At 37.3% G+C, this 60,948-nt stretch overlaps 1 pseudogene across 1 annotated transcript; it reads right to left on the bottom strand.

Moving 5' to 3' along the window:
* Positions 1-23,854: 23,854 nt before the first annotated feature.
* Positions 23,855-59,095, bottom strand: LOC306886781 (2-Hydroxyacid oxidase 1-like; annotated as a pseudogene). Its single transcript has 6 exons — positions 58,965-59,095; positions 54,549-54,686; positions 52,893-53,148; positions 50,853-51,028; positions 48,849-48,940; positions 23,855-23,971 (listed from the first exon to the last, which is right to left on the bottom strand). The product of its transcript is annotated as a 2-Hydroxyacid oxidase 1-like (transcript).
* Between the last annotated feature and the right edge of the window lie 1,853 nt (positions 59,096-60,948).

Genomic DNA, 60,948 nt, shown 5'->3' on the forward strand with positions numbered 1-60,948 from the left:
AGCCGATGTAAAGCTGCTTTGCCAAAATTTGCATTGTTAAAAGTGCTATACAAATAATATTGACTTGACTTGACAGCATCATAAGCTAAACCTATTCAGCCAGAGCCAGAAAGATAATTGATTAGTTCATCTCTCGAGTCTTTCGAGTCATTCGTTCTTTTGTCACGTGACATGACAGCATTGGATAGAGAAATTAGTTCATTTGAATTCGTTACAAACGGGTGCATAGTTATTATTATTATTATTATTATTTACTCTTACAGTTACGTGATGCGTTTCTGGTCTCAAATTGTAGCTTTTTATTTCTTACAGTTTATAAATGTGTGAATTTCTGTCATGATGGTTCTTTTCCATAACACTGAATGTGGTAACGAAGGTAATAAACTAAAGAGTTGGTTATTATTATTATTATTAAGTCTTTTCCCCTCAGACTGCATAGGTTAGCTTATGGGGCTGTCACGTGATGAACGAACGACTCGAAAAACCCGAAGACTCGAAACAGGTGAACTAATTCAGTGCAGAACCTATAGGGGTGTTGCGCATGCGCGACTGAACCAATCACTCCCTGAGACGACTCGTTCTTCCCGAGTCACATTAAAGATTTGTTCAAAACTAACGAATTGTTCAAGAATTCTCATCACTAATTTGTGTAGCATCTCAACCGATTTGAATCGATTTTCAACCGGCTAGCGGTTAATCATTAAATCCCTAAACGCTATTTACACTTAGTGCAAATAACCTCTGCCTACTGGTAAAGGCCAGTATCGTCAATACCGATACCGATACGATATTTCTAAACTGAACTTTAAAATTATTAAATTTATTAAATTACTAAGAGTAAAATGGGTAATGATACCCACTTAACTTTATATTTGAAAGGCATTTTAACATTCAGTACGCCTTAATTGCAACTTATTTGGTTATATTTTTGTTTACACATGGTTCAAATATGTTCACTTTAGTGGTAACCATGGAAATCTACAAATAGTTGAACTATGGTCACTTCAGTAAAGCCATTTTCATAAGGGACTGCCAGTGACAGGCTGTTGCATGCATAAAATACAACCTTTTTATCCTGACAGTGTATGATTTATATTAAGATTACAGAATAGAACATGATAAATATGAACTTTTAACATTCAATTCAAATAAATGTAATTGCACAAACAATGTAGGCTACAATTTAATTTTTTTTATTGTGAATAACTCAAACATTCATATTTGTTCTGTCTTCTGGGCTGCTGTTCCCAAAAATATCAATGTTTTCTTATGCAGCCCTGTTTGAATGTCATGTCAGAAGTAAGTGAACACTCTCTGTGATTGATTTAATCTGACTCTCAACATGTACGTGTGTTCAGATGAGCAGGAAAATAGTTCTATCCTACACAATTATGCGCTAACATAGGTTATTTGTCCAATTCAATGCATATTGTACGCATTGTTAAATAAACAAAAGCTGGTAAATAAAACACAACTTAGTATCCATAGCCTATACTTTCGATACTCGCATCAGTATCAATATATCGATTCTTCAGGATACGCCCATGCGCTAGTGGTAAACAAAAAGAGCACGATAAATCACACTTTAGCAGTTATTTTTTTACCAACTGAGAAAGTTGGTCGCAAAAGAGCGACCAGTGGGAAGCATGAGTCTAGAGCCCTGTAACTGGTTTATCACAATGATTTAAAGAGGATCATTTTTTACCATATAGTTATAAAAAATACAAAGACAGAGAAAATATATTCCATTAATTGTTATTAACAACATGAAGTGCATTAAACATTACATCAGTATTCCCCAAACTGGACTTTGTGAAGGATATTGCTATGTGGTTTCTAGTGTATTTTGGGTGGTTGCTATGTGGTTCTTCAGTCAAAGGGGCCTCTACACTGCCAAAAATAATTTCTCAATTATAAATAATTAAATAAATAATATAAATATAATATAAATAATTTCTTTTTTAATTTCTTACACTGTATTTGTATCTTGTTTTACCTAAATATTGTTAAAATATTCTTAAAACTAGAAAAAATAAAAATAATTGTAGTTAGTAACACAGGCCTAATCCATTGCATTACACATGTTAGGTAATATAACCAGAATACATTCCTGATTACTTTTAGTTTACTTTTGACCTAACTGGTTTATCATGTAATATAATCTGGTTTCTAGGGAATTTCTTGGGTGTTATAGTTGGTTGCTAAGGTGTTCTGAGGGGTGTATGACATGTTGCTATGTGGTTGCTAAATAATAATAATAATCATAGTATTTTTGTCTTGTTTTCCAGCACAACTTTTATTTTAGATTTTTTTTTTTGCCAAATCTGCCATATTAATTTAATAAAATGCAATGTCTGATATTCTGTTTTGTAAATAAACCATATATAATTTTTATATTGTAAAAAAAAATATTTAATGGTTTTATGAATACATCAGATTTTTTTGTTTTATTTATTAATACATTTATTTAAATATAATTATGAAAAAGGTATTATTTTGTTTAACTTTTGTATTAAGTGCAACATCTCTTTTGCTAAATCATCCCTTTTTTCACCCTCTTAAATTGCGTAAAAGACAAAACATGCCATTATTTCCCCTTTTTTCCCCTGTCAAGAGCTAGTTTGTTAAATTTGTTTTCTCAAACAACTTCATTTTAAGTGACTTATGATGTCACTTCCTGAGTCTTACTGTAGTTTGAACCGTGCGTAATTTCCTATTCACCTTGTTTTTCCAAAACTCAATTTTTCACAAATAGCATCTAGCCAAACCAGCTTTTCCCAGCTGGAGCTCTGCAGCATGAGATGCGACTCAAACACGTTCACAAATCAAACTGTGAAATAAGGCGAAACTGTTAATTACAGTGAATCAGACAGGTGAGTGTGTGTTTACTATAGTAACAGTCACTCGCGTGTTTTCTGTGAGTCACGCCTCTCAGACACATAAATGTGGGTGGATCCAAACTAAAGTGATTTATACTTATGCATGTTTTTATGCAATGGAAAATAAGGTATATATATTTTTAATGACAATGCATTTCCATTCTTATTTCTCATTCCTTGTATACTTGCATAGAATTTCTGACTTTAATAAAATCAACAAATTTAGACAATTCTATAAAGACTATGCATTTTTTCTTGAAGCTTTATGTAATCATACTCTCTCACACACACACACATATATATTTCTTACCTAATCACACCAACAACAAAATTTGTGGAAAGTTATTAGTCAAAAAGTGTGTGAACCCTGAATTTATTTAATTATTTATTTATCCAGTTATTTATGCAATTAGCCAGAATTATTCATGCAGATTTGAAACAACACAAGTAAAGTAATGTCAGAAATTTTCTTTACCCTTAAAGTCAATGTAAATTTGACATTCACAACCTATTTTACATCTACATTTTGTTGCTATTCTGATTTAGAAATTAATCTTGTTTGTTCAATGAGGACTTGATTGTGATCAGATGGATAAAATATTTGAAAATATAATAAAACATGAGCCGAAATGATTACATAAGACATTTTTGTCTTTGCACTGAAGTATCATTCACAACAAGACCAGAAACGTGCATTAAGAAAGTAAATGAGGTCAGTTTAGATTTCATGAAGCACTTGAGCTATTGCTGAATTTGACTCTTTTCCATGAGGTAAGTGAACTGTTAGTCAGCCTGTAAAACAATGACAGAAGGTTTTGGCCGAACACGGCGAACAGTTGCAACAGCTTCTGTTGAGAGTCAATCCAAAAATGATTTCACAAGCATCCTGTGTCAGAGGCAAACATCTCAACATGCTAAAGTCCAGCGAATTCCTCCCAAGACCTCCCGGCCAAACAGACACATCTTTGTCTGCGCTCGCTGCTTTCATAAGAGCCGTTAATTTGGTCAAAAGGCTTTCTAAAATGTTTATGTTCACACTGGGGGTGGACAATGTGTCAGCGTGACCCGCTGACCTCGACTTCCCAACACGTCTTGCGCTGTGAGAACAACCATGTTCGCCGCTCAATTAGTTTTTAGGTCAACCTCCGAGCTAGGTTGGATTTCTGCTCGCAAATGAAAGATATATAAACATCCTGTTAACAAACCGATTGCACTGATAGCACAGCCTGGACAGTGAACATGCACATATCGAGCAGCTTTGTTTGTTCAAATGTCGCTCTTGTACAATATGCAATGTAATGCAATGCTCAAAGTGTTTACAAATAAGACTTATGGTTTATATTTAAACCAAAAAACATTTTTAGCTGTCCATTTGTCTGAGAAACTAAAAAAAAATGTTTACAGATGACAAACCTGGAAATATCAGGAACTTTTAAAATTGTGTTTGACAGGCCCGGAAAACTTGTATAAATTAAAATAAAATAAAATATTAAAAAGTCATTGAAATTAGTAAATGTTAGTTATGCTAATCTCTGTAATATTTAATCAGCTATATATTGCTCTTTTTAAGTGCAAAATAAAATATTAAAAAAAAAAAATTGCTATACTGGATATAATAATAATAATAATAATTATTATTATTATTATTATTTTTATCATTAGAGCAGCATTAGATATTAGCATTAATATTCTACTAATTTAAAATCTTAATTTTTTTTTAAATCTATAAAGAATATGCATAATTTTAGTTATGCTTTATTTAATTCGGCTAGATGTCTGTGACTAGAGAGCTGAATTAAAAAAAAAACCCAAAAAACAGAAAGACTATATATAAAATAAGAAGGCCTGAAAGGTCATGAAGTGTGGGAACCCTGAATAAAGATATCTTCAAAGTTTCATAATTTGCAGCTCATTTAGGCTCAATGGCAATGAAGTTTGCAGGTAAGAAAAATACCATGCAACACATGTAAAAACTTATCCTAACTGATCATAAATGCGTCATTCTAAATGAACTGGAGTTTGAACCTTTTTGATGTTTTTTCAACCTGTAACACATTTGTGATATTACTACAGAACGGACTATTTTCAGATAACAAATTGTCCGCAGGTCTGGAAACTATTTGATCTTAATAAAGCGTGGCGGGCACCTGCATTGTGGGTTTTCTTTGCGGCCAAAAACGTTCGGTTTAATCAAGGATGTAAGGTACTGTGGGCCGTCTGTGTGTTACTGCTCACCGTATGAAACACTCTCGACTCTGATGGAGCTCTGGACACTCAGAAAATATTTAGTTTAGCATATTACTATGGGGTTTGTATAGTTAGTAACCAAGATTGTGTGTTGAAAGGTGTGTAACTATGCAGAAAAATAGCTGAAGTATACTTTTGTGGGTTGCTAGGTTAGGTGCTTACTTACTATTTACTGTACTTGCATATAACATTTATATATTGCATTAACTTTTAGCTGTTTCTGAGAAACTCAATTAATGTGGAAATATCAAACCTGGAAATATCAGGGTCCTCTAAAATTGCACTTGACAGGCCTGGAAAACTTGTGGAATTTAATCTTGAAAAGGCATTATACTTTCCAAGAAGAATGTCTTTTTTTTTTAAGCTATGCTTACAGGTACATCTAAAAAAATTTGAATATCGTGAAAAAGTTCAATATTTTTTGTCACTCATTTCAGAAAGTGGAACCCATATATTATATAGATTCATTACACATAGAGGGAAATATTTCAAGCCTTTATTTCTTGAAAATTTGATGATTATGGCTTACAGATAATGAAAACCCAAAATTCAGTGTCTCAGAAAATTAGAATATTACATATCAATAAAAAAAGAATATTTTAAACAGAAATGTCAGGCTTCTGAAAAGTATGTTCATTTCTATTCACTCAATAGTTGGTTGGGCCTCCTTTTGCATGAATTACTGCATCAATGCGGCGTGGCATGGAGGCAATCAGCCTGTGGCACTGCTCAGGTGTAATGGAAGCCCAGGTTGCTTTGATAGCGGCCTTCAGGTCATCTGCATTGTTGGGTCTGGTGTCTCTCATCTTCCTCTTGACAATACCCCATAGATTCTCTATGGAGTTCAGGTCAGGAGAGTTTGCTGGCCAATCAAGCACAGTAACACCATGGTCATTGAACCAGCTTTTGGTACTTTTGGCAGCGTGGGCAGGTGCCAAGTCCTGTTGGAAAATGAAATCAGCATCTCCATAAAGCTTGTCAGCAGAAGGAAGCATGAAGTGCTCTAAAATTTCCTGGTAGATGGCTGCGTGGACTGTGGACTTCAGAAAACACAGTGGACCAACAGATGACATGGCAGCCCAAATCATCACTGACTGTGGAAACTTCACACTGGACTTCAAGCAACATGGATTCTGTGCCTCTCCAGTCTTCCTCCAGACTCTGGGACCATAATTTCCAAATGAAATGCAAAATTTACTTTCATCTGAAAAGAGGACTTTGGAGCACTGAGCAACAGTCCAGTTCTTTTTCTCCACGGCCCAGGTAAGACGCTTCTGACGTTGTCTCTGTTTCAGAAGTGGCTTGGTAGCTCTTTTCCTGAAGACGTCTGAGCGTGGAGACTCTTGATGCACTGACTCCAGCTTTAGTCCACTCCTTGTGAAGCTCTCCCAAGTGTTTGAATCAGCTTTGCTGGACAGTATCTCAAGCTTGTGGTCATCCCTGTTGCTTCTGCACCTTTTCCTACCCAAATTCTTCCTTCCAGTCAACTTTGCATTTAATATGCTTTGATACAGCACTCTGTAAACAGCTACACCTTTCAGTAATGACCCTCTGTGACTTACCCTCTTTGTGGAGGGCGTCAATGTTCGTCTTCTGGACCATTGCCAAGTCAGCAGTCTTCTCCAATATTGTGGTTTCAAAGAACAAGAGATACCCTGAATTTATACTGTAGTGATGGCCATTAATTGAAACTCAAATGTAAATATTCTAATATTTTGAGATACTGATTTTTGACTTTCATGCGCTGTAAGCTCTAATCATCAAAATTAAAAAAAAAACTTTTGAAATGTTTTACTGTATATGCAATGAATCTAAAATATATGAAAGTTTCACTTTTTGAAATGTTACAAGAAAAAATTAACTTTTTCACGACATTCAAATATGAGGAGATGCACCTGTATCTCTAAAATATGTAATTTGCTTAATATTATTCTTTTTTTAGTGAAAAATAAAATGTTTGAAAATGCACATTGCAACAGCAGCCAAAATGTTGCGAAGAAACTCAAAATGTGTTAATTGCATTGCATTTCCAGATTTTAATATTAGCAAACTTATATATAAAAAATAAATTTATATTTATTTATTTATTTTGGTTATGCTTATCTCTAAAATATGTAATTGGAAAAATATTGTTATTTTTAAGTGTAAATATTGATTGTAAATTGCATTTGTGACGAGCGTCCCGATTACTCATCAGCGTTGCCCTGGAGACAAAGGAGAAACACCTGCTCCTGCTCATCACGGCTGGATCGCTCACACCTGAAGCTCGTCAGCCCGCGGCCAGATAAGCCGTGCGTGGCTAGGAGTCAGAGAGAGAGACATCTCCCTACACGCTGAGAACTAATGTGCCGTACTCTTCTCATCTTTTGCAGACCCCAGCGAGTGAGCGATCCTGCCCTGCCACAAGCACCGCACAGCTGCACCACCCTGGGAAGAAAGCGCACCAAGAAGAGCACCACAGCACCTCAGCCACCTTTTTTGGCACCCGACACCCCTCTGCATCAATAAATCCACCCTCCGGGGTATTTATTTTGAGCCACCCTTGTTGCGTGTTTCTTCCACCCTGCCACAGTGGTGGAGAATGCGGGCACATTAAGGAAGTACACCAACAAGTGATCCCAACCGATTGTCTCACGATTCTTTTTTTTCCTCCCTCTCTGTTTGTACTTTCAGAAAGAGCGGCACTCCTCCCCAAGGATGGAAGATCTGCTCCGCCAGCTTACAGAGGTTAGCCTGCGTCAGCAGCAAATCGTGGAACATCTTGCTGCCCGCCAGAGCCAGGTTGACGAGAACATCGCTGCCCTTCGCACGGCCGCCCGCCAGCGCGTTCCGTTACCAGATCCGCGGATACAGGCCGCGCAGATGCTGCCGAAAATGACCGCGCACGATGATGTTGAAGCCTACCTGCAGATGTTCGAGAACACTGCCACCGCTGAGGGTTGGTCTCCGGATGACTGGACTCGCGCGTTAGCCCCACTCCTCACCGGCGAGCCCCAGCGAGTTTTCTTTAGTCTACCAACATCTACCGCGGAGAAATACGAGGATGTCAAGAGGGAAATCCTGGCCCGAGTGGGGCTGTCACCCATCTGCGCGGCCCAGCAGTTCAACGACTGGACCTACCAACCCCAGCGACCGGCGCGTGTCCAGGCAGCAGAGCTCACCAGGCTCGCACAGCACTGGCTGATGGTTGGTTCTCCCACGGCAGCCCAGGTAACGGAGCGCATCACCGTCGATCGCCTCCTCCGTGCCCTACCGCGCATGTATCGACAAGCTGTTGGCATGAGGGATCCCACAACCATCCTCGAGGTAGTTGAGGCGATCGAGCTGGCTGAGGCGGCCCAACGGCGTGAAGCTGGGGAGCGAGTGCCGCCTTTTCCCCGGAGGGTGGCTCCGGAGCAACGCGCGCTGGAGGGCACCTCGCGACACGTGGACAGGAAGGCGGTCCCCGAGCCCCAGGATGTATCCATGCCATCAGCGCCTCCTTCGCCCAAGACTCGGACTTGGATGGCAGGCGGTGTCCTTCATCAGACTCCGCCCAAAGGAGCCCCGACGGCCGAGGTAAAAATTAATGGGCGGGCCTTCACAGCGGTGCTCGATACGGGCAGCGCCGTCAGTCTCGTCAGGGCGGGGGTCCTCCCTCCCCGCTACGAGATAAAAGGAAGACTTCCTATCACCTGTGTGCATGGAGATACCCGGGAAGTCCCAGTACGACGGGTATCTGTCGCCACGTCCGTTGGCTCCTGGCCCCTAGAGGTGGGCCTCGTAAAGGATTTACCCGTACCGGTACTACTGGGACGAGACTGGCCGGGACTGGATGCCCTCTTGGGCACCGCCACACAGCCTGCCAGCCCAAGCGGGGGCCGCCCTGGACGGCAGCCAACGAAGAGGCCCAGCCGCCGCCCCGTTCTCCTAGCCTCCGACAGTGGGAGAGATGGTGAGTCCCCTTCCCAAAATCCTAACCTTTTCTATGATGTCTACCAACAGGTTGTGGGAGGGGGCTCCTTTGGCCGAGCCCAGCGAGAGGACGACAGGCTAAAACATTGTTGGAGACAGGTGTGCGTCTTAGAGGGGAAGGACGTCCGGCCAAAGCCCCATCCTCTCCCCCACTTTGTCGTGGAGAACGGCCTGCTCTACTGTGTCGCCCAGCGGAGGGGGGAGGAAAAAAAACTACTGGTGGTTCCAAGACCGAAGGCGGAGACCGTCCTACACTTGGCACACGCCCATCCGCTGGCGGGACACCTCGGCGCGGCCAATACTACTCAGCGCATCCGTGACCGGTTCCACTGGCCTGGCCTGGAGGCTGATGTGAAACGCTTCTGTCAGGCCTGCCCAACGTGCCAGAAGACATCGCCCAGGCCACCTCCCCCCTCGCCGCTCATCCCGCTACCCATCATAGAGGTGCCCTTCGAGCGTATCGGGATGGATTTAGTGGGGCCGTTGCCAAAATCAGCCCGGGGGCATGAGCACATCTTAGTCGTCGTTGATTATGCCACCCGGTATCCCGAAGCCATACCCCTCCGGAAAGCCACAGCCAAAAACATCGCCCACGAGCTGTTCCTTCTGTTTAGCCGGGTCGGCATCCCGATGGAGATCCTGACCGATCAGGGAACACCGTTCATGTCCCGGCTAATGGCTGACCTCTGCCGGCTGCTCCGGGTAAAGCACCTGCGGACCACCGTATACCATCCTCAGACCGACGGACTCGTCGAGAGATTCAATCAAACTCTCAAGCAGATGCTGCGGAGGGTGGCAGCCGAAGACCGACGAGATTGGGACCTAATGTTGCCCTATGTCCTTTTTGGTATACGGGAGGTTCCGCAGGCATCAACGGGCTTTACTCCGTTTGAGCTCCTTTTCGGAAGACAGCCTCGGGGGCTACTCGACGTTGCAAAGGAGGCTTGGGAACACCAACAACCCACCCCACACCGGTCCCTCGTCGAGCATGTCACCGAAATGAGGCAGCGGATCGATCGAGTCATGCCGTTAGTCCGGGAACACCTGGCCAAAGCCCAGCAAGCCCAACAACGCCACTACGATCGCGCAGCTCAGCCTCGGGAGTTCCAGACGGGCGACCAAGTCATGGTCTTGGTCCCCACCTCTGCCTGCAAATTCCTGGCCACGTGGCAGGGGCCGTACACGGTGGTAGAGAAGGTGGGACCGGTTACTTACCGCGTGCGCCAGCCTGGGAGACGGAGGCCCCAACAGCTCTATCATGTCAACTTGTTGAAGAAGTGGGTGGGGACCAGAGAGCAAACCGCGGCTTTCGCTACCACGGAGCCCGTCTTGGTGGACATCAATCCTGAACTGTCGGCGGCGCAGAAGGCTGAGCTGCAGCACCTGATCGGTCAGTTCTCAGATGTGTTCTCGCCTGTCCCCGGGAAGACCCAAATTGTTCAGCATGACATCAAAACGCCGCCAGGGGTCGTTATAAAGCAACGGCCCTACCGTATCCCTGAGGCTCGTCGGCAGGCTGTAGAGGAGGAAATTCAGCAGATGCTGAAGTTAGGGGTGATTGAACCATCCCGTAGCCCATGGTCCAGCCCCATCGTCCTGGTCCCGAAACCGGATGGCACCCTCCGCTTCTGCAATGACTTTCGACGCCTCAACGAAGTTTCAGATTTTGACGGCTACCCAATGCCCCGAGTGGACGAACTCCTGGAGCGATTGGGAAGGGCCCGGTTCATCTCCACGCTCGACCTCACGAAAGGATACTGGCAGGTACCTCTATCGGACAATGCAAAACCCAAGACAGCTTTCTCCACACCCAGCGGACACTGGCAATACCGGACCCTTCCCTTTGGCCTTCACGGGGCACCGGCCACGTTCCAACGCCTGATGGATGTTATACTCCGCCCCCACCAACAATACGCGGCCGCGTACCTGGATGACATCGTCGTTCACTCGGAGCGTTGGGAGGACCACCTAGACCGTCTGCGGAGGGTGCTGGTGGAGCTCCGACGGGCTGGACTCACCGCCAACCCTCGCAAGTGTCATCTAGCGCTCTTTGAGGCCAAGTACCTGGGCTTCCGAGTCGGACGGGGCCTCATCAAGCCGCAGGAAACGAAGGTGGAGGCTGTCCGCGCTGCCCCGACGCCGTCCTCGAAGTCTCAGGTACGAGCGTTCCTAGGGTTGGCGGGTTACTATCGCTGCTTCATCCCTGACTTTTCCTCCTTAGCCGCCCCTCTGACAGACCTTACCAGGAAGGGGCAGCCCGAACGCATCACCTGGAGTCCAGAGGCGGAGGAGGCGTTCCAGAGGATCAAGCATGCCCTAACGGCGGAGCCGGTCTTGCGGGCCCCAGACTTCGGCTGCCCCTTCCTGTTGCAGACGGATGCCTCTGAGACAGGGTTGGGAGCCGTCCTGTCCCAAGTACAGGAAGGTGAGGAACACCCTGTCTTGTTTATCAGCAGGAAGCTGACCAAGGCCGAGAGGAACTACGCCACCGTCGAGAAGGAGGCTCTGGCGATAAAATGGGCAGTCCTGGAGCTGCGCTACTACCTGCTGGGCCGTAAGTTCACCCTGTTCACAGACCACGCGCCCCTCCAGTGGATGGCCAGGGCTAAAGACACCAACGCCAGGGTGACTCGGTGGTTCCTCGCGCTCCAGGACTTCTGCTTCGACGTCCGTCACCGAGCCGGAACCTCCAATGCCAACGCCGATGGGCTCTCTCGGTTCTGGTCAGCCTACGCAGGTCTGTCAGGGGTCACTCCCCACCCACCCCCTATTTCCCCCTTGTTTGCTCCATATGTTTCCACCAGGACCAGGACAACGCTTAGGGGGGGGGAGTGTGACGAGCGTCCCGATTACTCATCAGCGTTGCCCTGGAGACAAAGGAGAAACACCTGCTCCTGCTCATCACGGCTGGATCGCTCACACCTGAAGCTCGTCAGCCCGCGGCCAGATAAGCCGTGCGTGGCTAGGAGTCAGAGAGAGAGACATCTCCCTACACGCTGAGAACTAATGTGCCGTACTCTTCTCATCTTTTGCAGACCCCAGCGAGTGAGCGATCCTGCCCTGCCACAAGCACCGCACAGCTGCACCACCCTGGGAAGAAAGCGCACCAAGAAGAGCACCACAGCACCTCAGCCACCTTTTTTGGCACCCGACACCCCTCTGCATCAATAAATCCACCCTCCGGGGTATTTATTTTGAGCCACCCTTGTTGCGTGTTTCTTCCACCCTGCCACACATTGCATTTCCAGAGCTGTCACAAGGGGTGCTATGATAGATATTAGCATTAGTCTTTTCTATGGTCAGTTTTTGAGAAAAATAAAAAAAGCTATATGTATTTACTGTTTACTGGCATTTAGAACTTACTGCATTTAGTACACTGTTCAGACAGAAATAACGTGGAAACAACAACAACAACAAAACTTTTAAGCTGTATATTTCCCTGATAAGCTAAATATATTTAAAAATATATATTTAAAAAATGCACATTGCAACAGTTGCAACAAGGGGTGGTATTTTATCAGGATTCTTCTTCTATATGATCATTTTTCTACAGAAAATAGCAAAGTTGCTAGGTGTTTATACTTTATTGCATTTAAATATCAAACCTGGAAATATCAGTAACTTCTAAAATTGCCCTTGACTATAAAAATATCTATTCTATTTTTAGTGATGGTCTTCTGTAAAATATGTAATCATCCAGATTTTGTTACTTTGAAGTGTAAAATAAAGTAAAATAAAATAAAAAATCACACCGCCAAAGTTGCCACAAGGGGTGCTATATATAGTGGATATTAACATTAAATGTTTACTTACTATTTACTTGCATATAGAACGTATTGCATATATGATGCCATTCAGACGTGAAGAACAGAAACCCCACATTGATTCTCAGAGGCAGCTAGCCACCGTGAAAGACCGCCGCTAGATAAGTCCATTAAAAACGGGTTCTCGACGAGTACAGTTTCGAGGGGCCAAGCGGGAGGTGGGAAAGTCTCGCATGCCTTCGAGCTTGACAACAGGCTGAGACGGCAGGACCAGCGCGAGAAGTCAAAGCCGAGCATGACAGCGGAACAGAGGAGTCGATATTTAATCAACCCCATGCCGTGGCAGCTTTTGAATATTTGATGGCGCTTTTCTTCGATGATTACCTTCCCATTACGGTATCTTGTCACCGGTTGAAGGGAGAGGTTTTGGCTCCCATTGTTTGGGCTCAGCACAGGTTTGGTGTCCTCCAGGGCTGGACGCTATTGTCAAGCTGTCAACTGGCTGCTTTCCTGTTAGTCCACTATATTCTCTGTTTCACATGCCCCTGGTACGCTGACTTATCACACCTGCCAGTCACACTCGGTCGTTCACGATGGGCAATAAAAAGAAAGTTATAGAGAGAGAGCGCCTACCACACAAGCTGAATGAATGATCGCCCATCTTGATCCCACAGTTTAATTTACTGCTCTCCATGAGCGAAACGGGATTATGAGATGCCATGTTTCATAGAGGGAAAACTCTCCCGTCGAGAGCGGTCTCGCCCTGGGCCTACATGACCAGCGAAGATGCAGCCATTGTGCTTCGAAATGATTACTAGGCTTATTCTTTTTTACATTTGATTTTTCCCCTTGAATTCAATTTATAATGTTCGTTAAGGTTTCTTGCATCAAGACCAGTCATATTTTAGAAATGAAAATGTTTTTGGTCAGTTCTCCCATTCTCATATCTCAGTCTTTACATAGAGTTTTTTAAAATCTTTTAAAAATCAATATAAAATTTATTTGAAAAATATGCATATCTTTAGTTTTGCTTTATCAAAGCTCTTTTTGAGTGCAATCGTTTCAATTCAATATATGCTGTTCCTCAAGGTTTCTTGCCTCAAAACCAATCAAATTTCAGTTTTTCAGCATGAAAAATGGACATGAAAAACACAGGCTGTTTTTGCTACTTTACTTTTACGAGATATGTAAGGATTGAAATGTTCTTTATTCAAATGCATTCTTGCTATGCAAACATGATTTCATGTGTTGCTGTTTTCCGGAATGCATTCGAGTGCATTATAGTCACAATTTATAATGCAATCCAAATGCATGCTGCAATCTTTGCATTGCCTCAAGGGGCGCTAGCAGATATTAAATGCATTTAGATTTATGCATTTGGCAAATGCTTTTATCCAAAACACTTTATATTGCATTGAAAGACATAAGCTCATGGTTGTGAGGTCAATATCATGACAAAGTTATGATTAACTTGCTCTTGTTCCTACTCAGAAGTTTGAAAAACCCTTGAGTCTTTGTATTAATTTGTGTGCTTGTTTTTTGCACCAAAATTCTGACATTCTGACAAAAGCAGTTGTATTTTCACTACATTGTGCTTTAGGGAGCAAACATTACATGTGTCACATTTAGCTAACTCCACATATATTTACTGAGTGTCTTTATTGTGGTTGGAGTAACCGCAAGCATTCTACAACACTTCCTTCAGAAGAGCAGCCCGGGTCGTAGAGACGACTCTAAGATCCAGACCAATAAAATGGCTGAAACTCGCTGGTTAGTATAAATGTGTTCCATAGCGGCCGCAACATCCTGATCAAAGCCTGTGCGCCGGTGGCGATAAGATCTGTTTGTGTAGGCCTCGCTCCACCAGCCTACGAGACGGGAACAGAGCTGTGAGCCTCACCGGCGGCTGCCTGTAAAAGGAAATATCAAACACCGCTGATGTCTTTTCCAAGGAAGTACTTTTAGCTGGTAATTATTGGCTGGGCGTAAGCCCTTCCTGTTTGATGAGCCACCGCAGAAAATGACCCTAAAGAATCATTTCCATGATGTAAACTGTTTATTTAAGACGTATATGCTGCGGGGGAGGAATCAGACAGATTTTTCTGCATGCAAAAACTTTTTCCCCATAAGTGAAGTTAAATTAATATGCATTTAGTTCATGAAAGACTACCATCTAAATGACAAGAATGAATATAAATTATATACAAATGCACCAAAATATTCACTGAAATCACACTTATACATAAAAATAAAGGTGATGTAATAGAAGAACTATTTCTGCTTCCCCAAAGAGCCTTTTAGTGATCAGTCTTTAAAAGAATCATGTTTTCTTAGTGTGAAGAACATCTGAATATGAAAAGTTCTTCATTGCAATAGAGAAATTTTACTGGACATAGAGAGTCAATGTTAAAATTAAGTGTTATTTTGTCAATTTTATTGCAGGATGAAAATAGGAGGACATTTGTTTGTTTAATATTGAGTTTTGATGAGATTTAGAAGAGTTTCTGTTATGCTGGCGTTTTGAGGGTTACCATTGAGGTGAAGAGTGGAGCTTGTTCTGAAGTGAAGGATGGGCTCAGGTTGACATCCTTAAAAATTGTGTTGAACATTGCTTTTATTTGTAAAATGTTAGTTGTTCAAAGATGAGAAAAGAAATCCAAATTGTGAGACTGCAGAATTGTAATAAAGTATGAATTGTGACAAAAGGTTGCAATTCTGAGAATAACTGTGAGACATAAACTCAGAATTCAGAGAAAAAAGTCAGAATTGTGAGATATAAAATCAGAAATACAAGAAAACTCTTTTTAATCCTATGGTAATGTTTTATATATCATTTAATGAGGTGAAAGTTTTGTATTGCTCATGACATCAGCAGCGCTCATCAAATGTCAAAGGATACAGTTTGTTATTTGCATCTTTCTTTAGGCAAAACTTTACACATATCACACCTTTGTGTCCGCTTCCAATGACATAGATGAAGCCGCAAATTTTAAATGCATACTTCTTGACTTCACAAGTGTGGATAAATAAGCCATCATTTACATAGGTTTGTATTCCAAAAACAGTTTTAAGGATGAATGATTTTAGTGTGTGGACAGACATTGGCCAGGACATACAGAACATCCTGCAATACTTCATAAATCTACAGTGTGTAGATTTATGTTTACTTTTTATGTCCCATGTCCCATTAACTTCTACAATAAAAAAGAGAATATATGAGGAAATATTGCTTTTTTTATATATATAGTTAAATAGCAATTATTTTGTGAATATTGTTCTAATTGATGATCAATTCAGGTTTATCACATCCCTTTAACTAAAGCCATCATCATTAAGGAAGTGACATCATTTTGGAGGGAAATCGACAGCACAAGCACCAGTAAGTAGTAATGAATTGCATGTTAGATTTGCTTGTTTTGTGGTGTTAGTTGGTTGTGTCACAAAACATTTAATCCTGTTTGATTGAATTATTCAAATCAGTTTAATAATAATCAGCATTTCAAAAGATCAAGATAAAGTGAAGTGTTTTCACCATTAATATCTGAAAGTCTCAGGGATTCTGCAGGTCTTAAAAAGGTCTTTAAAGCTTTAATTTTCACTTCTACAAATTAAAATGACAAATTAAAGGGGTCCTATTATGCTTTTTCACTTTTTGAATTTTAGTGTATATGTTTGGGCATAAAAAAGATCTACAAAGTTATAAATCTCAAAGTCCACTCCAAAGGGAGATATTTAGTTTAAAAAAAAAAATCTCTTTTCAAGAACTACAACGAACGGCTCGTTTGGACTACAAAGTTGTTTTCCTGTATTTGTGACATCACAAATTGAAATCCCGCCTACGGAAAGTCGACTGGTTGGCGGGTGGGGAGAACGCTTGGTTGAGCCCTGCACGTCTCAAAACCCAGTGCTGGTGTTTTTATATCACTGTATTTCTGATGGAAACCAACTGTTTTCAGAAATGGATGTCATTTTCATTTATTGAGCTGTTTGTATCAGGCTGGGGAGAAAGGTATTGTAATAATGTAAATTATATGAAAAATAATGGGATTTTAGAACCACCAAGCATGAGAGCATGTTCTAGTACACCCCCAAAACAAAATCAACACTTTGTAAAACAGCATAATAGGACTTCTTTAAGGCATTAAAAAGTCTTAAAGTAGAGCTGAAAGTCTTAAATCATAACGTCATTGCATTCATTCATAAAGTCATTAGGCATGCATTGCTGAAAAATAAATGTCTTTCTCAGTGATTTTGTCTTGTTTTCCAATTCAGAACATCCTTAAATCAAGACACATTTTACTTGAGATGTAAAATGAAGATAGTTGAAGTCTTGTTTTCTGAGAAAATGCATAAAATTAAATGAGTTTATGCTTAAAAAAAAAATATATATATATATATATATATATATATATATATATATCTGCCAGTGGGGAATGAAAACTGCTTTTCCCTTTGAATTTAAATTGATTTTAATTTCCGAATCGGCAGATTTTATTCATTGATTCACTTCATTTTGATACATTTCACAGAAAATAATATTTTTGTAATTTTGTTTCACATTTTAAGGCTCCTTAGACATTTGCACTGGAAAAATGACAAATATACTGAGTAAAAAAACCACATTTCTGCAGTTTAGAGAGCATACTGACATATTGTTTTCCCTTCCATTTATTCCATAAATTGTCTTTACTTGGTCTTACCTTCATAAAGCCTGCAGAAACCCTGTGCATGCATGTGAAAAAGTTACATTGCAACACAAGCATATTAATTTATAACTTCAAAAGTTTCTGCAGAACATGAATAACTCGTATATCATGAATACAAACGAAAGCACATTCACTGGATGAACGTAATAAATGGTCCTTTATCAGGGCAATATAATTTCCTCAAGCTAATGCTGTCCACGGCCTTTTATCTGGACTGCGTTTTTGAAAATCATCCGGTCTATGACAGATCTCATTTCCTGTCCCAGAGGACAGACGGTAACCATATCCACTTGACCTCTGCCATCACTGTCTGAAGATATGACACCATTGTTCTCGCCATATTCACTCATTTACCATTATAAAAGACAATGAGTGTGGGTATTAGAAAGGATTATGTATTTTTTTTTGTCCACCATGATTGTATTTTTATTTTTTCTCCAGTCGATCATTGTGCCTGGTGCTGTCGAGCTAATAAACGCCATTTAAATATTCATGCAATGTTCGTTACAGTGAACTCTAATGTCACTCCACAGCAGTCCATTGAACTCGAACAATAACGAGAAGTGAATAAACAAATTGATCCAGGGTCGTGACCTGCGGCGTGCAACAGGTTTGGACATAAACACCAGGTCTTGTTTCAGGTTAGCTACAGGTCCACCACAAAAAGATTTTACTCAATTTAATGAATTAAAATGAGCTGATGCAACATTTTCTCACAAATTAATTGCATTGTGTGCAATTTATTTAAGAGTTTCTTAATGCAATTGTGTTGGAATTACATGATCATGGCTAACAAAACTGCGTTGCTGATTTGATTTCCCAGCATGCTTTGCATGGGGCTGGATCTGGAGAGTAAATGTTGCAACTGAATGCTAAGTGTTTGTTGCATAAGATAAAAAAAAGAAGGAGACTTGTTTGTGTTTAATATTCTGTTATGTTGGTATTTAGAAGAGGAAGAGTTTATGTTGTGGTAGTGTTTAAGGTTACTGTCGTGGTCAAGAGTGGTGTTTGTGTTTAGGTGGAGGATTGCCCTGTGTTGCATTAAGGTACAGTTGTAAGTTTTTATTGTAAAAGCAAATACTGTGAAAATCCCAGTGCAGTAATAAATCTTATCCAGCCTGTAGAACCAACGTCCATAAAGTGCAATGTAAACCATATCTTTAGAAGAAATGTGAGTGTTATTTGCCTCTGGTAAATGTGTCACCATCATGCTTTGCCAAAAGAGGCTTGCATCCTCAAATCTCCAAATATACCTCAGGTTCCTTCTTCAATGTATGCATGTTTTTTGTTTGTTTTCTGTATATCTCACAATTAGTTAATGTGATTAACAATACTTGTTCTTTTGTATTTACAATGCTTTTCCAAGATTGCTGGCTTGAGTAACAACCTTTTGTTAACAGGGAGTCCAAATTGTAAAATGCTTTAGGCCTCAATTTCATTGACTTTCTGAAAATGATTAGACAATCACACATGTTTACAAACTCGAGGGATTTTAATCATTTGAAAGTGGGTATTTCCTCGATGCCATTATGTTTTAGCCTGATGTATCACCATCTATTTTTCATTTTCGCACGTTACAGATCCAAACACATGCTGACATTTATATCATTAATTTCTCCACTCCCCGAAACCGTATTTCTCAGATCAAAGCCGGCGGGTTTAGAGCGTAGATGAGTAGAGTTCAAAGAGCAGGACAAGTCTAAACACAAACCCGGTTTAATCGCTCTGTAATTATGGGGGTTAACACATAACTGACATGCAGTCATACCTGCTTAATGCTGCACAGGAGAGTTTTGTGTTGTTATTGACAAAACCTTCTCTCTGAGGGTTTGTATCCATACAAATGGATACAAGACCTCAAAAGATATCCTGAGGTTATATTGTGCATTCAAGGCAAGACATTACAGGTGAACAGGATATACATTTTAACGAATAGATGTCACCATACTCTTACCAGTTTTATCACAGTACACCAAGGTAATTGTTTTGTATTACAAATGCAAATATGCATATCTCTTTTTAATTAAATATGCATTAATTGGCTTAAATTTCCAGAACATAAATCTGAAGACTGTATCAAGACAGGTTCAAAATTTCATTTTGTTGATGTATTAGAGACAAAGGGGATTTTCCATATCTATTTTTATCAGTCAATCAATAAAAAAAAATAATGTGGACGGCCAGAAAAAAATCATCACATAATACAATACAATACAATGTAATGTAATATTTTAATATAAAATATTTAAGTTTGGTGTATGTAAGTGCTACTGTTATTTTCTGAGGAAAAACTCATTTTGAGAAAACAGCCTTCAAATGTATATATTGTAATTGAAATCTACATTAATTAAATTCAATTAAAATATAATATAATATAATATGTAAGTGCTACTGTTTTTTTCCGAGGAAAAATTCCTTTTGAGAAAACGGCCTGTAAAGGTATGTAGCATATACAGTCATGGCCAAAAATATCGGCACCCTTGGTAAATATGAACAAAGTAGGCTGTGAAAATTTATCTGCATTGTTAATCCTTTTGATATTTTATTTAAAAAATCCACAAAAATTTAACCTTTCATTGGATAATAAGAATTTAAAATGGGGGGAAATATCATTATGAAATAAATGTTTTTCTCTAATACACAATTAACGGCACTCTTTTATTCAATACTTTTTGAACCCTCCATTTGCCAGCTTAACAGCTCTAAATTTTCTCCTATAATGCCTCATGAGGTTAGAGACCACCTGACAAGAGATCAGAGACCATTCCTTGATCCAGAATCACTCCAGACCCTTTAGATTCCCAGCTCCATGTTGGTTCTTCTTCTCTTCAGTTCACCTCACTCATTTTCTACAGGGTTCAGGTCAGAGGACTGGAATGGCCAGCAGAAGCTTGGTTTTGTGCTCAGTGACCCATTTTTGTGTTGTTTTTGAGGTTTGTGTTTGGATTATTGTCCGGTTGGAAGATCCAAACATGGCCCATTATAAGATTTCTAACAGAGTCAGTCACTTGTTGATTTTTTATCTGTTGGTATTTGATAGAATCCATGATGCCATGTCCAAGATGTCCAGGACCTCCAGCAGAAACATAGGCACACAACATCAAAAATACAGCAGTATATTTCATTCTACACATGGGGTACTTTTTATCCCTGTGTTCACCAAACCCATCTTGAGTGTTTGCTGCTAAAAAGCTCATTTTTGTAGTTTAATTTGACCATAGAAGTCAGTCCCATTTGAAGCTCCAGTCGTGTCTGATAACTGAATATGCTGGAGTTTGTTTTTGGATGAGCTAGGAGAATTTTTCTTGAAGCCCTCCCGAACAGCATGTGGTGATGCAGGTGCTGTTTGACAATTTTTTTTAAAGGTTTTCTGACCCCGAGACACAACTATTTTCTGCAATTCTCCAGCTGTGGTCCTCGGAGAGTCTTTAGTCACTCAAATTCTCCTTCTCACCGTGCATTAGGACGATATAGACACACGTCCTCTTCCAGGCAGTTTCGTAACATTTTATGTTGTTTGGAAATTCTTAATTATTGCCCTGATGGTGGAAATGAGAATTGTCACTGTTCTAGCTCTTAAAGCCACTTCACTAATTTGTGAAGCTCAATTATCTTTTGCTGCACATCAGAAATATATTCTTTGTTTTTTCTCATTGTGATGGATGATTAAGGGAATTTGGGCTTTGTTTTCCCTCCTGTTTATATTTCTGTGAAACAGGAAGCCATGGCTGAATAATGTCATGTTCATAATCACCCTGGAGTGCTCAATATTGTGAACATGAATGGGAATATACTTCAGAGATATTTTACTCATAAGAATTTCTAGGGATGCCAATAATTGTGTCCAACGTGTATTTGAGAAAAAACATTTATTTCATAATGATATTTCCCCTCATTTTAAATTCTTATCCAATGAAAGGTTAGTTTTTTGTGAAATTTTTTAATAAAAGATCAAAAGGATTAACAATGCAGATTCATTTTCACAGCCTTCTTTGATCATATTTACCAAGGGTTCCGATATTTTTGGCCATGACTGTATATATATTAGGACTGTCAAAGTTAACGCGTTAACGCAAATTCATTTTAACGGCACTAATTTTATTAATGCATGATTAAAACAGCACACATTTTCTGTTTGACCCGTGAGCTAACCCGTAGTTGAAGAAATGGAGATGCACAGTGTTGCCAACTTAGCGACATCGCAGACCCCTTCAGCGCCTTTTTTTCCCTTCAAAAAAGTGGCCAAACCTTATATAGTTTCTGAGACTCACGGACTACCACACGAGCGCGAGGTCTTGCTTTCCCACCGTGCACACCTCTCTCTCTCTCTCTCTCTCTCTCTCTCTCTCTCAATTTTCAATTCAATTTAATTAAAGTGAAAGTGAAAAGTGAAAGTGACGTGACATGTGGCTAAGTATGGTGACCCATACTCGGAATTAGTGCTCTGCAATTAACCCACCCAAAGTGCACACACACAGCAGTGAACATACACCCAGAGCAGTGGGCAGCCCGGGGAGCAGTTGGGGTTTGGTGCCTTGCTCACGTATTGAAGGTGGAAGAGAGTGCTGTACATTCACTCCCCTCACCTACAATTCCTGCCGGATCTGAGACTCTCTAACCATTAGGCCACGACTGCCCCCAAAATTAGATTTATTGGCATGACAAAAGCACATTTTGCATTGCCAAAGCATGCATAGGAGAAGAGAACATATACAACAGTGTAATTTGGAACAATATTTAAGGGGAAGTCGTGGCCTAATGGTTAGAGAGCCATACTCGTAATCCAAAGGTTGCTGGTTCGAGTCTCGGGCCGGCAGGAATTGTAGGTGGGGGGAGTGAATGTCCAGCGCTCTCTCCACCCTCAATACCACGACTGAGGTGCCCTTGAGCAAGGCACCGAACCCCCAACTGCTCCCTGGGCGCCGCAGCATAAATGGCTGCCCACTGCTCCGGGTGTGTGTGTGTGTGTGTGTTCACTGCTGTGTGTGTGCACGTTGGATGGGTTAAATGCAGAGCACGAATTCCGAGTATGGGTCACCATACTTGGCAGTATGTCACTTCACTTTATATAGCAATTGAAATAACATTTGAGCAAGTAATATTCTCTCTCTGCGCGTCTGCTCTGTTCAGCGAGCGGCGGAGAGGAGCAGCGCTTTCAGGTAAACACAATTACGTGGCTTCTCTAATTTTACATGCAAGTATAGCCAAAATCACAGTACAGCTATTGTCTTTATCTTATGTGTATTTGAGTTCATCAGACGACGGCTCGATTATCAGGATTTTTGTGCAGATTAATGTCTTGGAAGGGAGAGTTTTTTAGTCTTAATGGGTCGCGTTTCAATCACTATTTCATATTCATTCCGTTGTCTGACAACAGAAACATTAAAATATATCAATGAAAACAGTTTTATTGAGAATTTAGCTGCATAAAAATACAATATGTGGGCACAGAGAGACAAACAAATGTAATAATATATAATAAATGTACATTTTGCATGTTCAGAAGAAGAGCTGCCCTGTCATGCAAAAATGTAAACAGGTTTTTGTAAATAAATTGCTCAGTACAAAGAAAGAGAAGTAATGGGAACCTGGTATTTCTTTTTTTCATATACTAATAGACATGAACAAGTTCTTTGAAAAACATCTATGACCTTTGATACATGTCTAGTCTTCATGCTCTGTTTACTATGGTTTCAATAATAATAAACATACATTTGCATAAAGCATCCATATTTGTCCATGCCCAGAGTATTAAAAACTTGAAAAGTATTAATTTAAGGTACATTTAGAACAAATAAATAAATCTGATTAAGTTGCGATTAATCACGAGTCATGTGATTAATCGCGATTAAATATTTTAATCGATTGACAGCCCTAATATATATATATATATATATATATATATATATATATATATATATATATATATATATATATGCTTTATAACATTTTTATTTTCAAGAATACAATGTTATAAAACAGTGTGAATGAATTTTTTGTTCATTGTGAACAACGGTAACTTTTATACTTATTTATATATAATGAAGTAGGCTAGTTATGTATTTTTTATTTATTTTCTAAATAAAAAAAGCATTCCAATATGTAAAGTTTGGTTTATAGAAGTGCTACTCTTTTTTTAATGAGAAAATGGCCTTTAAAAATCTTTATTATAACTGAAATCTACAGATAAGCACTTAAATGTGTATTTTGGATATTTTCTCTCCACTAGTTTGAAGAGGAAGCAAAATAGCCCAAAATCTCACATATTTTCCCAGCAATCCTTAATGAAGGCCTTGGCAGGGCATCATCTCATGCGGTCCACCTGCAGGGCCCCGGTGACCCCCGTCGAGGTCCAGGTGGCCCATCTGCGCCCATTCTCCGGCTCGGTGCTGGCCAGCAATGATTCTGACCCAGAAACCGTCTGACTAATTATATCACATTATCAGCCCCATTGCTTTTCCCTCCCCGGTTTCCGTTTCGGTGGAAAGGTTGCGCAAATCCCAGCCACCCGAATCCGAGAGTCGGCGTTAACCTCTGACCTCCATCTGATGTGTGTAGCTCAGGACACTCTCACACCCAGCCGCGGGCCCATTAACACGTCACTGCTAAAATAAAAGCTGTTTTGACGGGAAGAAATGATGGCTAAGCGCCGCTCGACAATGGGCCTCATTGTGTCGGCCGGAGGAAGGGGCTCCCAGCTGACATTTTCAGGAATATGAATGTCCCTCCATCCAAGCAAGTGGCGTTTTCAGCGGGTCGCTTCAGTGGAGAACTGAGATAATGAGAGGCCATTGACGAGAGCAAGTCCGGCGGAATTACACGCTCCACATCGGCAAGCGCTAATTAAGTCATCAATGGCGATTCCCATTCGCGGCCGTGTCGAGGCTTCCGCCGCATGAGGAATGTAATTAGTTTATGTTCACTGCTAAAGGTTAAAGGCTCTAAAAGGCTACGCCGAGTGTTTTTTTCTCCAGGCTTTTAGGCGAAATGTTGCTGTAATTGCTGGATGTTTGGAGCTGCAGGTGCGCATTTGAACTCATTTGTGCTTTGGCAGTGCGAGCTGCACGCTGACTGCGAAGATTCAGACCGACAAGGCCTGTTTGTCTTGAGAGTCTGAATGAGCACTCAGTGTTTGCCTGATACCTGCTTTGTGCTTCTGTTTCTCCTGCTTTCTATTGTTTCTGCTGAAGAAGACTGTGTTGACTTAAGAGCATACTGTATATGGATAAATCAGCATTTTATGCACAGATATTCACCTCCACCGAATAGCCATAATAAATAAATATATGTGATTCTGGACCACAAAACCAGTCTTAAGTCGCTGTGGTATATTTGTAGCAATAGGCAAAAATACACCGTTAGGGTCAAAATTATCGATTTTTCTTTTATGCCAAAAATCATTAGAATATTAAGTAAAGATCATGTTCCATGAAGATATTTTGTAAATTTCTTACCGTAAATATATCATAACTTCATTTTTGATTAGTAATATGCATTGCTAAGAACTTCAATTGGACAACTTTAAAGGCGATTTTCTCAGCATTTTTATTTTTTGGCACCCTCAGATTCCAGATTTTTAAATAGTTGTATCTCAGCCAAATATTGTCCTATCATAACAAGCCATACATCAATGGAAAGATTATCAATTTCGAAAAAATTGACACTTAAGACTGGTTTTGTGGTCCAGGGTCACATTATTTCACTGTAAATTTACAGTTTTGCTGACCCCCAGCGCAAAAAAAAAAAAACTTGATTGACCATTAAAAACAAGTTGATTAAATACTGTTATATTATTTTATTTTTTATATTATTTAATCGTATTATGTATGATAATAAATATAATACATATTTATATATTTCATATTTATTTAAATATATATATATATATAAATATAAATACATATATAGTAGTAAGTATATACAGTGGTGTGAAAAAGTATTGGCCCCCTTCCTGATTTTTTATTTTTTTGCATGTTTGTCACATTTTAATGTTTCAGAAAACTAATTTAAATATTAATCAAAGATAACACAAGTAAACACAACATGCAGTTTTTGAATGAAGTTTTTTATTATGAAGGGAAAACAAAATCCAAACCCACATGGCCCTGTGTGAAAAAGTGCTTGCCCCCTAAACCTAATAACTGGTTGGGCCACCCTTAGCAGCAACAACTGCAATCAAGCGTTTGCGATAACTTGCAATGAGTCTGTTACAGCGCTGTGGAGGAGTTTTGGCCACTCATCTTGGCAGAATTGTTGTAATTCAGCCACATTGGAGGGTTTTCGAGCATGAACCGCCTTTTTATGGTCATGCCACAGCATCTCAATAGGATTCAGGTCAGGACTTTGACTAGGCCACTCCAAAGTCTTCATTTTGTTTTTCTTCAGCCATTCAGAGGTGGATTTGCTGGTGTGTTTTGGATCATTGTCCTGCTGCAGAACCCAAGTTCGTTTCAGCTTGAGGTCACGAACAGATGGCCGGACATTGTCCTTCAGGATTTTTTGGTAGACAGCTGAATTCATGGGTCCATTTATCACAGCAAGTCTTCCAGGTCCTGAAGCAGCAAAGCAGCCCCAGACCATCACACTACCACCACCATATTTTACTGTTGGTATGATGTTCTTTTTCTGAAATGCTGTGTTACTATTACGCCAGATGTAATGGGACACACTTTTCCACACAGGGCCATGGGGGTTTGGATTTTGTTTTCCCTTCATAAAAAAACCCTTAATTTAAAAACTGCATGTTGTGTTTACTTGTGTTATTTTTGATTAATATTTAAATTAGTTTGATGATCTGAAACATTAAAGTGTGACAAACATGCAAAAAAATTAAAATCAGGAAGGAGGCCAACACTTTTTCACACCACTGTATATATTTGTTAATTTGGCTTTATGAAAACAATATATATACAGTATAGGTGTGTTGGTGTGTGTGTGTACATACTATTAATATATAAAAGTTAACATTTTTCACAAAACCAAATGAGATTATATAGATTTCCTATGTTTAATTATTAACTCTTATAATATTTGTATTTTTTATTTCATTTGGTTTTGTGTAAAAGTGTGTAAAACTTTTATATAGTAATAGTACATATATATATGAACAGATATTTTTTTTTATTTAATTTTCTAAATTAAAAAAGTGTCATAATATAATATAGTCTTGACTTCATTTTCTTACATCTCTAGAGTGAGTAGTCACATGACATTGCTGGCTTTGCTAACTGGCACCCATAAAAGTGTCAGTCAAGCAGTTTTAATTGAGATGAATGTGAATACTAGAGGATATCTCTCTCCAGGTACATTAGTAGGCCTATTCTTTGATTAAGACTATTTATGTGGGATGGAAGCTCCTGTTCTCCAAACACACACTTCTATAGAAAACACCATGATAAACCGCATTCAGTGCCTAAACTTCCCCTCGTGTGGATAATTCACACCTCCCTCCTAAAGTCTTCATTCACAGATCTGTCAACTGTAGCACAATCTAATGTGATTTGATTAGCAGCGCCACAATGGAAGACTAAGAGGAAATTGATTTAACAAGTCCACTCAAATCTGAGAGCGGCCCAATGACTAATAAATCTCAAAGACCTACGGAAGTGGCTAATCCTGCGACGCGCGCTAATTACTGCGCTCTCGCATCAAAGACAGACACAACGCTTTGATTGGACAAGAAACCGCAGCCATGGCCCACATCAAGACATGTTACAGACACCTAACGCCGGCGTTCAGCCGTGAAGCGGAAGGAGGCCAGCTAACGTGTAACATATGATGTCCTAATGCTTTAAGACAACAAACACGGCACTCGCAGATGCAAACCGTTAACTAAACTGAGCTGCTTGTGGGTCATGACATGGATTTGAAGTCTTGCTAACTTAGTGTCAACAAACAAGCAAGCAAGGTTTATATTAAATGCTGATCGTTTTTATATTACTTTGGTAAATTATCCTCTACTATGTTTTTTTTTAGAAATATTTAGGCCTAAATTTAAGATTTATGGATTTGAATTGCATATAACATTTCCATGCTTTTGGATTACACAATTTCAAAATAAACTAATGTTTTTAAGTCACACATAAATGAAACGGGTCAAATTTCTGTAGTAGTACTAATAAGTAGGACAGCTTCATACATCAGGCTGTCAGGAAGCTGAACTCCCTCCCGTCCTTGTCCCCCCTCCCCTCTTTAACCCCATGCAACACTGGACACTGATACTGCGACCCCCCACCCAGGACTTCACCCCCCCCCCCCCCCCACCCCCCCACACACACACACACACACACACACACACACACTTAAAAACAGTGACCAGCACCTGTCACTTGTGCAGCATTGGACTGATCACTACCTCATCCAGCATTGACTGCAAACTACCTCTTCGGATAGTCTGATAAAAAGACTGTTCTCTTGTCACTTTAACAGACTGATAAGCTCCTCTTGCACTATATATATTCACTCTATACATATACACATATATCTGCACAGTTTTGTTTTATTTAACTGGTTTGCACTCTATCTGCCATGTGCTTTATGCCACTTTATCTATCTCTTTCTTTATTTTTCTACAAATGTCCTCATTTGTATATCTGTACATATGTTTAAACTGTATTTATCTGTATTTGAACATCTCTGTCAGTGTCTTAAATGTTAACTGTATGCACCAAGGGTCTGAGAGTAACACAATTTCAATTATCTGTATGTATGTGCCGTACATGTGGAAGAATTGACAATAAAGCAGACTTGACTTGACTTGACTAATAAACTAAATTAATAAATTTAATTGTTTTCACAATGAACAGAGATGCTGATTATAAACAATTTGAATGAATTTTATTAAATAAAATCAAATGTAAAAAAATGCTATCATTTTGAGTGCTGACCCGTTTCATTTATGTATAGCTGGCAAATATCACATTAAGGCCCAGTTTCATAGACAGGGCTTAGCCTAAATCAGGATTAGGCCATAGTTTAATTAGGACATTTAAGTAATTTTTATAAACATGCTTTAGAACAAAGCAGTACTGGTGTGCATCTTAAGACAAAACAAAGGCACTGACATGTTTTAAGATCAATCAGTGCAAGTTTCTTTCAGTTGAACCGGCTCAGATTTATAGTTTAGTATAGGACTAGGCTTAAGCCTTGTCTGTGAAACCGGAGATATCAATCAGAGGTCTGTGTATCTATCTAGATATATGAAATATGTTATTTTATTTATATATATATATATATATATATATATATACACACACACAGTGTATCATGGTTTGCTGGTCTTAGGTGGTTTAGGCTTAGACCAAACCAGACTTAATATCCTTAGTCCACCTTAGACTGGTTTAAGCATTTTTCTTTTTTTTTTCAGGAAAAGCTTCATAATGTTGAAGTCATGCTTTTCTCTCTTTTTTTTTTAATGAGCCACAGTCTGTTAGCTGTGAATTTTCTTGCACGACTCTCCTTTGTCAATTAGACAGTTTTCGTGATCTGGCAGCGTCTGTGTCCACTCAATTAAACCTTTTTTGTCTGATCTGCTTCAGTGTTGAGTGAATCGATTGCAGCTCTTTGGGATCTGTATCCACTCAGTGACGTCATCTATGCGTGAAGAAAGCTCTGTATGATGTACATGAGACGGCGCTCTGCTTGAAACGATAGGCTTTTGTGTTCGCTGACATTTGTGTTGGCATCAGTGAATGAATGTGGCTCTTTATGTCGCTGGTCCAGGTGCGGGGCCTTTCACACTTGAACTTCTCTACATCAGAGTCCCCGATACTGTCCCCCGTCCCCGTCTCTGCTTTGTGTTCATCTGTTCCTGCGCTCCACCAACATGATGCAAATTTGGTGGGAAAAAGAAAAGAAAGGAAAATAGGCAATAACATAATTTAAAAAACTAGTTTGGTTGAGTGAAGTGTATAACCACCAATATGTGACTCTGAACCACAAAACCAGTCTTAAGTCGCTGGGGTATACTTGTAGCAATAGCTAAAAATACACTGTCAGGGTCAAAATTATCGAATTTTCTTTTATGCCAAAAATCATTAGGATATTAAGTAAAGATCATGTTCCATGAAGATATTTTGTAAATTTATTACCGTAAATATATTAAAACTTAATTTTTGATGGGTAATATGCATTGCTAAGAACTTCATTTGAACAACTTTAAAGGAGAGTTTCTCAATATTTAGATTTTTTTGCACCCTCAGATTCCAGATTTTCAAATAGTTGTATCTCGGTCGAATATTGTCCTATCATAACAAACCATACATCAATGGAAATTTCATTTATTCAGCTTTCAGATGATGTGTAAATCTCAATTTCGAAAAATTGACACTTAAGACTGGTTTTGTGGTCACATATAATGAACTGAACAATTACAATGCTTATTTAAAAACTTAAAATACTTTACATTTTATTCTTAATTTTTTATTTAAGTAATATGATATATTTTGCATCAAGAAAATGTTTTTCGATCTAATAAGACTTTATATATGTATATCATATGTATATCATATAATAATGTATTGCATTTCTTTTCAGTTTATTTGGTTTTGTTTTAAAAAAAAATATTTTTACATATTACATAATATGCATAATTCTGTACTATTTTTGCAAACATATTTTAATGTTATTTATATTTTTGATGTCATTTTTTTGAGTTATTAAAAAAAACAAAAAGTTTAAATATTTCGCATTAAGCCTGTTTTTAGACTTTTGTATTGGATTTTCATTACAGTTTAGAATGAAATGAATTGAATTAAAATTAATTTATTGAATTTGAAATGAATTTGAATTACAATTTGATTAAATCTTTTATTTTGAATTAAATAAAGTTGAAATCAGCATAGATTAAATACTAAAAAAATTTACTTTGAAACTTTTTTCAATCAGAGTGAATTTTCACACAGAAATCTGGCTAGTAAATTTTCTATATAATTACAAATAAATGCCAAGTAACACACTGAACTTTTAAAGAAATAATTTTTACGATTTAAATGCTATCATGATATTTTACTGTATAATTTATTTTTGCATGTTTGTTTAGTTTATGTAAGTATCTAGCATTGCTCTAAAAATGTTACCTCTTAATTTCGTTCTGCTTATTTGAATGCAGTATTTTTCTTAGAGTTTTACTTCATGCGAACTCGAAACCAATTACAGGGTTGCTTATTTTTCAAGGCAGACCAGCATATCCATGCAATAGTATTAAAACCTTAGACAAACAAACCATAAGACACTCGAGTAGCTCTTGTTTGCTTCCCTAATGGTTCCACTTTTTTCAGTATGAAAGCAAAGTGTGATTCACTCACAGCTTCCATGACTTTTGCTTTGTATTTGGACACATGGAAGTACTTCCAGGCGAGGAGAAACACGAGAAAGTGAAGTGTTTGCGAGCTCTCGTGTTGATTTCTGTGAATGTGTGTGAATGGGGAAGCTGAGCTGTTGTGTTTAGTACGGTGTTCGTTGATGGGATGCTTTGACCTTGTTAACTGTTCCATGAAATGCGTCTTTGGAAGCGTGAAAAGCTCCTACAACAGGAAAACCTCTGTTAGACAACAGGACTGTCTTTGTGTGTAAAATGGCAACGCTAGAGTCGAGAATCTCTCTTTCCTTCTGAATCCTCAGCTGTGAGCAAACAAAGCTTGCTTGAAGATGGCGAAGACATGAAGTCAACGCAGCCGTGACGTGATTGGCTGGAGCGCCGTCCCTCGGCCGTAACTTCCTGTTCATCTGTGAGTGAGTGAAAAGAAACACATGCAATGTACATCCTACACTATACCGTTAAAAAATATTTAGTTTTTGAAAGAAATTGCTACTGTTATTGAGCAAAGATGCATTAAATTGGTCAAAAGTGACAATAAAGACATTAATAATGTTTCAAAAGATTTATATTTCAAATAAATGCTGTTCTTTTAAACTTTCTATTCATCAAAGAATCCTAAAAAATTCAAACGTATCATGCTTTGCACAGAAATATGAAGCAGCACAACTGTTTTCTGTAATAATAAGACATGTTTCTTGAGCAGCAAATCAGCATATTAGAATTATTTCTGAAGGATCATGTGACTCTGAAGACTGGAGTAATGATGCTGAAAAATAGCAATAATAAATTACACTTTACAATATATTCACATAGAAAACACTTATTAAAACTGTAATAATATTTAGCAATATTACCATTTTTACTGTATTTTTAGTCATGCAACCAGCTTTGTTTTCAAACATTTTTATTAGTTTATTAGTTCTTAATGTTTCTATTTATTTATTTGTTTATTTATTTATTATTATTTTAGTAATTTTAGTACATCATCTTAAAAATATTAGATGAAAAGCTAAACTAAATGAAAATTAGAAATGTTGCCTTGACAGCTCATTTTATTTATTGTATTTATTTATTTAAAAAAATAATTTATTGCAGTGCACAGACTGTGATGATGCGTTTCAATAGTTATTAACATGGTAAATCTACACTGAATTTTCTTTAAGGTACGTGGTCGCAAACAATTTATTTTAGCTGCATTTAAATAATATATATATATATATATATATATATGTTGAAAGTTTGTCAACTAAATTTGTTTATTATTTATTATTAAATGTAGCTAAAATAAATTGATTGCAACCACTCACCTTAAAAAAATTGGTAAATTCAATGAATATTTTTTTTTTTCAGTGTAGCACAGTTTTTATATTTTCATTTTTAAAACAATTAATGTACATTTATAACAAATTCTTACCTTTATGCTTGCACAATCAAATTTTAATGCAAAATTTGGACACTTCATCAGGCATGTCTTCAAACGTTTTATTCGTTTTTAATGTTTCGGTTTATTTTTTATTTAGTTTTGTATTATTTTAGTCATTTTACTACATTAAAAAATGACTTAAAAATATTAGATGGAAAAACTAAACTAAACAAAAATAAGAAATGTTGCCTTGGCAGCTAACTGAAATAAAAGAAAATAAACTTTATTTTATTTCACTAGATCTTTTGCACAGACTGTGATGAATATATTTTATTTTTTATTTTATTTAGTTTTTAAATGTACATTTATAACACTATATTTTGTGTTTTCTTGCCTTTAAGCTTACAAAATCACATTTTAAAGCAGTGTTTCGGTCAGTCGAACTTCATCAAGCTTTGTTTTCAAACAGGAAGCCAAACATACTTTAAAACATAAAGCAGCCAATGAGAACAACATTGCAATCAATATTAGCCAATGACACACAAGGACATAAAAGTGACAACCAAACTCAATAGATCAACACTCAAGTGCAATTAGCCAAAATGCATGCAGTACACGATTCCAAATGAAAGACGAAATAGAATAACAACCACCCCGTTTCCTAAACAACTGCATGGAGATGCACTGAGTTTTGCACGCACACAATCCAGTTTGGGGAGGTTTGGCTCCTCGTGTCGTTTGCCTGGCTTTCCCCACCATACACTCCAAAGACACAATAAAAGAGTCTGAGCTGCGCAGTAATAGATGTCACATGTGCGTTACACCAAAGATGGTGAACTGTTAGTAAACCACACGAGCATTCCAGCAGATCCAGCTGCTCCAGCCAGTGAGCAATTCTCAAAGTCATTTATTAGCGCATGTGGGATTCATTATCAAGGAATTTGTTAAATGGAAATGGAAACCGGTAGCAGTTGAAGAGGTGAATCCAGCGGGGTACACCGCTGTTCCTCTAGTTTACATCACCCGCTCTGTGTGTTTTGGCTCCCATGTGTGTTCTCCTGACCTTTGTTGGCGTAACGCGTCGCGATACTCCAGGCTGAATGCGTGTGATGTGGCTTTCGCTTCTGCATTCACTTAGCCTCGTGTTGTTGTGAACCTGTTTGTTATTCTTTCTTCTGTGGAGCACAAATGGAGAATGAACGCGCTGCTCTTTTCCTTGCAGATGAGTGGGGATGCATGCATTTAAGCTCTACAAAACACCAGAAAGCAGTTCCTACAACTTGGGATGCATCTTATGATGCATTGTGTGTGGAACTGACCCAATTTTCATTCAGTATTGTCTGAAAAGTCAGTTTTTTGTTCATTTTGCAGCTCAACTGCACTCCGTATTCGCTTTCTTTTCGTGAAAAAATAAATAAACAATCTCCTTTTGTGGACTGTGAGTTTAAATTTTTAATTTTGTTGTAAACTATCCCTTTTAAAGCTTTTTATAGTATTTCCCCACAGTATAAATCAAATTATTTATTTTATTTTTCTTAAATTTGTTGGCTGCGTGTTTAGTATTATTAATACAGTATACTATTGTAGTATTTATTCATATTTTGAAATTTTTTGAAATTTTAGTTTAGGTTTTAGTAATTTTGTTACATGCTTTATCAGTTTTTAATAAAAAAAAATATAACAAAAAAAATAATAATAAAAGGAGAAAAAAAAATATTTTTGTGGGATGTGGAAAATTAGTAAATTATTATTATTATTATTATTATTTTTTTTTTTTTTTAGTGAACTATCCCTTTAAATTTTGTACAGTATTTCAACAGTTCAGATACAAATATGTATTTAAATATGTTGGAGGTGTCTGTGTATATATCTGATAATTTAAATATATCTGATAATATATATATATTTATATATATATATATAAATAATTTTAGTACTTCTATTTAAACTTATTTTATTTCAGTCAGTTCCCAAGGTTTTTCATTTAGTTTTTCATTTACTTTAAATTTTTTTTCCAGTTTTATTTCAATGGATTATTTTCACACACTGATTGTTTACACAGTTATCATCATAAATCATAAAAGGTTTTTTTTGTATTTTTATTATTTTATTTTTTTATACATTAATGAATTTAATGTACATTTATATGGAAGCCCGTTTCTGCCACTGAATACAAAAAATAAAAAGGTTATTGTGATTTTTTATCTCACAATTCTGACTTTTTATCTCAGAATTGCATGATATAAACTCTCAATTGCAAGTTAAAAAGTCAGAATTGTGAGATAAAATGTTGCAATAACCTTGTTTTTTTATTCAGTGGCAGAAACAGGCTTCCATACATTTATGACACTACATTGTGTTAGATTAGCTATAGTTAATCAAATGGGAATGCAAAAATGATATTTGCTGCAGTTTCTGTTTATCACTATAGAAGTTTACACAACTATGTTGACTTCTTCTTCTGAGATTCCTGGAAATGTAAAAAGGGTCCATTAATGAAAATGTTTTTAATAGGTTTAGTTTTTATCAATGATAACAACACTGATGAACTGATGGCTGAAAATAACTGGGTCACATTTGACTTATTTTAAGTTTTTCATCCACAGTCACATTACAGACTTCAGAGACAGTGTTAGAACGACACTGTATTGGGGGATATTGTGTTAAATGTGCCGAGTAGTTCCTCAGAAGGGCTGGCAGAGGATTTTGTTTGTTTGGCAGCAGATCCAGGTCTGTGTAATCGGACGGAGCTCGACACCTGCATTGTAAATGTACAGCTTTACGTAACACAGAGCAGTCATGCTGTTGATGTAAGGATGTGGCACTTTGAAGGGCTGCAGGTGCACGTCTGCTGTCTTTTCTCACACGGTTTAATGGCCGGTGCATAAAGAGGTCTTCTTCCATCCATCCACACACACACACACACACACACACTCGCCCTGACTCACTCACACTGCACAGGGTGAAGGACAGAGTCTTGTGAACCCAGCATATGACTCTATTTGAACTGAATGACTTTATTTTGAGTAGTGTGCTTTGTAATAATGAGACTGAATTTGAACATTTAGCCTGGCAGATGCATAATAATATATATGGCTCTAATTTTGACAAGTTTTTCATATAGTAAAGAAAAATGTCTCTTTTAAGATATCTATTCGTTTTCTAACTGCTTGTTTCTCTTAAAAAAACCTGACACTAGTTTTCTATATTCTTTTTCTATTCTATCTACTTGTTTTCTTTGTGTGTGTGTGTGTGTGTGTGCGTGTGTGTGTGTGTGTGTGTGTGTGTGTGTATATATATATATATATATATACATATACAGTATTTGTATAATTTTATTACTATTTTTTAATTATTTATTTTTAATAGTATTTCTTCCAGTGCAGACAAAGTTTAAATATATATATATATATATCAACATGAATTTAGACTTTATTTACATTTGTTAATATTAATAATGTGTGTGCGCACATGCAGATGTGTGTGTGTAAAAAAATATAAAAGTCATAAATATAAATATAGTCATATAAATGTCATATAAATAGAATAAAATGGTTATTCAGATATTATTGTTATTATTATTATTAGTATTATTTCTTCCATTGCAGACAGTGAATAAAATTAGAATTGACTCGGTTTACTTTCTTAGTACATGTTTCAGTTTAATTACTCATCAGTGTACTTTATTACTAGAAAAATATTGTTTCTTTTTGTAATCTTCTTTAGCTGATCTCATCAACATTTTCACCTCCCAATCAATTCCTGATGGCTAAAATCACATCCCACCCAATTTTTTCCCCCGTTGAATATCTTATTTCACCTTTGAGCCGTAACATTTTTCTCTAGGTTTTTATTTCTGTAATAATTTCCCATTTCTGAACATAGCATGATGGAGATGGCTCTGTGAAATAAATCTCAATTTCAGAGTGCCAAGAAACAAAAAAACTCAAATGTTTAACATTTTATAGTCACGGCTACTTTTCGTTTCGTTCTTGAAATCAAACCCTGCCTGTCTAAATATTTTTGTACCTCTCATTCTGGTGTGAAGCCAAAGACGCCCAGCTGTTCAGTTTACGTTTATTTGTGTACTATGGCTGATGCTGTCTTCCTCTGGGTTTGTTTATGCACAATATTGCCTGAGAGCCAATGTCCACACACGTCTCAGTTTTTCCTAGCAAACGGTCCCACCCGAACATGTTGCGTGTGTGTTTTCCTTTAGGGCAACAGCACGTCTGCCAAAGTCCAACTCAGGTAATGGACTATGGAAAGCCAATGGCGCCAAAACTGGAATGTGTTATAACATCCTTCATGAATAAACAAGACGTCTGATGTTTCTATAAGTATATGTGTCATCGCATCACATATGCAAATATAGTCTCAAATAGAGAAATTTAATTGGTTGCTGCGTTTTTTGTCATGTTAACGCAGACAAATTTCACGCATTCTGTTTAAAGATTTTGGCCCCGTATGCCTTCCATATGAACTCCATAAGAAAGTTAGTGTATAGGTCATAACAAACCATTACGCCATACCCACCGGCTTTATATGCCCCTGCATCACTTCCTGTTGACACTCGCCCAAACCACTGTCACATCACATCACATATAATAGCTTGTTAAGTGAATATACTTCCTCATAGGGCAAAACCACAAAACATGCCAGATTAGTGTGTCATATCAATTAAGTGTGGGAGAAGCCTTTTGAACAACCAGCGAGATAAATGAGCTGTGTGTGTGTGTGTGTGTTTGTCTATGCATTTTGATTTATTGTGTTTGTTAAGTCAACCATCACAATTACTATCACTCATATTTAGGATTAGTGCAAAGAATTGTGCTATTAATTTTCTAAGCAATTGACTTTAATGGTTTGTTTTTATAAATCCCATATACTTTTATTGAAGGAGGGACAAGAGCCATATCAAGAGACTAGAGGATATTAAAGAGACGTAAGGGTTTACTCTTTTTACTTGACAACAGGCAACATGCTACAAATGACTCCAAACACCTGAGAAACCACATAGAAACATCTTGCCAAACATACACAGTACACTAACAACAACGCCATGGCAACCACCCATAACACGTCATGATTTGCATGAACAAGCATGTTTTGGTAGCCTCTCATAACTCCCTAGCAACATATTAAAAACACTTTGGATACCTAAGCAACTGTATAGAAACACCCTGGCAACTGCCCACAGTGGCCTAGCAACCACATAGCAAGACCTTGGCAACCACCTATAACACATGTTTTGCATGAACAAGAATGCATTAATATCTAGCAACCTCATAGCAACATGTTGAATACCATAGCAACACCTTCGCAACCACCCATAGTACCTTAGCAACTGCATATCAACGCCATGGCAACCACCCATAACACCTTGTCATGTTTTGCATGAACAAGAATGCATTGGTTGCCTCTAAGAACTCACTAGCAACTGCATTTCACCCTACTGAATACCATAGTATCACCTTGGCAACCGCATAGAAACACCATGGAAACCACCATGACACGCTGTTGTGTTTTACATGAACAAACGTGTTGTTAAACTCTTAGAACTCCATAGCAACTGCATAGCAGCATTCTGAATACATCAGCCAGAACACACTCATATTTTCATATGATATCATATATTGCAGGACTGTAGCTCTAGTTTTGTTATATTTGTTTGGTCGAGACCACAAAATCAAAACAATATTCATGACTTCAAATTCGACTTTTTTTTGTTGTTTTTTTGCCGAGAATGTTTCTTCTATCAATCATGAGTTCAGATGATTTAAATGTGCTTGTTGTGTTCCAGTCCCAGACTCTCAGAGGGATCACAGTAAAGCATTTCTTTATGAGACACTTTAATGCCTTTCTTTAAAACTCCTCTTTTTAAAGTATGACTGCCATAATGAGTAAGCCCTATAAAATATTTCAGCTAATTAAAGCAGTGCACCAACATGCAACTGCATGAACACATTCTACCTGCAGATGCTCAGCCAATGACAGACAGAGCAGATCTGCCAAACTCACAGACAGACTGGCCGCGTCCAGAATGAATAAGAGGTTACTTACTGCACAGTATTACCCATAAAGCTGTATATGCTCCCACTAAGTCAGATAATGAGGAAGAACCAAATTGCCTATCACAGCTATGCTGATGATACCCAGATTTACCTAGCCTTATCTCCAAATGACTACAGCCCCATTGACTCCCTCTGCCAATGCATTGATGAAATTAACAGTTGGATGTGCCAGAACTTTCTTCAGTTAAACAAGGAGAAAACTGAAGTCATTGCATTTGGAAACAAAGATGAAGTTCTCAAGGTGAATGCATACCTTGACTCTAGGGGTCAAACAACGAAAAATCAAGTCAGAAATCTTGGGGTGATTCTGGAGACAGACCTTAGTTTCAGTAGTCATGTCAAAGCAATAACTAAATCAGCATACTATCATCTCAAAAATATTGCAAGAATTAGATGTTTTGTTTCCAGTCAAGACTTGGAGAAACTTGTTCATGCCTTTATCACCAGCAGGGTGGATTACTGTAATGGTCTCCTCACCGGCCTTCCCAAGAAGACCATTAGACAACTGCAGCTCATCCAGAACGCTGCTGCCAGGATTCTGACTAGAACCAGAAAATCTGAGCATATCACACCAGTCCTCAGGTCCTTACACTGGCTTCCAGTTACATTTAGGATTGATTTTAAAGTACTTTTACTCGTTTATAAGTCACTCAATGGCCTAGGACCTAAATATATTGCTGATATGCTCACTGAATATAAACCAAACAGACCACTCAGATCATTAGGATCGAGTCAGTTAGAAATACCAAGGGTTCACACAAAACAAGGGGAGTCTGCGTTCAGCTATTATGCGGCCCGCAGTTGGAACCAGCTTCCAGAAGAGATCAGATGTGCTAAAATATTAGCCACATTTAAATCAAGACTCAAAACTCATCTGTTTAACTGTGCATTTGTTGAATGAGCACTGTGCTATATGTCCGAACTGACTGCAATATATTTTATGTATAATCATTTTCTTTAAATTTATCTTAAATCATTTTCTATATCATTTTAAAATTCCTTGTTTTTATTATTCTTATTTCCATGTTTTTATTGATTTTAATGTCTATTTCACTTTCTTTTATGTAAAGCACTTTGAATTACCACTGTGTATGAAATGTGCTATATAAATAAACTTGCCTTGCCTTGCCTTGCCTTGCCTTGCCTATTACCCATAAAGCGAAAAAAAAAAAATATATATATATATATATATATATAATTTTTTTTAAATATATATATAAAAAATGGGAATATTTTGAAAGCGTGTAAATATAATATTATTTTTTCATATATATATTTATATATATATATATATAATTTAAAAATTTCTGCAAACATATTCTGATTCATATTTTAGCAAATATATTGTGTATATATTTTTAAATATGTTCCAAAATATATTTTGAGAAAAAAAAAATATGTATATATATATATATATATATATTTTTTTTTTTTGCCATAAGGGATACTGTAAATGTCTTATTTAAGTATGTGTTAACTTAAAATAGCATGTTACTTAGAATACTGTTTGCTACGTGTAGTGTAGAATGCCAAATTCTTGATTAATTAAGTAATTGTCACAGATTGGTGTTTTGATATCATCTCAGATATTAACCTATTTGTATTGATTATGAATTCCAATTTTGTGTTTTAATGTTTTAAAAAACGAGGCAAGAATAAGATTGGTTGATATTGTTTCTGTTTTGATCAAGCAAGTCAAGTGCGTTGGATTGTGGTATGCAGTATGCTGCTGATTTATACTGCACATCTTGGCAAATGTAGAAGTTTATCCATTTTTCTTTATCATTTCTGCTCTGAATCAGCTGGTGTTTTGGTGATTTTTAGTGGATCCATAAAGTCAGTTCTCCTCAAGTTCACACAGGTGTCCTATCAGAGGAACCAGGTGTTGTTCATCAACAATAATTGTCTTTTTTTTTTTAAACTAGAGCCATAGTTTTAGTATTTTAGAAAGCATAAACATCTTTTCATCAAATGTTTGGCACGAGATCCTGCGGTTAAGTGTGGCTTAAGTATGCAAATACTAAGGCTAGTATGGTAGTGTGCGATTCTGAACGCATCCAGACCCACGAACACAACTTTTATATTTCTGAACATCTGCACATCTGCTGGTAAATGGGAAGAAAACAGGAATGCAAGTCACAGCCGAACATCTGCTGACCAAAGGCCACATCCCAGCCCAAGAAGAATAAATAGTGTTGGCCGTAATCATCAACAGATATTGATTTTAGATGGATATCGAACAGACGCAGCTGCGTCAGGCAGAGAGCACGAGACCACATACAATGCTCTCGCTTTCATGTCTTATGGATTCATGCGCTAAACGTCCGTGAATTGACAAACAAAACAGAAAGATCTGTGGGAAATGTTTCGTAAAACAACAGGCCCAGATGTTGGACTCGGACTCGTGGTAGTAAAACACCACAATGACTGAAAAAAAGGTTCCACAATTTTGATGTCAACAGATGTGCGCTTTTTCCTCCTTCCCTCCTCTCTCTCTCTCTCTTTCTCTGGTTTGAACGTTCCTCTTGTTCTGAAACTAAATTTACTCGAACCGAACCCCCTCCCTCGGCCGTGGCCTGCTGCAGCGTTGCACATGAAGTTGTTATTAATTGGACGCAGCTGTGAGTTCCATATCTGAAAACACGTACTGTCACCAGGCCTGTGCAAAAATAAATGGATAATTTGGGGCAATTGTCAATGAGTGTTAAAGAGACATGGAGTGTTTTCAAAACTGCTTTCCCCACAATCATATTTCTTCACCTGGTACGACTTAAACGCTCATTTGAAAAACTCGCACATTCTTACACGTAGAGAACAAAAACAAAGAATTGAAGAGTTTCTGTCTGATGAACCAAAAACGTGGGCTGTGCTCTAAATATTGTGCTACTCGTACTATTTCAGCAGTAGCATGTGAACTGCATGCATGGTTTGCTAAAATGTCCAGTTTGCAATCAATGCAATATTGTATCCACTTGACTTGACATTCCGTTTATATCAACTGTAATTTGTAACATGCAACATAATGAGATCATGTGACAACAATGTGGCATGATAGCAGCATTTCATTAAGTTATGAAAACGTAACTTATGTTTTGAACATTTAGAAAACATTCAGAATTTTTTTTTCATAATTTAATGAAACATTAGCGAAAAGTTCTTAGAATATATTTTGAGTTATTGTTGAGTCTTTAATAATGTTCTCAAAACGTTATTGCAGAAATGTTATTTATGCATTATTCATGGAACGTTTTATGTCTGAAACTTTTAGTTGGATGTTCATCTAACATTTTTTTTTTAAATGTTTCAAAACATTCAGAGAACATTCAAAAATAATATTCACATAATGTTTACATGTTCCCTTAACGTTCGTATAATCAAGAAAAAAAGTTTTTAAAACATTTACAAATGAGAACATTAAGAAATAACATTTTGATAACTTAATAAAATGTCATAACTTAATAACTGTCAGTCCTCTGTTGTGTGTGTCATGTGTTCCCGCCTCTTGTGTCCATATTTGGTTTGTTTCCTGTCCTCGAGTTATGTGATTATTAGTTAATTCTTCTCCAGCTGTGTTTGTGTGACTATCCTGTGTATTTATAGTCCTGTCTATTCAGTTTGATTTCGTCTGGTCTACTCGTTACTCCCCGGTGTTCCTGTCTGTGTCTGCCTTGCCTTGTCCTGCCTTGATGTCGTCATTAAAGACTGTTATTTTGAAGTTATATCCTCGTCTGCGTGTTCCTGTGTCCTCCTCATGTGTGCACCGTGACAATAACATTCTTGGAACATATTTGTGATAGCTGGGGAGTTAACTGGTCTTTAATAATATTCTCAAAACTTAATTATTTGTGCATCATTCATCTAATGACAACGTTCATCTAATGTCTTTTAAATATATTTGTTTCAGAATGTTCAGAGAACAAAATTCTAAATTAATTCTAAATCTCATCCCCCCCAAAATTAATACAAATTAAATTAAATTAAAGAAAATTGTAAAACATTTTTAAAAACTGGACATTTTGAACATGCAGAGAACATCCAGTTTTTAAAATATCTTTAAAAAAAAAATTCTTGGTTATATGAACATACAAACATTATGGGAATGTTGTTGTTGAATGTTCTCTGAAAATTCTGAAACAAATAGTAACATTTAAAAATACAAAACAATAAATGAACTTACAGTACAAACTAAAAGTTTCAGAACTAAAACATTCCAAGAATGATGTATAAATAACACTTTTGTGCTAATGTTAAGAGAACATTAGTAAAGACCAGATAACGCTGAACAAATGCTCTATTAACATTACTGGAAGAACATTTGTTCATAACTTTGAGATAACCTTGCCAGAATGTTCCTTGTTAGCTGGGATATTGTTTGCATTACATTTGCATTTATGCATTTTTAGATGCTTTTCTCCAAACCGACTTGCATTCAAGGTACATCAGTTCATGCACTCCCTGGGAATCGAACCTATGACCTTGTCTTTTTTTTGCATAATACACAGTTGCACATAGTATTTAAAAAAAATAAGTATGCAGTATACAGTGAGCTAGTATTCCTTTCTGAATGCAGCCAGAGTGGCGAAACACGTGGGAAGGCTTCAGAAGCAGAGCCACCCCTAAATGTATGAAATCACAGCATGCACGGTTTGTTTTTCTTATTCCCCTTCTCGTTTCTCCTCATAGATGCCCTACGTGTCGAGACCATCTTGACGGCCGTGCGTTAGTGTCAGTCCAAAGTTGTTTTAGTGACCCTGAGTGTTAGTTTGAGATCAGTTCTGGTGGGTTAACAATCATTCCTGATCCCCAGGCAGATGACTACTGTGGGAAGTATGATGGAGTAATTACTTGCACATTGATATGGTTTTCCAGGCCATTACATTCTGTGCCACAGGAAGGAACTGCCTTGTTCTGTTTGCCGTATCGCCCATGCCAGATCTTTTAACTCGGCTGATTTTCCATCAACAATTGTGCTTAAAAGAGCAATAAAAGAGTTAATCAGATGCATTTGTTGACATTTAATGAGGGTATAACTCAACAATCTGCACGTCAGGTTTGTTTCTCTTGTGTTTAATGCAGATTTGTTTAATCCCACACCACAGCATTAATTCAGAGCGCATTAATTGCATCCTGCAAAGATGTTTTCTGAACAATGATGAAAAGATGTTTGTCTCGATGCAGAACAGTTGTTTTAAATAATAATGTGCTTGTCTTTACAGGGGAAACCCAATAATCAGACATACGTTTTTTTCACAGATGAGAAGCTAAACATTGCCCTCTCCTGGATATATGACTGGAATCTATTCCAGCATAATGAGCCAGTCTGTAGGGAACAGATTTTTAGGCTCTACGTAGGTGGCATTTAAGGCATCAATTGAGTGAAGCAGGTTCCAAAAGATAGGCAGCATAACTGTACTGTCTTCTAAGATATCTTCATTTGGCCACAGTAGATGGAGAAGTAAATCCCACAATGCATTGAAACGATCTCAGTGAAAGTAGTTTGCAATATTTTGTGAGTGTTATTTATACAGTATTTGTATGCACTGTGTATTTTTATGTATATTAGATTGTTTTGTATGTAATATGGTTTGGTATCTCAGTCTAAAAGAGATACTTTTGAGAGGTGTATTGCCAACACCTTTAGTGTTCAAACAATATCTCATAGCAACTGCGTAGCAACACACTAGTATCATGGGGCAAGTTTTGCATGGACAAACACACCCTGGTAACTACTCAGAACACCCTAGCAACTGCATAGCAACACCCTAAGCATGCATAGAAAACCACAGCAACCACACACAGCAATGCTCTAAGGACACATAGAACACCATAGCAACCACATACTTACACCCTAGTATGCTGACATGTTTTGCATGGACAAACATGCCCTGGTAACTACCCAGAAATCCCTGGCAACTACATAGCAATGCAGTATGAACACATAGAACACTGTAGCAACCACATAGCAACACCCATAGTGACATGCTAACATGGTGACGAGTTTTGTATCGACAAATATGCTCAGGTAACTACCCAGAACACCCTTGCAACTGCATAGCAACACCCTAAGAATGCTTAGAAAACCATAACAACCACATAGCAACACTTTAGAAAGAATAGTAAACCATAGCAACCACATAACAACATCCTAAGAATGCATAGAAAACTATAGCAACTACATAGCAACACCCTAAGAATGCATAGAAAACCATAGCAACCACATAGCAACACCCTAGCATCATAGTGGCGAGTTTTGAATTGACTAACACGCCATTGTAACTACCCAAAACACCCTAGCAACTGTATAGAATAGTCACTTTATCCATGATTTATGTTCTCTTGTAGCAAAGAGGAATGAAATCGTATAATATTAATATTTTATAGTGTTAAATTATTTAATTGCATATTTTTATTTAATTTTAATATTTTATATTATTTTGATATTTTATTATATTTTACATTTCACATGTATATTTTATTTAATTTAAGCTTTATTTAAATTTTTAAACAAATTAACAAAAGTGAAGCTTTAATTTTAGTTAACATTATTTTAATATAGATTTTTATTTTATTTCAATATTTTATTTTATGTTTTAATATTTTAGATTTTACATTTTAGCTGAATATTTCTATTTTTTTATTTCAGCTTTATTTCAATTTTAAAACAAATTAACAAAAATTAATAGCTTTAATTTTAGTTAACATAATTTTAATATTTCAAATGTGTATATTATTTTAATATTTTATAATATAATATTGCATAATATATTTCACCAAATTTTTTATTTCAGATTTATTTCCATTTTTAAAAAATTAACAAAACCGTTTAATAATTTTAGTTAACAATAACAACACTGTGCTGGAGATGGAAGATCAGATGGAGGGAACTGCATTATGGGATGCATTATCTCACACACAGCATGTTTGGTTGTATAATGCACATTTTTACATTTGTAGTAATTCATCTAGATATGCTATTCCCACAGTACTGTTGCAAATATAGTAGTATTGTAGTATGCCATGCTGAGTATCTGCATGCAGGGCTGGTGACATGAGAGGAGAACGTTTCTTCTCTCTCTCGATGAGCCACTTTTGTTTTCTTCACTTTGGTTTGTGTGTTTGAACAAGTGCCCTCCTCTGGTCAGACAAAAGTGCCTTGTTAAGCAAAACCTCTGCTAACTTTTATGGGTGATGCGGTCTAAGTGCTATTTGCAAACGCTCAAACAAATTAGAATAACAGCTGTGTGATGCGGGTGCTTTTCGCTCAGATTCTTCGTGGCCACACAGTGTTTCAAAATGATATCCTTCAATGCAGCTCTTTTTCTGCGGCCTGCAGGCGAGGTTATATTGAGATAACTGGTGACCTGCTGCGTCAGCACTAGTGATATGACAGCTGAAGATCAACAGGCATGAGCGTTTTTCAGTGAATCAAAAGTGAACAATGCAAAAAAAAAGTGAACACTGTAAACAAATATATATATTTTTTTCCTCAGTATTTTTTACTTCTTTTGCATAAATGATCGAAACATTCATAAATCAAGATACAAGTACGTGAGATGCAAAATGACTTAAGATATTAAGTCTTGTTTCCGAAAAAAAAAAAACTATCAAAAAGAAGTGTTTATGCCTAAAACAAGAAAAATATCTGCCAATAGGGTCAGGAAGAGAAACTTCATTCAAAGAAAGAAAGCAAGTTTTGTTTTCTTACTCCAAGATATTTGTTCTTGTTTAAAACAAAAACTCAATTTTTATATGTTTTTCATAAAACAAGACTTAATATCTTAAGCAGTTTTACTTCTCAAGTAAATATGTCATGATTTAAGAATATTTAAATGTTTGCATTGAAAAACAAGTAAAAAATCCTGAGGATGAAATTCATTTATTGCAGATTTCAGCATGAATGAATGAAAATATATTTGGATGCTTAAGCCACATTTGAAAATGTTTAAATATCATTGCATTTAATAACAAAGCATCAAAACAAGATGCAAAAATGGCATAATTTGCATGCTTTTGGATGCACAAATTACACTTAAAAATGTTTAAATATCATTGCATTGGATAACAAAGCAGCAAAGCAAGAGACGGCATCATTTGCATGCATATGAAATTGATGATAAATTATTTATCTAATGCAAAAACATTTGGAGCCACTGTACTTTTATTAGTATCTAGGTTGCACGCAAACAATGCAAAACCTCTCATAAAGGGTAGGTTTTGTTTGATTTCAGCAGGAGCTCACTTCCCCTTTCTGGCCCCTGCACACAAGTAGGCGGCTCAAATAAAGTGTTAGGTGCTAATGAACAGACCCTGACAAAGTTTGTTTTCCTGTGGAGAGTCAATGCATATAATGGCTTCATTCAGGTCCTGTGGTTCAGCCATGGAAAGAGCTAGTAAAGAAATCCCATGCCTTGTTTGTGACCTTTCTGAACCTCTCACAAACCTGTTTGCTTTTGGGCCCCGAGGAGGGAGAATGCATATTCATGAGAAACTCGCAGCAGTGAAACCGTTCACAGTACTGTAAGCAAAGAGAGAAACGCAAATGACAAGTACAATATGGGGAAATCTTTTTTTTTATGGTTTTCATGTGCATGCAAGAAAAAGAGCATTAACATAAATCATAAAGTAATAATTTATGGTTGTTTCTTTTCGTGGAAATGTATTACTGCGTGGCATTATTTAAATGGTTAGCTCACTCAAAAATCACATTTTTATTAGCCTATGCATCTTTGTGTGAAAAAAAAGTTATTATGAGGTAAAAGTCAATACTTTATTCTCGTAATTCCGAGTTTTTTTCCCCACATTTTTATGAAATTACAGATTCAAAATATGTTTTTTTTTTTTTTTTTTCCACCATGGAATATGTTTTTTTTTTTAAGGTTTTTATCTCGAAATTCTGCAATTGAAGTTTTCTATTTCACAATGCAGACTTTTCTTCTCAGAATTGCAAGTTTATATTTTGAAATTCTGAATTTAAATTCACAAATCTGAATATTTGTTTATTTATATTTTTGTTTATTTATTTTGAGGAAATGGGCTTCCATATTTTATATTATCCTGTTTAATTTTAGTTGATGTTCTAGTGATTTTATTGTGTGTTTTTGTAATTTTGATTAGTTTTCTTTTTTTAAAGTTTATTTATGTATATATGTTTGTTTGTTTGTTTTATTTGAATCCAGTTTTGGAAATGAGCGTATATTTTGTTTGATATTTTCCAATAACAAAATACGTTTAAGGTTGAATATTTTATTTCAAGTAACAAAATGTTTTTAGTTAATGTTTTAGTTTTTAGTATAATAACCCTGGGTCATGTTTAGGTGAAATATGCCTTTAAAAATCCTCTTCGTTTTGATCCCAGTGTCCAGACAGTGAAGAAAACTGGAAGAGTCACAAAACTGGTTTGGGTTACTAAACATTGCCTGCTTCCAGTAAACAGGAAGGATTACTGCTGTCAGGCACGGTACGTCTGTACAAACCACACGCTTTTGATGCATTTATTCAAACTTTTACACGAATGACTTACACAAATGTTTTATTCATGATGCTAAATCTGTCGTGTCCAAATCCTCTGGGTTCATTTGAATTACACAAGTCGGTCCAGTCACTGGCACACATGAAATCTCCCAGCATGCAACAGTTCTGCTCATTAGATCCTTGAATTGAGTTCAGATCTTCTCAGAAGGGATCTGTTGACTTCCTTCAGTGAGCAACAGCCTGCCGGAAAACATACATTTTTTTTTTTAAATCAAGTGATCAAATACAGAACAATCACACTAGTTTATCTGAATTTTTGTAACTTTTTTATATTTTATTTAAAAATATTTTTGAATGTATAGTTCAATATATAGTTCAGTAATGAAGACTGGAGTAATTCTTGAGCGGCAAATCAGCATATTAGAATGATTTCTGAAGGATCATGTGACACTGAAGACTGGAGTAATGATGCAGAAAATTCAGCTTTGATCTCAGCGATTAATTACAGTTCAACAGATATTCACATAGAAAACAGCTATTTTAAAAAGTAAAAAATATTACACAATATTACTGCTTTTACTGTATTTTTGATCAAATAAATGCAGCCTTGGTGAGCAGAAAAGGCTTCTTTCAAAAACATTAAAAATATTAATTATTCCAAATGAATGTATTTTCAGTATCAAAACTTTGTCTTGTGTTTTTGTCTTACAGTATATTGTATATCACAAAGATCTAGAAGGATAGAGTTTCAATAAATCATCATCATCACTAATTATAGACCATAACATAAAAGTGTTGGAAAACCTGGAGCAGATATACCATCTCTGTATCTATATTCAGAGCGCTCTTCACGCTCAGTTGATGTTCTTCAGTTTTGGAGACCACTATGCACTCATAAAACTTGAGGTTGCATCCAAACCTTTGTTTGGCGTCCACTTTGGTAAACCAGAGACCGTATTTCACACTATCAAAGATGCAATTTACAGGCCGCAGAGGATAGTTTGCAAAGAGGACTTGTGGGTTGGAGGTCTCTGGAGAACAATAATGCCTCATTTCTTAAACAGACACTTACGGTGGCTGGAACTCCATCAAGCTGTCTTGCTCCGTGGTTTGACACAAGTATTCCATCCACCCCATACTTCAGCGCTTCTTTGGCATCTTCAGCTAAAATGGCGAGATTCACCATGAGCAGAACATTAATTACTGCGGTTCTTCTGAAGCAGTTTTGCCTTATCTCATTCTACAATTTGGAGCCAAAATCTTTTGCACGGAGGAAACTATGTTACATTGCAGTTATGGTATGCAAAGCTGTCTTTATCTGGATTTAAATGAAGAGTTCATGCAAAAATGACAATTTGCTGAAAATGTGCTCACCCTCAGGCCATCCAAGATGTGGATGAGTTTGTTTCTTCATCAGATTTGGAGAAATGTAGCATTGCATCACTTGCTCACCAATGGATCCTCTGCAGTGAATGGGTGCCGTCAGAATGAGAGTCCAAACAGCTGATAAAAACATCACAATAATCCACACCACTCCAGTCCATCAGATAACATCTTGAGAAGACAAAATCTGCATGTTTGTAAGAAACAAATCCTTTATTAAGACGTTTTTAACTTTAAAAATCTGAGTTGGTAATCCAAAATAACGCTTCCTCCAGTGAAAAAGTCCATCTTCTGTTGACTCTCACATCAAAATCCAGCCACATATTTGTTTAGAGCTGTTTTTGGCTTGTAAACGCTGCTTGATCTGTGCAGATTTCTCTCCTGATTCAGATGAGACAACTTTTTTACTGGAGGAAGCGTTATTATGGATTATGGACTTGTATTTTAGCAACAGTTTGAAGTATAAAACACCTTAATGATGGATTTGAGCTTTTGTCTTCTCAAGATGTTAACTGATGGACTGGAGTGGTGTGGATTATTGTGATGTTTTTATCAGATGTTTGAACTCTCATTCTGACGGCACCCATTCACTGCAGAGCATCCATTAGTGAGCAAGTGAGGGAATGCTACATTTCTCCAAATCTGATGAAGAAACAAACTCATCCACATCTTGGATGGCCTGAGGGTGAGTAAACTGTAAGCAGATTTTCGTGTGTCGGTGAACTATTCCTTTAAAACTTTTATTCAAGCATTTCTGTTGCTATTGCATTTACTCATTTAGGAAACTATTGCTCAAAAATAGCATCCTGATACCGATTTTTGCACAGGAAAGCAACTTCAGAAAAGTTGAAAAATTAGCTTTACATAGTGTAATTTAATTTCTCCAAGTCTGTTCTGTTCGGAAAAATCCCGAAAATGATTAAATGGTGTTTCCTTTCAGCCGAGGCCAACAGGAACGGATGCACTTTTCAAGGAAAATTATGTTCCACACATGAGCTAAAATAACTAATGGTGTTCCCTGATTACTTTTCCCCTCCTCAACATGCATTTCTGAGTTTGTCAGGGAACACATTTAAATCCTTTGGTCTGCGCTGAAATGAAAAGATTGTGTGTGTGTGCGTGTGTGTGTGTGTGTGTTGACTCTTTTATTTACAGAATGTGCCATTTCCAGAGCCAAAGGGAAGATAAAAGTTTATCTGAAGACACAATAACAGCAGTAAAGCTTCTAGACGTTTCTGAGATAACCTCAGCGCTCACAGACTGACTGCTTTTTCCTCCCGGGAGATAAATGACACATTATCTTTAATTAGCGGCCCCTCACTGACAGACGGGGTCGACCGGCCACTTTGTTTTGATTAGATTATGCAAATAGGTCATTCTGTATCAGTGACGGTGAATATTCCACACTCTGTTAAGCATGAAGGTTTCATTTGGAACCAAAGAGTCAGAACTTTAATTCTGTTGTTTTTTAGGAAAAATCTGTATTGTTCCATTAATTAAGAATCCATAAATTAAGAATCTGATTATTAAATTAAAACCTATAACGCAACATCAAGAATGTTATTAATCTCCATAAAACCTTTATTTTTAAGGGTGCAGGTAAGAGAGGCGGTTCGAGAGAGATAATACATTATGTACAGACTTATTGAAATCCAAAGTGGACCTTCGTGGCTTCGTGGCTTCGATAGCTCACCTGTCAAAACCCCTTTGACCACCACAGGCAGCGAGGTCAATCTCTTCAGCCAGGCGATGTCGTCCCACTTCACCGTGGCATCTATGGCCTGAGTTACATACACCGCCAGGCCGCTGTCCTCCCCGTAACCCTCTTTTGAGGAGAAGGCTAAATCAGGGGTCTCAAAATTGGCCATCCTGGGGAAAAAAATAGAGAGTGCAAAATGGAATTAGTCCTGCGAGTGTTGTTTTTGGTCAGCGTATGAAAACTGAGCCAGGGTTTTATCCAAACAGCAGAGCTCGCGCTCAATGGTACCTTGTTGCCGCTGCTGCGCTTTGATTTGTGGGGCCGAGCGAAAGTCTCCGGGTGGGTTGAGATGAAGTTCATGTTGTGTCACTGCTGATGGAAACGGAGGCAGTAGTGCTGAAATATACGGTGGGGCCGTGATGCTTTTTTGGATTTCTAATTGCCGTAATTCACCTCGTGGGATCCAGAGCAGGAAGGTTTTAATTTCATGAGGGCATTTTTATAGCAGGCCGCTGTTGGCGTATCTGTAGAACTGCTGATATCTGAATGTTTCCCCACATAAAAAGCATAATGTAGCAAGTGTTGACGGAGTTGAAGTGGCGTGTATGAATCCCTACGAGTGGCGTGATCTACTGAATACGAGAGATTTCTGTTTCCATAAATACATAAAGCTCTTCAGTGAGCGCTTCGGTTTCCAAGAGACGATAAATCTGTAAAAATAACCAGGGTGAAAAAACTGAGGCCTTGTTTATTAAGAAACCTCACGGGAATTGTAAAAGGAGTTAATATGATCAGTTTTTCTTTATAGTTCTTGTGAGGTTTCTTTATCATGCATTCAATTTTAACTGTAATGTTTACAATGCAGCATCTGTTTGACTAGAAAGATGTATATGAAGATGCTGCTTCATTGTTTAATTATTTACTATTTATTATATTGCAATTTATGCCTTTAAAATTATGTATTAAAGCATCTAGTTCTGCATCTAAAGCATCTAGTAGCATCGAGTCTGTTAACGCATTGTGTGGTTGCTTAAGGTGTTGCTATGCAGTTGCCAGAAAGTTTTTGAGTGGTTGCCAGGGCATTGCTATGCAGTTGATAGAGAGTTTAGTGGTTGCCAGGGTGTTGTTATGTGGTTTCTAAATGTTCTGATTTGCTGTTAGAATGTCATTTGGTTGCTAAGGTGTTGCTATGCAGTTTCCAGGGTGCTCTGAGTGATTGCCAGGGTGTTGGTTTGCAGTTGCTAAATGAGTAAAGTTGCAGATCTGACAAAATAATTTATAAATGTATGACAGGGCATTGCTATCTAGTTGCTAGGAAATTAAGTGGTTGCCAGGGTGTTGCTATGTGGTTTATAAGCATTCTGAGTCGCTGTTAGAACTTTATGTGGTTGCTAAGTTGCACTAACATGCAGTGTGAAAGGGGCTTGAGGTGTTGCTTAGGGGATGAGTTGTAAAAAATATGTCACATGATTCTGTAAAAATTGCAATGAAATCACCTATTTTTGGTAGTTAAATATATACGTGATGAATATGTACATTTTCCCACATGCTCAGATGTTGTCAGCATGTTTTGTCAGTATGTTGCTGTGCAGTTGCTAGGGAGTTCTAAGTAGTTGTTAGAATGTTTCTATGCAGATGCTAAGGTGTTCTGAATGGATGGTAAGGTGTTGCTAAGCAGTTGCTAAATGATTCAGGGTGGTTTTCAGTGATATGCAATTGCTAAGGTGTAAAATTGGAATATAATTATAGATCTGACCATATAATTATGAATCTTTGGTGCAAAAGTCATAGAAAACTTCCAGAACGGCAGAAACAGTGACAGTGTGACAACATAATAGCACGTCCTGTCCGTCATATGTTGCTGCTGATGTTTGCACTGAAATCAGCATATAACATAGAATATTCTCAGATTTCAGATCAGATGAACAATTCACAGAGTGTTTGTGAGTTTACAAACAGCTAGCGATGTCTGTAAAGCACGCTGCTGGCACACACACACACACACACGTCACGTGTGGTTGTCTCAGTGTTTACCTCAAATGAGAGGGCAGCTTAAATCGGTTGCGCACGTCATCACGTCGCCTGCCAAGATAAGGTGTGTCCACTGTGACAAAGATACCCTTATACCCGGCCTCCTCAGCCCTCCTGACCAGAGACTGAGTCAGCGCTCGGTCTTTATAAATGTACAGCTGCATCCAGTGCACGTCCCCAGGTGCGGCCACCGCTACTTCCTCTATGGTGGAGGTGGCCCATGAGCTCAGCATCATCCCCGTGTCACAGGACAGGCAGGCTGCAGACGGGAAGAGACCGGAGGAGATGTCAGAACAGCAGGGTGATTGCCATAAGGCTGCTGTGGCTTACAAGACGCTGAGTGGCCTTGGGTTCGAATCTTCAAACAGGGCTGATCCATCGTCAGGGCTGTCATCTAAAGTGTGTAGGACCTCACAAAGTGCCATGCTAACAAGTTTCTGCCTAGACACTATATATATGTTCTAGAATAAAACTGTGGTAATTTGATATACACTACTACTGACAGTAGTACAACATTATGGAAGTCCATTCCAGCCACAAAAGAAAAACTTTTGACTTTAATCTCATAATTTAGACATTTTCTCTCATTATGACTGTTGTCTCATATCAACTTTTTATTTCATAATTGACTTGGCATGTCGTCGTTTCAACTTTATCTCGTAATTATGCATTTTTGTCTTCATATTAACTTTTTATCTCATAATTATGATAATGATATAATCTCAACTTTTTTATCTCAATTGACATATTTTTTATCTCATAATTCTGATTTAGTATGTCATAATTTCACATTGTATCTCATAATTCAGATTTAGTATGTCATAATTATGACTTTGTGTGATATAATTCTGACTTCTTATCTCATGACTGTGTGTCATCGCTGACTTATGTAATATTTTCAACTATAATCTAATTTTTATTTTTCTACTTTATATGTCATAATTTTATGTGTCAAACTTTTATTTCATAATTATGACTTTTCCTTTTTGTCATATTTATGACTTTCATCTTTTTGGCTTTTATAATTTTTTTATTTCATGATTATGACTTATTATTATGTTTCATAAGTGTTATAATTTCATTTTTTTTTCTCTCATAATTGACTATGACATCATTTCAGCTTTTAATTATGATTTATGCAAAAAGGTTGGCTTTTTATTTTATAATTATGAATTATGACTAATTTGAACTTTTAATCTTATAATAATGACTTTTTATGTAATTATTTTTTCTTATGTGGCAGAAATGGACTTCCATACTATAGCTTTACTGAAACTATAGTAGTAGTTCATACTATGGTAGCTATGATCCAATTTTATAAGGGTAATTTGAGTGTGAGTGGGCAGGAGATACTGTAGTATGTAGGGAAGACTAATAGTGCCACCATGTGGTCAGTTATAATAATTGCAGTCACTGTGAAGCTTGTAGCTCCAGAGCATTGGTCTCAAGCTCAATTCCTGGAGGGCCACAGCTCTGCACAGTTTAGCTCCAACCCTAATCAAACTCACCTGATCCAGCTAATCAAGCTCTTCAGGATCACTAGAAACTTCCAAGCAGGTGTGATTTGGAGCTGGTTGGAGCTAAACTGTGCAGAGATGCGTCCCTCCAGGAATTGAGTTTGAGACCAATGCTCCAGAGTAAGTTACTGGTGTCTCTGAGCTCTCGCAGTGGCCGTCTCGCCGTCGGGATGCGCCATTCTCTGCATAACAGTAGCTGCCACACAGATGGGCATACTGACTCTTGGTGGACATGTCCACTGAGGACACATCCCTGAGAACACGAGGGTAAATGCACCACCTACAGGACACAGCACAACTCATATTTCAGAAATAACAACTTTATAATAATTGAATATAGATGCAGCCGGGACTAGTTGTCACTTTTTTATAGAGAATGGGTGGGTTTATTTATAAATTGAATATAGTCCTTTTTTTACCTTAAAGTCTTGACTAAAACCCTTGTCCCATTACAGGTTGTATGAAAACCTGTTGATACATGAAATATAGTCTAAAGTTACTCTTCTAAAAATCCTTGAAAAATTAAATGATGTATATTTTGATATTCTTGCCTCATTATTTTGCAAAGTTTGGTTTCTAAATGTAGCGTTGTGGTACCAAAGAGTAGAGGAAATTGAGGGGTGGATACCTCATTCTCAACTAGAGACGCCAGAAATGGCAATATATGATCGACTACGCCACCCTGGAAAACCAGGGAAATGATAGCCCTAAGGGCACACAGATTCGTTGCGAGTGAGTGGGTGAGGAAACATGAGTCGTATACGTATAAATAGAAAAAAAGGTTATTTTAATCAATGTCAAATATATAACTAAAAAAAGATTCAAAGTTAAAACCTCCTACATTAACATTTTAGTAATGGGGAACACCATCAATTTGCATCTATTCATACACATAATAAGTAAACAAACTCAAAATTAAAGGAAACAGTAAATAACAAACTCAAATTTAAAGGAAACAAATTATCCAAGAGCAGAGGTATCTGGAGGGACGGGCCAGCTGCCACATTGGAAAACCCCCCCTGAATAAACCACTACAACTACCAAAACGCACACGTGAAGGTTAGATGCCAGAAGACACACAGCACTAGGTGTGAACACCACACGAATGGCAGCGTTGCCTTCACCCTCCAGAAACCCCCACAGCTCCTGCAACAAAAGAAAGGGAAACAAGAACACAAAACACATAAATCTAAATCGAAGCAGAAATAATATTAAATAATTTAAGGATCTAAACTACTTAACAAAATTAGGACTCTCAATACCACATGAAGACAAGTTAACATTGAAATAAACCAACTTCACTCAGGTTTGCAGTGACAAAACATTAAACAGAAAATGAACAAAAGAAAACCAAATAATCAAACAAAACGTTACCCAAAATTAAACATACAAGATGCTTACGGACCAACGGCATTCAAACAGGCGGCGGCCAAAGAAGGTAACGTTAGTCTGCCAGCCCGTACAGTCAGACGAAGGCACAATCCTCGATAGCAACGTGCGACAAAACCATAGCAGTTAATGGTTGCGGTCATAATAAAAGTCGAGGCAAAACAACGACATAGTCGCAATTATACACAGTCACAGTTCAATGTTGACGCTCAATTCCCACAAATAGCCCAAGAGACCCTCAGTTATGCAGGGGAACCTGCCGAGCACAAAGATAATGTGTTAAAAAGAGAAAACAAGTTACTAACACACAAAATTACGATCCTACATACCGCGGGATGCTCACTGCACACAAACCACTTCATAGTCGCGCACCATATTGCAATACAGCAGCTCAGTCAGGAACATAAGTGACATACTATCAATGCCACCAAAACGAAACAAATAGTAAATAACCAACCGTGGTCAATTTCTCCTGGTTATATAAAAAAACGGATACTCATACCTGTGAGGAGTCGGGAGCCAGCACGCAGCAGGCGCGGGGAAACCAGCTTACCGTCTAAACCTAACAGCGAAAGAAATTCTCATCAACCGCCTGTACAGCCCGAGAAGCACCGGTTCACCCCCGAACGAGTCACATACCTGCAGCAACTACGGATGACGTCACAAGGGCAGTACCGAGACGCGTGCCAAGTGGCCATAACATATCCCTTATATCCAACGAAAAAGGGGAGGGGAATTAAACTAAGCGCAGGTGTATGACATTCCCATAGATGGATTCAACCACCCTGCTACATAAACTAAAACAATAAATCAAATAAGTCAACATTTGCATTTGTAAAGGCATTTTCAGAGAAATATATTCAATAAAACAATTAAGAAATTGCTACTAGCTACTGTTTGTAGAAACCATGTTTATAAATAGATGAAATGTTTGTTTGTTTTTTCCTGTAGCATATGTCTTCAACCCTGATGGTCTCTCAGTTTTGTGTTAATATTTGCGATGATTTTGTGACTCATCGAGTCGTCTGACCACAGCTCACAATACTAACTTTCACAACGCCTGGAAGAACGTCTTTGTTTGCACATTTTATAAATATGCATATATGACTAATATATATGTATGAGTAATAGAGTGGCATTATTCATCTGGACAGAGCCTCTGCTGACTCTGCTGTAAGGCCGTGTTTAGGTCTGTAGGGTCCGTCTGCCCACCCACACGAGCGCTCCAGGCCAAGATAAACACACATAATTATAACTGACCCCACACAACCCAGAGAGACTGTCTAAAATTAGGCCAAAACATTCAGAGGAAGTGTAATTCTTGTCAACGTTGTGATAGACTGACTCAAACTATTACAGACTGACTCGTGCTGTTTACTTCATGACTTGAAAGCAATTTGCCAGAGTTCTGTGTTATTACCTGTTGCTGGTTTTTTGTTAACATTTTCATCTTTCTTACTGAATTTTGATGATTCTGAATAGGGTTTACAGACAATTATAGTTCATATTTCAAGATATTCATAATTCAAGAAAAGGTGTTCTTCGCAAATCACTAAAAGAATTTGATTAAACAGCAGATTTTCATTCATTGTGAGTACATTCCGTCATATTGTGTGACAACATGCCCCATTGCATGTGTCAATTAACTGTGTGTGTGTGTGTGTGTGCGTGTGTTTATGTGGTTTATGAGGACACAAATTTGTATAATGACATGGGTATGACAGAGGTATTACAATATGAAGGTGGTTTATGAGGACACTGCCTATGTCCCCGTGATTCAAAAGGCTTAAAAAACATACTAAATGGTGTTTTTTTGAAAATCTAAAAATGCACAAAGTCTCCTGTGAGGGCTAAGTTTAGGTGTAGGGTTGGTGTAGGGCAATAGCACACACAGTTTGTTCAGTATAAAAACCATTACGCCTATGGAGAGTCCCCATAAACCACAAAAACCAACATGTGTGTGTGTGTGTGTGTGTGTGTGTGTGTGTGTGTGTGTGTGTGTGTGAAAACAGTAAGAGTATGGAAGCCAGTTTCTGCCCAAAAAAATTGAGATTAACAAATAGAAATGATGCGATTAAAAAGTCGAATTTATGACACAAAAAGTCAACATAATGACAAGTCATAATATTTTAGAATCATTATTTTAAAAGTGTCATAATTATGACTTTTTATGTGATAACTTTGACTTTTATCTCATGTTTAACTCTATCTCATGACTTAGTATTTCATAATTTCAACTTGATCTCAAGTCATAATTTTGACTTTTTATTTCATAGAGGACTTTCAACTTTTGTAGTAGTTTCAATAATCATAATTATTACTTTTCAACTTTTTAGCTCATAATTATGGCTTAGTATGTCAATTGAAACTTTTTGTCATAATTTTTTCTTTATGTTGTAATTTAAACTTTTGTCTCATTTTTATCTCTTTATTTTAGTTATGACTTAGCATGTCATGATTTTGACTTTTTTCTCTCATAATTATGAGTCATAATTTTAACTTTTTGTCATTGATTACTTTTTGTCAGTTTTTACTTTTACATAATTTTTTATCACTTATCTCATTAATATAACAGTATTTCATCATTTTGACATTTTATGTCATAATTTCAACCATGATCTCATTTCTATCTCCTTTATCTCATAATTATTACTAAGTATGTAATATAATTTTGGCTTTTTATCTTATTATTTTCAGAGATTAATTCTTTAATTCTAAATTTAAAAATAATAATATATACTTTTCATCAATTATTGCCAAATATAAGATGTCTTAGTTGTTATCAGATAATACTTGGTTTTGAACTGTCATGATGTTGTTCATTTAGCAGACACTTTCCTAACCGATCAGCTGAGAATATGTCTGTCTTACGCTTGCGTGTTTTGCTCGAGGGCTCAATGGATTCCTTTCATCTGGGCTTGGAAACTTCAACCCTTGGGTTACAAGGCCAGATTTTTAACTACAAAGTCACAACTAATTTTAGATGGTTACAAACATCAGAGTTCTTAATATATAAATTAGCAGTTTGTTAGCACATAAGATCAGATGCATGATTTGTAATTGAACTAATTCTCTTCAGTATAGGATTCAGGTTGATCTTGAGATCTCTGCATGTCATAAAAGCTCGTCAGATCAAATGCTGTTCATATGATGATGAACGGTCACATACCTGGCGAACGCTGCTACATTATCACAGAGTTTGCTGCTCGTCTGCTCCTGAGAACTAATTATCAAACACTTTGGTAGAAGTCTCTGAGCCTGACGCTCATAATCACTGACACACACCAGCGAGTCTGACATGTTTCCACTGATGAGACTCAGAGCTCTTCAGCAGCTGGATTTCACCGGGATCAGAGAGCCACTGATCAATTATTAACTCTCTCAAGTTAACTTTCTGCAGTCTTTCAACTAATGTTTATCCAGCATCAGTCCCTTTACCCTGTCACAGCTATAGGGGCTTCTCCTCAAAAATATGTGAACAACCAACACACAACTGAGTAAAAATCAATACCATCTGTGCGTAACGGTCAAATCAAGAGATTTACATTAAAATTACTCAGCAATTAATTAGCAAATGCATATGACAGAAACATGACAAGAACAATGTGTACTTGTGTCAAAAGAGAAAAAAATAATAATAAATTACATTTTTCATAAAGAAAATTATCAATTTATAATATTATTGTGACATTATTTTCTTGACAATAAAGCACATTTTGACCCCACATTTGCATTATGTTAATGCATCGAGATGTTTTACTTTTGAATTTGTTTGTATTTATTGTTTGCATTAATTATTCTCCAAAGGTAATTGTCAAGCATCCAGATGTTTGTTTAAATCAGAAAGAAAAAATAATTATATATATATCGATTACTACCATGATGCAAATGTTGATTAATTAATCTTAATATATAATTATTATAGTTACCATTTCTTATCATTGTTTTATTATTTTACTATGATTTATTATAATTATTAATATAATATAATAATTAATCATAATTATTATTATTGTTAATAATATTTAAATTAAAATAGTATTCTATTAATTTAATTATTACTCATTTAATTAATTAATTAGTTGTATTTATTTAAATAATTTAAATTAATTTTTAAAGGTTTTTTGTTGTTATTGATTTTACTTTTCTTTTGCTTAATTGTCATAAAATAATGTAATATAATGTCTTTAAGGTCCTAAATAATTCAACTTAATTTTTAACATTTATTTTTTTTTAATACTTTTTTGGCTTAACTATCATCAGATAACGTAACAGTGTCTTAAAGGTCCAAAATTAGGCATCATTCAGGCAACAAAATACCATTTCTTGGGGTGGAATATATTACAAACATATTTCTGACAGGTTTGATGAGATTCTCTCTTGCGTGAGTGTAGATCGCCGCAGTATTTCTCCTCCAGCACAAACTTGAGCGTGTGTAGGATGTAGAGATGTGCGTCTCCTCTCAGCCTCCTCTGCAGCTTTACGTAACAGCTGCTCACACACCACACACATCAAACTATCAAATGCTCATTCCTTTCAAACATTTATTCTGTTGTCCCAGTTAACCAATTTCCATGAAAATCAACTCATAAAAACTGTAAGTATGAGAGTAATAGTGATGATAACATGTTCACAGCTATTATATTCCAGCTCTGCTCATTCTGCACTTTCATCAGCCAACTTCATGCTTTGCTTTTAAACACTACTGAAGGAGGAATGATGTTTTTTTCTTCACTATTACAATATATTCTTTCTATTTACTGACCTATTTGAGGTCTTGGAGTCTCTAATAATCCTGATGAGTTGAATCAGGTGCGTTTGATTAGAGAGTGCATGCTGGGAGCTCCAGGTGTGAGGAAGACGTCTACACAACACTAACTGCATAGCAACCTTTTTTTGTACAGTTTCAATTCATTTCAGTTTTTATCTTTGCATTCCTATTCAGCTCAGCGGCTCAGTTAGGCATGAAATCTGCCATCTTGCTGTGAACTGATGAATGTGAACACGATCTCAAACCTTCAGCTGTATAATGTCAACAACAGCAGATGGGACACAATGGAAGCCCATTTGACATTTTTAAAAATCCAAAGAAATAACATGATCAAATAGCCTACTTCAGATTTGTATGTTGCTTGAAAACTATAGTTAATTAG

Source organism: Barbus barbus (genome assembly GCF_936440315.1).
Source record: "Barbus barbus genome assembly, chromosome: 20".
Lineage (NCBI taxonomy): Eukaryota > Metazoa > Chordata > Actinopteri > Cypriniformes > Cyprinidae > Barbus > Barbus barbus.